The following is a 60,948-nucleotide window of genomic DNA, read 5'->3' on the forward strand; positions in this document are numbered from 1 at the left end:
AAATCATGCGTGCATCAGTTCGTCTTTGCTCTTAAGTTTTCTGTTCAGATCGGTTTTATGCTTCTGTCACCACGGAGCATTTTTTCATCTTGATGCGGAATTGGCCTCCCTATTGTCTTGCTAACTAATGAACCTACCTGGACTTTACCATGTGCAGATACGTTGCATCACATCTTCATCTCATGCTGTTTGAACTGGTGAAAAATTCCCTTCGTGCAGTGCAGGAAAGATATATGAATTCTGATAAAGATGTTCCTCCTGTCAGAATTATAGTTGCTGATGGAACAGAGGATGTTACTATTAAGGTATGTGTTATATGACATCACCTAGCATCTATTTAATATAATTAGAGTATATGCTAAAGAGTATACAACCAGTTACTAAAACATTGCAGTTTGCAAATATGTGCAATGCCCAATGGTACTTCAACTGATACTCTCTCATGTGAATTACTTGTTTTATATTGGAATGATGGGATTATAACATGACTGACAAAAAATGGATTGATGGCGACTGCTGAATGCAAGTCTGACAAAAGAAAAACACCCATTTGAAATTTTGAATGCATGTCTGAAGCCAAGCTGCCATTTCAATGCATGTGCATTGTCCACAGCCAGCCATTCTTGGGTGCAAATTGTCTGGTGCACTTCTTTTCAAGTGCTAGACTAAGACATCTATTCTTCTATGTGATAGATGTTTTCTTGTGCTAGTAGTTATAACCTGCTAAGAGTTGTGAAACATATGCGGCCTATTCCTAGCAAAATACATCAAATATTCAACACGAGGAACTATTCCCATGTGGTGTTTGAGTTTCAGTGTTTTGCTAATGCAGGTTAGTGATGAAGGTGGTGGAATACGAAGAAGTGGGCTCCCTAGAATTTTCACGTATCTCTACAGCACTGCAAGGAATCCACCTGATATAGAGGGCCCTAGTGAAGGGGTAACTATGGCTGGATATGGTTTTGGACTTCCAGTTAGTCGCCTTTATGCTCGGTATTTTGGTGGCGATCTACAAATCATATCCATGGAAGGATACGGTATGCTCATATTTCACTTGGTTGGCTGGTGTTCTCTCAATATGGATCTTGAACAATTTATCCATGTTTACCTCAAGTTTCATGCATATCTTTTTGTTCCAAATATCATGTTATGAATTATGGCTAGCAAATACACTCTATCCAACTGATCATTCGATCCTTTTCCGTTATGTAGGCACTGATGCTTACCTGCACTTGTCACGGTTGGGAGACTCAGAGGAGCCATTGCCTTAGTGAGTTAGTGGCCTCCCTGTTCTGATACAATATCTGTAATTAGGTTGCTCTTGTTTATTGTAATCCATTTGCTGGTTTGCTAATATTGGTTCAAGGGCCAGCCATCTATAGCCGTTTAACATGTTATCCTTTTAGCTGCCATGGTTTCACCGTTTCAGCGTCTTTGCCGCCGTGTCCTCCCTGTCTCTGCCCACCCCACCCCAAAGCTTAGATGCCCCAAACATTTTGTCTAGCTCCACCTGTCTGCAGTAAATCACTTTCAGACCCACGGTCGAAGCTAACATCATATGCTTTTCCTACAAAAAAAACATGTCGCAGATAGCATCCTAGGAAGCCGCTTGCTCATTAACCTTTCTGGGACGGGAGATCTCGAATATGTATGCTTTACAAGCAGCTTTTCATGTCATACTAGGTCTTGCTTTTTACTGCTTTCGCTCCGTGTGTCTGGAGGGGTTTTCGGATTTTGATGTTTGATCTTTTAATTATTGATACGGTGATGTTTAAATCACCGGTGCCTGGTTTGAGAAAAAAATGGCCGGTGCCTGGGTGCTTGCTAAATTAAAGGGACTAAACCTGGAACTTATTACTTCAAAATTGGAACTGAATCTAGCTCTGGAGAGGATGATCAAACAATTATAAGTACAAGTTTCAGTTGGTGCACTTGCACACCACAAATTGGATGGGGAATACACATCAAATGGGTTGGGGATTACATACATTTTAGTGTAGTAGTAGTAGTACAACAGGAGTGAGGACCAACGACATCGCCAAAAGGCACCGGTATGCAGACAAGATAAAAACACAAGATGTGGAGCTGTGTTCTTACGGTGAGATGGTAACTACCTCGTCGAGGTCAGCCGGGACAGCTCCTTCACCTTGGGAAGCTGATGGAGCAGCATTAGTGCTTGCTTGTTCCATCTGAATCTCCCCGTCCTGGGGCTGGCAAATCGTGGTGCTTTCTTCTTCGTTGGTAATCTCGGTGGTGCCTTGGGAAGCAGATGGAGCGGCAACAACATCTTCTCCTCCGTTCTGTGGTTGCTTCACCTTTACATCTTCGTTGGGTAACTGAGGCTGCTGCATCCGCTGAAGCCTTTCCGGCAACGTCTCCATCCCGGCGTGTGCCAGCAGGAGCCAGACATAGGAGAGGTACTCCCCGCCAGTGCCAAGGCTCTTGGCGTGCAAGTACCCTCGGCATCTGCTGGCAGAGGAGCAGAGGAGCGCCAGCCATACTTGCTGGAGCAGCCAACAGATGTGTGTCTTGGTACTGTGGTCGTGTCGTATTAGCCCTTGGTAAGCAACCAAGCGTCGTGGACGAAGCTTCGGTTTGAATCTTGTGCTCCGTCGATTATCTTCTGTGTAAGTTCCTTCTTGTCACCGATCGATCTCTCCTCCACGCCCGTTAGGATGTCCTCCATCTCGTCGTAGGCTGTCTTGAACAGATTCTTTCTGCTGCCTGGCATTAGCATCTCAGGATTAGCAAACAGAAGATGCATCATGTAATTTGATGTTTCCCTGGACTGACGGGCGAGGTTACTGTGATCTTTCGAAGGATTGTCACACTGACGAGATGTGCCCTAAAGGTGGAAGTAGAACTCCGTGGCCAGATGCCAGAGAAGGACGGTCTCGTCGAACGGCTTATCTAGGCTCCAGCCTAGGTCTTGCTCACATCCCCCCCTCTCCAGAACCCACTGGCCCCGGGTATCGTTGAATCTCTTGTAACTCTCTGCATCCTTTATGCAAAGTATCCACCCCTGGTAGATGTATTTACGAACTTCCATTGTAATCTCGCGGGCCGAGTAGCAGGAGTCCATGCTGTACCAACATTGGGCAAGCAAGTCCCTGCAGCGCACGGCGCTCGCGAGCCTCATCAGCTTGGATCCGGCACGCCTTTGGCTGTGGGCGACGTGCCCAATAAGGCTATGCTGGGCAACTCTGCCAGCACTTATGTTCAAACCTCCATGTCAGCTTGATGGAAATGAAGTCCATCCCAAGACCACCGTACAACAGCGCAAATGTAACAGCGACGTCTTTTCTGTTGTATGCTTGTTTATGGCTGCTGTGAAAGAGAGCAATATGGCCACAATCGGCAGTAAAGTAGCTATCAAGTATGCTATAGCACCAAGTCCATCCGCTTGTTTCTTGCTCTCGTGCCTTGGGTCACTGTTCTTCGTGTAGAGCACATCGAATGTGCAGGCGAGATCTCTCTGCACCGCCTCATAAGCTTCGTAGCTCTTTGACGACCAGAAGGATCTTAGGTGCTCAAGGCGTTCTGAGTAGGGGTATGCATAGTCCACGAACAGACTTTCCGGTATGTTGTGGTGAAAAACTTTGCCCACATACTTGAGTTCAGGGTGCGCCCTTCTGATGTAGTCTGGAATAGGGGGTGGTTTAAAATCATGTGCGAAGAAGACCGTGTTCAGGAGGATAGCCCTTGCTTCTTCCACATAGGTCTCGAGCCCCTGGGAGTTCCTGGTCGCAGTCCTCTTTGCAGGATGGACTGACATGGACAGGCAATTGAAGGTGGCGTTCTCGAGGGACAAGGGCTTCTCGAAGCATTTTAGGATCCCACTGATGAAGAGCATAGCTGCGGCTGCGAGTAGCCTGTGGTCGGCCGATGACGGTCATGATTTGCAGAACACGTAGACGGCCACTGTGATCTGGACAACAGGCAACGGCGCGGAATTAAAGTATAGGACGACATGATTTTGTTTTTAAACTCGCATCAAGGAGATACAATTAATGTTTTTTTAAAAGAGAAAAGTGCCTTTTCATTCCTCAGCTTGTCGGAAAGTTTATTTTCCATCCCTTAAAAAAGTTTTGTATTTTTTTCATTCTCCAACTTTCAAAATCGGACCTTTTCATCCCTTCGTCGACCCGAAACGATATTTGTGTCCACGTAACCGGTTTTACTTCTTATTCTCCATTGCGCCACTTTCTTCTTTGACTTCAGCTACGGTGAGGGATTGCCCTCGGCGTGAGCTACGCGCATGGATCCGAGTGGGGAGAAGCGGAGGAGGAAGATGCACTCACTTGAAGGCCATTGGCGCGGTTGTCGGAGGTGAAGGAGTTCGGAGGAGCCGGATCGACGACGATGGGGCGACTGTCGGTGTCTAGCGCCGAGGCGAGGCGGGGAGACTTCAAGGGCACGTGGCGCAGGTCCGCCTGAGTTGGGGAAGAAAGCCCGTGCAGGCGGCTGGGGCGAGTAGGATTTCACGCGAAGGCGCCGACAGATGCAGGGCAGCAGAGCGGTGCTAGTGCGATGGTTGGAGAGGTGGAAGAAAAAAGGTGGCGTAGCGGAGAAGAAGTAAAAACCGTCGCATGGACAAAGATACCGCTTTGATTCGATGGAGATATGAAAAGTTTCTGGTTTTGTAATCTGAAAGACGAAAAGTGTCCGATTTTGAAAGTTGGAGGACGAAGAACGTACAGAAGTTTATTAAGGGACGAAAAATGGATTTTCCAACAAGTTGGTAAAAAAATAATTCTCTTTTGAATAAGATGTTTTAGCTTTATTGTGAAAATCAAACTTCTTGAAATTTGACCAAAATTTTAAGATAAACATACTAATATCTACTCCCCTATGTTTCATAATTTTTGTCTCAAATTTGCTCAAAAGTGGATGTATTTATGACTAAAAAACGTTTAGATACATGTAAGATTTCGACGAGAATTATGGAACGGAGGGAATACAATATTAGATGGAGTAATAGATTTTTCTATAAAAACTTGATCAAACTTGAAGACTCTCGACTTGACTTACAACAAACAAAATTAGAACATCTTGTTAAAAAGAAAACAGTCGCTAACCTGCGATATCGCGGTAACAATGTGGCGCTTCCAGAGCTCGGTGTCCTCGACATTGTAGCCGATCATGATGAACTGGCCGCCCAAGTGTATGAGCAGGATGGGCGCCCATAACACCTGCAGGTCGCGGCTACCGTGCGGCCGCGCCCAATTAGGGTCGCCGCCGTCGGACTCGGATCCCTTGCTTCTGCGGTTGAAGAGCGTGGCGAGGCTGTAGATCGCGAGGGCGTCGCCGCCGAGGAACGACAGCCAGATGAAGAATCTGCACCAGGACGGGATGGAGGTCTTGCGCCAGCCGGAGAAGAGCGCGATCAAGTACTGGACGGCGAGGCTGCCCAGCACGAGGACGTGCATCTGCGACTCGTCCCACCATTCCACGGCGCCCCTCGGCACACCCATTTCCATTTCGCTTGGCTAGCTCGATCTCTAGTCTCTGCAGGAATGCCAGCGTATTTTGTGTTTGGGCTATGCAAATCTGAGCTTTGCTAGCCACTCTCCTGTCTCCTCTGCTCTAGCGGATCGAGCAAGTGCGCTAGGCAGCTGGCCTCTGAGAATGCGCGAGTTTTAATCTGGTCCTCGAATATTTTGTAGCAAAGCATCTTTCACATTTTAATGAATCTCGAGGTCGAGATCAGTTAATGCTCCAATACTATAGCCCGTTGTATATTGTTAACGCGACTTAGATCGACGACTAGTAGTAGTTTACTTACTTAGTACATGGTCATGCTGAATATTAGATGTCGACGTTGATCCAGGTTAATTTTCAAGAGTGCTGCAGCCTGCAGCGCGGCCGGATTGTCAACGGTGCTCCTTTACGCCATTGAATTAAGTGTACGATAAGCTCTTTCTTAACAAAACCTTAACCGGTTGCTTTGGTAGGTCCTGGCCGCATCTTTCGATCATCCTCGCCTGAATCCTCTAACCCTAGCCGCTGACTTCCTCTTCTCCAACTTCGCCGTCGCCGGAGGAAGCCGTAGGGCAAAGCAAAGCCCGCAGATCGGACGGGCGGCGGCAGGATCCTCTCCCTCACTGCGGTTTTGGTCACGGTCATGGTGGGATCCTTGCGCGAGGCGTCGCGTCATTCTGGCTGCCAACGTCGCGGCGCGGCTCGTCCTTCCTGCCCCTCCCTCTCCTCTCGGCCCAGTTGCCAGCGATGGCAGCGCCTGCGCCGCCCTGCGTGCGGGCTGGTCCTCGATCTGCGTCGATTTGAGGTGCGGGGTGGGTGAGCGGAGGTGGCGGTGTGGTGGGCGTGGCATCTTTTTTTTTTTGAAAACTTGGCGTGGCATCTCAAGTCTCGATGACATGGTGCACCGGGGTCTCAACGGCGGACACGTAACGATGGAGTGTGCAGGACGATGGCATTGTTTGGTGTCGTGGCGAGGCCGATGGCAGGCCTCTCAAAGTCAATGCTTTGATCCATGTCCTGTAGACGGTCTGCGACGGCTGATGTTGGAACGTGCGCATGCGGTGTGCGCTGATGGTCTGCTTGACCGATCGTGTCCAAATGCGGCTTCCGAATTAGATGTTGTGCGTTCGTGTATGGTCAGGACATGCGCTCCGGTTATGATCACTTTTCATCAAGCCCTATGTTGTTTTAGAATGAAATAAAATTAGCCGAGTCAGTGTTTGCACCTCTACTTTTGATGTGTGCATATGGGTATACTAGATCCTGATGGTGTGCGTTGCCGCACCCGTCAGTTTTGACAGTACGATGATAGGAACAAAACCAAAGAGAAGGATACATATATGATAGTTAAATTTGCATGAAATTCCTTCATTAGTATCGTTCATTTGTTTGAACCGTCTGCTTTGAAACCCTGTTATGGTGATAGTCCTCCCAGCCGTTAGGTGAAGGAGGACGAAAATTCGATTGGAGAAATCATCAGCCTTGTAGCCCGCTAGGCCATCAGTTGTCCGAGCGACATTTTGTAGCGTTGTCATTATTGAATACATGGGCCTGATGTGTTTCAACTGATTGGTACGTAAAGGTACCAGGTATCATCGTCCGAGATAGCGCATAGTTCCCCCCATAGCGCAACATCCATGATGTTTCCACTAAACAAGGTAACATGAAATAAATAGGTGTATAAAAAATAAGTTGATGGGTTGTTCCGCAATGTAGAGATGATAGCTTACTCGATGTCAGTTATCTGCAAGTTCCTTTTGTCTGACTCCTGGGATTTACTGGGTAACCGGACCTTTAGAAGACCTGAGAATGCAGTGTATTCCAAGTACATCTATACATGTAAATTTGATAATGAGAATGTAGGAAATGTAATTCCGTCAGGATAGTGACGATCAAAGGAAGAAGTGTATCCCACAAATAGAGCATAAGGTACTTGCCTATAAATGAGTCTGTGTGTCGGATAAGGATGGGCAAAATCTGAAAATCACTAAGTGAATAGGTGTAGCGAGGAAAATCAGCAGGCACATTCTGCTGCACCTCGACCTTTGACCTTGGAGTTAACTTGATCATGAATTCCCCTTCAACAGCCTTGTACATGTTCTTTGATTGCTGCACGAAGAAGTCCTTGATGAGGAAAACATTGCCCTCGGTCAGTTGCTCCCTGAACTTGTCTACATGGAGGGCTGCTACCTCACCATACATCTTGTCCCCCTGCTTAGTAGTTCAGCAGTTAGTATGTACAGAAGTTATTACATGGTATGAATAAACAAAATAGGCATGTAATGGTGCAACCTTCTCATCAATGAGAACAATGTCGAGATGCATAAATTCATTCTTGGTGAATTCCCAAACACGGACAACACGTGCACGGACAGTGACACACCGCTTGGAAGGACTAAGATCCGACGGAAGCAAATGGGCCTGGGAATCATATATATTTTAATTTAGTTGAAGTAGGAAGGTGAATGACAAGATGTGAAATGAAAGAATATGTTTGTTTCAAGACTGGAAGCAGAAAGCAAATAAAGTACCTAGAAAAGAACTATGAATAATATTATATACATGAGAGGTAGAAAGAGTGCTGACATGATATATACATATATCTATAACTAAGGTAATGTACATAGGTAATGGTTATTAGTTGTTACTATGTAATAGAAAGGACCTCACGATATACCACATTTGATGTTATATCGTTTGATTCTTCATTATTGTTGTAAAGAAGGATCTTAAGTCCGTTTTTTGAAGTTACTCTTGAAATTGCTACATAGAGTTGACCATGGGTGAACACTGATTTTTGCAAGTAAACTCCCACAGATTCAAGGGTCTGTCCCTGACTCTTGTTAATCGTCATATCATACCATAGGCGTATAGGATATTGTAGCCTTTCAAGAACAAAAAGGAATTTTGATTTCTTTGATGTCAAAGTAATTCTAGGTATGTACGCAGTCTCTCCTATATTAGAACCTGTCATAATAGTAGCCTAACTATTCGACTTGCCAATTGAGTAATGACTAATCTTGTTCCATTACATAGCCCAATGGTCTGATCAATATTCCTAAGCAGCATGATTGGACAACCAACTTTAAGTACTAATCTGTGGTGAGGAAAATTACTTATAACAATGGAATTGAGGAATTCGGTAGGATACAGTTCATTACAGTCTCCAAGCTTGTCATTCATTTTGGAAATAGAATCACAACTCAAAAATTCAAATGATTTTCCTGGTACCATATCTAGTACACGTAGATTTAGTTCATCAACTGTCTCATTGTTTGGGCACACAATTGCACAGCTTTCCAGATATTGCTGATTAGAAAATTTAGTACTTATATTGTTGTATACAACATTGATGATGGCTAACATTTTGTCATCGCCAGCATGGATAATAAGGTCACTTGAAATTTTTATTTTATCCTCGTTACCCTTGGTGTTATTTCATGTATACTACCATCTCCAACAGCCAAAACCCATTCACTAAATTCTCTTAATTCATGTTGCTGGGCTGGTAGCAAATCAGGATTGGATAACCTCATGTTAATAATTACACTCACATTTCTATCCATGTCGTCTTAATTATCTTGGTTTCTTAATTATTCTGAGATAAATTAATCTAATTTGTAATGTTTGCAGTGGTGATATATATACAGGTCATGGGAAAGCACAAGGATACTAAGATGAATTAGCACGCGACCTTCATTAACTCCTGACGGTGGGTTCATTAGTGGTAGTACATCAACTTCATTTGTCTCACGAATGTCTGTGTATATGATGTATTTAACAATGCTTGTGAGCTATTTTGATTAGAAGCATTACATTGTTCTTGTTCACATATAATTATTGAGTCATGTCTCAAGGTATGAGTTTTTGTTTTTCTTCCGCTATCTCTCAGTGTAACTCCATTGTTCTATGTAACAACTGTTTTATGTGCTCACCATGCAAACTGTAAATGTTGGAACCAAACACTAACAAATGTAAATGTCCAAATACTTGGCAAATAATTTGGCTACAGTGAAATGTGTAAATCATTTTGCCAGTTTTTTTGCACACTGGTTGTAATCCAAAGAACTCCACATGTCAATATTTTGTTCATGCTTTTACTGTGGCTTTCACAAAACATAAAGTAACAAGATGCAATCCGCCTTCTACAAACATGACCATATTGACTTGACGCCACTCCAGTGGTTGCATGCATGGCTAAACATCCTCTCAAAAAACAAAAAGTAACAAGACCTGATCAACGGAGCTGTTTGCGGCGCAGAGAAGCGCGCTTCACCATCTAGTACATAGGATGCACGGGCCGTCCAGGGGTAGCTAAACATGCTTGCAAATGATGTGAAATTAAATAGACAATTATATTGCCTTATATGGGACATGAACTCACGACTTTCACGGCCACCATTAAAACGCATAAGGTGTGCAAGATCTGGAGGTGGTGCTAAAAATTCAGGTAAGTGCACCCGACCTGCACAACAACACCGGTTATACACAATACTCCGTTTCAACCAGCTGGAATCTTTCTCCACACGTTTGTTCCACCAGAAAAATGAACCACAGTGCTGGCATCTGAAACAAGGCCCTCCTAGATGTGACCGGCGACGATATGTCGCTGATGAAGCAAGAGGGTAAATTTTTTTAACCTACTTTACTTTATAATGTAGAAGAGGAACGGGTGAGCATCAATTGGGTCATACAAATTTAGTATATTACCTTTGAGGGCATCTGTATACTTTTCGTATAGAGGCAAATGTGGTCGGCCATTGGCATCACACAATGGCCTTGATTGAACTATTTTTGTCTGTTTCTTGAACTTAATGCGGGCATAACGATTTTGTCTTGCATGTTGTGCCGTGTACTTAGGAAAGAAATCAGTATTAAATTCATTGGTCTTTGATCGCTTATACCGTGAGTATTTTGTATTTTCAACACAACCAGAACATGATGTTGAGGATTCCCCTCTTTCTAAAACAGCCCGATTACGTTTCAGCATTTTTACTCTACTGTTCTATATATAAAACGTTGCATACATGAACAAAAAAAACCAAAGAAGCGCTATTTCATGAATCAAGCACATACATAGACAAGCATAAGCAGATGAAAATTAACTAACCTGACCAGCAGCCATTGGAAATGCTGAGATGAAAATGGATCAATATATCAGTTTCGGTTTTGAAATTTCCTTGGAGAATACGTATCCAGAGAGACCAATACCTGCATATATCTCTCAAAAAAAAATACATGCATATATGGAGAGGAAAATAAATCAATTGGCAAGAAGGGTTAAATTGGGGAGAAGGGGAGGGGCTGAGGGAGGAAAATAACCTACGCAAGAACCACTGCTTGCTGTTGCGGAACGTAGAGAAATACGAAGGAGCAGGCGAAATTTATAGGGTCCAGAAGGAGACAGTAATTGCCTTCATCAAAAGAAGAATGACGTAGTAATTCACATGCACATCGGCCGATGGTGAGATGAGCCCATCACCTCCACCACGAAGGGGCGATTTGATTGCTTGATTGAAATCGGAATTAACTCGCAAGTCGGAATTAACTCGCCCACTACGTTGCCCCCTTGGATTCTCCATCGATGCGTGGCGACGGATCGATTGACCGAGCCACCGGACAACAGCAGCGTCGGCCCAGGATCCCCGTTGGGCTGCAGGCGCTGTGGCAACAGGAGGGGCAGTTACTGGGAGGGAGGCCGGCGAGATGGGAAGCGTCGTCGAGAGCCTGGAGAAGTGGAGAGATCGATCGTGAGGTTTGGGCACAGAGAGGCTCGGGGAGAGTCAAAGAAGACGGCTCAGCTTGGACAGGCAACCCATCAGGCCCGATCAACGACAGGCCTCTGATTTTTCTCTGGGAGCAGCAGCCCTTTAGGACAAAGCCCACAAACGAACGCCCAGGTTTTGCCCAGACGGTAGATCCGACGGCTGAGATTGTTGGTGGCGTGAGAGGCCTCCCAAGGTGCCCAGTTTTATTGTCCTAAATGGGATTCTTACGACATTTTATATTGTCCTGCTCCATTAAACCAAATAAATAAGTAAACAAGGTCCATGTTTTTTCATAGAACTTTTGTGTAGTCCATTTCACTAAAAGATACTAGGAGTCTAGGTATACTCCCTTGGCTACTTGATGTGTCCGTCAGGGAGATCCCTTGGAACATTTGGGAGAGGCAATGAACACAAAGTCATTTCGCAACTTCATCAACTCTCATCGATAAAAGATCCAAGCAAAAGGATTGTTATCTCCTCGCGGCGACAATACCTCTCTTCACTCCTCGGCTTGTGCCATGGCGGCGCTTATTGTTTGGCATTTGTGGAAGGAAAGGAATTTCAGAGTTTTTCAGCAAAAGGAGAGGACTGTTGCTGTCATCTGCCGGCTGATTGAGGAGGAATTTAGCCTCCCGCTGGAGGCGCCGGAGTATTAGTATATCTTCATTTTGACGGCTTGTGGCTCTGTTCTTTATCATGTGTTGTTTGCCGGCATGTGGCTCCGTTTTAATTTTCTTTAAGCTTGTGCTATGAGGCTGCACTAGTTGAACTTCCTTCTGTTCTTCTATTTGAAAAGGCAGTACAACTGCTAGGTTCGTAAAAAAAAAGAACTCCTCGGCTTGTCTATGTAATCATACTCTCTGATTGAAAAATATGATTTAGGTGATAAAATTGTCCACTCGACCGATTCCTAAAATACGATTTAGGTGAAAGCCTTGCACAAGTTCTAGTTCAGTTGAAATGAATTGAAGGTTTTTCACGAACTTGCAAATTTTAAATGAACTAGAAGTATTTGGATCATCACGCTCGCTTCAAGCCAACCCAAAAAATGGAAGGATGGAAAATAAAAAAGTAGGAAAAAAACTAGGAGCAAATGCCAAAAGGGTAAGGTTGAAGCCGGAAGCATTGGTCGGCATCGACCACATGGGGAGCATTCCGACGGCGCTCCGCCAATTAGTGCCCCCGTTACGATGGAGATTGTTTTTGCGAGGAACCTCCTTGATGTTCACCCGCCTTAGGCAGATGAAATTGCCACCGCGCTACCTACCCGAGTTCCTCATCCTCCCGCGCCACCTACCCCATACCTTTTAAATTCCCCATCTCTCGCCCATCTTCCTCTCCCGATCTCCATATGTGCCGTCTCCTCCTAGCCGTGATGTATCCTCCCCGCCAGTCGCCGCCCCCATATTCCGCACGCGTTGTCTCCACCCTCTTCCTCCTCCTCACGCGGAGCCGCCGCCCTCCTCCACCTCCCCACGCAGAGTCACCGCCGCCGCCCTCCTTCGCCTCCTCCATGCCGTCGCGGGCCTTTCTTCTCTCCCCAAGCAGCGCCCTGAGATCCGATGGAAGGCCACCGGGGCGGGGGCGGGGGGGGGGGGGATCCGGACCGCCGCTGCGGCTCGTCTCGGCACGTCCGTCGCTCGCCGACAGTAAGTTCTTTCCTTTTTTCTTTTTAATTTTTATGCAGATTAAAAATCAAAAGCTGGAGTAAAATTTAAAGCTCCAAATCAAAAAGTAAAAATAAAAGTTGAAAGAAACAAAAGATAAAAATTTAAAGTAACAGTAAAAGTAAAAAACACAAGACAAAAAAAAAGCAATAATACCAAAAGGCTCATTCCGAGACCCCATCGCCAAGTAGCTCCCCCTTTTGTTCGACGATATTGTCGGTTCTCCCTGTGTTTGTTCGTTGCTACCACTGCTCTGACAATCCTTAGAGGCTCCGTACTTCTGTCAAGAGTATCTGGTTTCCCACCTGTTTTCGGTAACCATCTACTCCCTCCGTCTCATAATATGAGGCATGCACGCATTCCTAAATCTTCAATTTGACTAATTAAATATGTACGTTTCCTAACAAAAAATACACCATTAGATTCATTATCGAAAGACTTTCTAATGGTATAAATTTTTACTTACTTGATTTATATTTAGTTAGCTAAATTGAAAAATTTAGGAATGCATGCGTGGGTCGTATCATGGGATGGGACGGAGGAAGCACGAGCAGGCACCCATCGTTGGCGTCTCCTCATGGAACGTTACCCTAAAAAGGGCGGAAAAGGCCGACTCCCTGCGCGGTATATAGCCGTGTTCCATATCTTCCTCGCCGAGCGCCCCCACGTCTGACGCAGTCGCCGCGACTCGCAATCGCAATCCAGGCAGAAGCGAAGCCCCGCACGCCACCGAGCACCCCATCGCGGCGGCCGGGCGGCGGATCGATGGGGGAGTACGCGGGGGCCAAGACGTCGGTGTGGTGGGACATCGAGAACTGCTGCGTGCCCCGCAACTGCGACCCCCACTTCATCGTCCAGAACATCAGCTCCGCGCTCGCCGCCGCCGGCTACGACGGGCCCATCTCCGTCTCCGCGTACGGGGACACCCGCCAGATCGCCCACAACGTCCAGCAGGCGCTCTCCAGCACCGGCGTCTCCCTCAACCACGTCCCCGCCGGTACGGAACCCTCACGCCTCCTGATCCAATTACCTCTTGCCAGTGCCCTGATTGGCTGATTGCGGCGCTATTCGATTTAGATAGATGCTTCCGTGCGTGTATGGTTAATGGATCTGGCGTAATTTTGGGGGATGTTAGTGGAATTATAGTTTCTGTGAGATTTCTGCTTTAGGGGCCGTGCTTCGTGTGATGCGTCTCAGGCTTGCGGATTTAGCCGCGAAGGACTCGTCGTGGTGCTGGGCGTGCGGGTGAGGACAGGGATCAGGGATTGATTACGGTCTGGGATGCTCGAGGTTTTTGGTTTGTTCAGAGCCTTCAGACACGTTGTTTGGTCTTTTCAAGTAATGATTGGATCGGTATTTGTGATCTTCGGATTCCATCCTCGACTTTCCTGACTCCTGAGTTTGATGGATATTGTGTGACATTGATTCTGGAAGTTCCCATTTTATTGGTGTTCTCTTCACTGAGTATTGACTTGGTTGATTGTTCTCAAGGTGTGCTGTTTTTAATTCGTTAGGCATATTTGATATAGGCCCCCTTTGGCACAGCTGTAGCTTGTGCAATGTGCAGAATCGAGCTTCTGGCTGGCTGCCTAGAGAAGTTTCTGTCTAGAAATGGTTAGGCATATTTGATATAGGCCCCCTTTGGCACAGCTGGCTAGAGAAGTGTCTCTCTAGTGCAGCGACCGCCTTGAAGCATGTTGGCACTTCATGCTTTTCGGTTGGCAGACTTGAAGCAAGTGTGATGTCATGATACATATGCTTCTAGTTTTGCATGAACTTCGAACTTGCAAGTTCATGGAAAACCTTCAGTTCATCTCAATTGAACATCTCGTGCAAGGGTATGGAAGCATTGTGGGTATCAAGAATAATCACACTAGAAAAGTGAACAAATCTGAAGATTTAAGTGTTACGAATCTGGGCATTAACTATTAAGCACAAGTATTCACTATTCAGTACTGCTGCTACTCATCCTTGTGAATTTAGCCAGATTTGAAGGAACAATCAGAGATGGATTTATTACCTTGGATCGGAGGGAGGGTTCCATGCTTTAGCTTGGGACAGATGTGACGAGGACGGCACAGCAAGTAGAGGACAAGGCACATTATAGCAGAGGGTTGGAGAGGAACATGGATGGAGAAGGGTGGTGGCACATTTGGCTCATGAATAGTTGGATGGCAACCCTGGCTACCCATACTGAGTACTCGTGACAAAACAGACGATGATGTGAACAAGCGAATAGTGGGCAGCGGGGGACGAGCCAGCGAATCTACGGGCGAAGTCGGTCGATCTGCATGGTGAACAACGGCATTCAAGCTATGCGGCTGCGGACGAGTGGACAATTATCTGGTAACCTGTGAGATGACGATGGTCGATGAACGATTTCCATTCCTTCAGTACAACCTCGAACCGGTACGTCACTTACTTGTGGCATGATGGGTAATTTAGCCACAAGTCAGCCAAAAGCAAGTCACAACCAAATGAGTAGATTCTTCGACCAAAAGGTGGATGATAAGCTAGGCCTTTGGGACCACTTGTGGCTTTTGAGAGGAAGAAGCAGAATCTGTCACAAAGGGGCCATATTTAGCTTAAAGGAACAGGGGAAGAATGGTCTTTTTTCTGGCTTACTAGGTGTCCTTGAATGATTTATATGCATTTATGGATAAAAATGTGAAGCTTCTAGTGCACGTTTTCTCAAGTTCCGTTAGCTTCTGCATGCCCCAAAATCCATATCTGCTCCATGGTCCATGGGATAGAACTGAAGTGCTATAGCTATTTCATTTTTCTCATTTCGAACTTCGGATCACACAAATCTGGCAAAATCACAATAACTCCTTGGTTATTTTGTCCCGTTTCCAAATATCATTTGCGGGTTTTAAGTCTCGTTTCATATACTTCTGTCTGTACAGCACAAATTATGAAACTTCAGCCTTAGTATACTTGTACTCACATTAGCCTTAGTATACTTGTACTCCCTCCGTCCCATATTAAGTGACTCAAATTTGCCCAAATATGGATGTATGTATGCCTAAAAAGTGTCTAGATACATGTAATAGAAAGTCAGTTAATATGGGACGGAGGGAGTATGATTTTTTGCCGATGTAATATTACATAGTCAAAGTACAGCATTTTTTTAGTCTGGATAGAATGTATTTGGAACTGATCTGTGTACACCTGAAAACTATATATGGTTTTTCTGTTTATTTTCCCTAGAATCTATCAAGATATCCACATAAACGAGGGCTTGATTGCAATCATGTGTGCTACATGTTAATCACATAGTGTTTACTTGTATGAGTAGCTGACTTCTTAATTTCATTATGGCAAGTAATGAGTGAGGTTTTATGATTAGTTATCATTTCCATCGGTCAGATCCATAGTTGCATAAAATCTCTTGCACTTTGAAGAATGACTTGTGAGTACCACCATAGGTCTACACCCCAAATATTCATCTTGCAGCTGGCCATTGAACTTGGCACAAGCTATGTGCTGACCATATTGCATTTCCAGTTACATGTCTAGCATACTATAAATAAGCATTCTCATTTTTTGTTGTTTCCTAGCAATTGCAGGGATTAAAGATGCAAGTGATAAAAAGATCTTGGTAGACATGCTGTTCTGGGCTATTGACAATCCTCCGCCAGCAAATTATCTGTTAATCTCCGGTGACCGGGACTTCTCCAATGCCATTCATAAACTTAAGATGAAGCGGTACAATATTTTATTGGCACAACCTCCAAATGTGTCTCATACGCTCACTGCTGCAGCAAAGAGTGTCTGGCTCTGGAAAAGCCTTTTGGCTGGAGAACCACCATTAGCAAAGTCACCATACGTAAGCAGCACATCAAGTGGCAATAAGGATGATTTGGATACATCAAAGAACATAGTTTCAAATTCTTCAAACGCCACTCGTGATATCAACCCTCAAGTGAAGGATGTTTTGTGTGATCATCAAAGTGGTGCTAGTGGCAAGGCGGATAAGCAAGATAAAGTGAAGCAACCTCAAGAAATGCAGACAGATAATGTGTCTAAACTAGAAAGGAAAAAGAACCAGAAGAGGTGTAACCCTGGAGGTTTGCATTCCACAGAACAGCCCAAGTCCAAGAGACCAAAGACACTGCAAAAACCAGTCAAGGGGGTCTGCTATAAGTGTGGTGATGGACACCACTTTGCTCTAGAGTGTCCCTTTACTGGTGACTGCTACCGTTGTGGACAACCGGGTCACAGGGACCGAGTGTGCAGACAGAACCCTAATAGCATCCTCAAGCGGGAGATTGCACATGCTAAAGTTTTAGCTACGTCCTCGCCGGGATCAGTCCAAATAACTGGTCCTGCTCCTCAGTTGCACCCAACATGCTCACCACCCTCGGGGTGCTCGTTGCAAGAGACCCCTGCTGTGCCATCTCCACCTCCGGCTACTCCAATAGCTCCTGTACCGCCACAGATGGATGTTAGGGCTTCTTCTAGCCCACCTCACTCCGGAGTTGACATAATGCCAATAACTGCATCATTAGGTAGCGCAGATGTGACGCAACCAGCTTCTTCAGCCCCTAGTTCGCATAAGCCGGTTCCAGCTTACCGACCAGTCTCGGGGCAGGGCATGATCTGCTTCAAGTGTGGTGCTGTTGGACACCGTGCTTTTAAGTGCAACTACAATGGTTCCTGCCACTATTGTGGCCAGGTGGGCCACACGGATAGTGTATGCAAAGAGAATCCTGATAACATCATCAAGCGGGAGCCAGTGCATGAACGCGTCTTAGCTACGTCCTCGCTGGGGTCAGTCCATGTGACTGCTCCTGCTTCTCAATTGCACCAAACTTCGACACCACCCCCATGGTGGTTCTTACAGGCGACTCCTGCTGTGACGACCCCAACTCCGGCCACCTCTGTGACTCCTGCACCGGCGCACCCCTCCCAGGGTGGTTCAGCCCCTCGTCCTCCTATGGCAAATGACTTCTTCAGCCGCTTGTTGTCCCATGCTGGTTTTTCAGCCCCAGGACAGTATCGTCAAGTAGGAGGGAGCGCCTACACACGTCCCAATGGCGTTGTCGCAGCGGCCAATCCACATGATGGCTGTTCTACTTCTCAGGTGCTTCCAGCTTGGGCACCGCCCCCAGGGTGTGTTTGGCAGCCAGCCCCTATTGTGCCGTCTCCACTTCCGGCTCCCCATGTGGCTTTTGAGCCGCCACAGCCAGGCGTTGCCGCTTCTTCTGCACCAGCTAACTCCGGAGTCTACGCCATGCCCTTCCCTTTTGGGCGGCCATGGTGACAGATATACTTCATGTTGATTCTTTGGATGTCCTTCCCTTCAGCCCATCAGGAGGAGGAAGAGGGGGAGGATGGAGAAAAGGAGAGAGGAGAGGAGGAAGGAGGAGGGCTGCGAAGAAGAAGAGGTGGAGGAGGTTTGCACTAGCTTTCCAGTAAGTATTTGTTTGCCCAACTACAGGTTATGCTTTGGAAATGGCAGCCTCCGGAAGATTTCTGTGATTTTATTCAAACTAGCACGATACTCGTGCGTAGCTATGGTCTAAATAAATACAATATATATTATTATCGCCTATGATCTTAGATCATATAATCCATATTTTGTTCTCATCTCATTGGTTTGTGCGAAATGCCAAGTGATGCAGTTTGAAGGTGGGAAGGACCATCGCCACCAACTGAGTCTTTTATATGAGTAAAGATGATTGTTAAATACTCACTTTGAGCATTAAATTAACCCCATCATAGAATCAGATTTAAAATCTGGACCCAATATGAAATTTCCATAGATGCTTAGTTTGGATGTGTAGTGAAATTTCTGGGTCACCAAAGGTGCTAATCATTATGGTCGTTGGTCGACCGAAGTGGTCACCTGTCGGTGTAACCCAGGGTTTTGAAGTACTGTCTTTCTGATATATCTCAAATAGAGTTGCATTGTCAGTTGGTCACCTACCTCATCACATGTTCTTTAGGATTTCTATGCTTTTACCATGTTTGAATGTTGAACTTCACTTGGAAGGGCTGAGGTGGATTGTTGACAGGAAGGGGTTGGACAAGAGCGTTGGAGGTGAATTCTTGTTTTTATTGATTGTAATGTTTCAGAATGGGAGCAGAGTAGTTGCTCAACAAGCGCTGATGCTTCTGGGTTGGGCCGCTACTGCTGCACCTTGCTCTCCGTTGTTGAGGCAAACATGGGTGTTGGTCGTCAATGGGTGAAAATCACCATTGAGACCATTGGATATTTGCTTATGCTTGTTGTTCATCATATTATTTATGTTGTCTATGCTCAATTGCTCATAGAATATGGCTAATGAAGTAACGAGCCTGAGTCATGCTTACTATGTTTGAATTTATTACCCATGTTTAATATGGCGTATGATTCATTTTAGTTATGCCCGCCGTATGCTATAAATGCTCCAGTTATTTATTTGAGATAGCTAACCACACTTGGATGGACTATTACAGTATTAGAAAACCTTGTGCTTTTTTTTCCTACGGTGTGTCATTTGGTTGTTACTTGTAAAGTCTTTGAACTCATGCTAGTATGTGGTATGGGTGGCAGGCTTAAGTTGTGTGTGTTACCCTTAGCATTGAATTGCTCATGTGGAAACTTTGCTCTCACGTTGTGTTTATGATCTGCATATTGTCATTTATTTTCCTTGCTTTGGCTTAGGGAGTGTAATATTGTTGTTTCGATCTGAAGTGTATGGTCGCATTTTGGCTTGTCCATAGGTTTTATAGCGTTGGCTGGCGACATCTTATAGTTTGACTTGGGACAAAGTTTGGGCTTCTTACATTTAGGATTGGAGAGAGTAGCATGCACAATGGGGTGATGTAGCCTTCCCTTGTCAATGCCAGTTGATGAGGAATAGAGAGAAATAAAAAAGACGTGAGCCATATATTAACTAAGAAATGATCTTTTCGTAAGGAAGATATGTTTTTCATATACTCTCTCCATCCAACAAAGATGTCTCAAGTTTGTCAAAATTTGAATGTATCTAGACATGACTTAGAGTATAGATGCATTCAAATTTAGTTAAAGTTGAGACATACTTTGTTGGATGGAGGGAGTACTAGATTTTCTATTTTATACATGTTTATTTAATTAATTTTATTCATTTAAGAATTAATCGCAAGATTTGACGATATGAGATAACATTTCGTATAGCATGTCTTTCTAAGAGAAGTTATTTTTTTCTCGCTGTACTGAGATCTGTTCTTATACTCCTTACGTCCCATACCAAGTGATTTTCTATTACATGTATCTAGTATGTATTTAGTATGTATTTTCTCCGTCCAACAAAAAATGTCTAAAATTTGTCAAAATTTGGATGTATCTAAACATGACTTAGTGTATAGATGCATTCAAATTTAGTCAAAATTGAGACAGGAAATAGATACGTTTATATTTAGATAAATTTGAGTCACTTAATATTGCACTTTGGGAGTATACTAAATAACCAGCAGGATGGACCATTAATGACCAACAGTTTCTTTCATTATATGCATTCATCTGATCCAAGGTGGTCTTAATACTCAGTTTCAGTGCTTTGCTAATGCATGTCGGTAAAGCATCGGTTCACTCATGTGCCACTTCATTTGTTGATATTCTGTCTTCCAACCGTGAAGTCTGTTTCAAGTGTCGAAGAGTATATTAACTGCAGTGGTTGTAGTCTTGGTTGTAGTCTCTCCGATTCATATTAATTGTCAAAATATGTTTTAAGTGTCGAATAGTATATTAACTGTAGTGGTTGTACTCACTCCGATCCATATTAGTTGTCGAAATATTACATGTATCTAGCACTTTTTAGTCATAGATACCTTCATATTTGAACAAATTTGTGACCATCAATATGCATCGGAGAGAATATTAGAATTACAGAACTGTACTATGCCTTCAAAATATCTCATCGGTTTGAGTCCACGGTAGCCTTACCAAAAATTTGGTTGATGTTTTTGTTCCCATGAGCTGGTCAATTTTAGCCAAAATAATGAATTAGAATTAGTAGTGGAGCTTTGTCTTGACAAATAGTTGGATCAAGGGTCAGATCTTGATAAATGACCAAAAATGTGGTAGGGTCATATTTGGTCACCATCCAAACCAAACATACTGTAACTCCCGAGTTGTCACGGTGTAGAGATTGGGCCCTTGCATTAGTGACTAACCTGTTCTGAATGGAGTCAGGGATGCAAGGGGATCCGCTCCTTCTCCACTGTCATGTTGCTCTCGCAGCCGATCCTTGTTGGTTTGGACCAGACAGGCAACTAGTAGAAGAAGTCGAGGTGGAGGGAGAAGAAATGAGGTGGAAATAGAGGCGACGTTATATAATCTTGGCCAAAAAGAAAAAGGATGACCATAGTGTGTCGTCACTGTTTTCTTATGCCAATGCATCTTTGGTGTTGCTAGCTTCGCTGTAGCGGTGACAAAAGGTGGAGAGGCAAGATGACGATGATACAGAAGCCACCATTTAGGGGTGTTCAATTATCATGATAGTACTGCAATAAAATATTTAGGACGGATTAACGGTTTCCAGAACAGCTCTACCGGCGATTTGGTCGAAGCCCGGAGGCGGCAAACGGAGGGGTGGCGCCCGGATAAAACCGAGAGGCAAAGGGGACCAGGACCCGAGAAATGAGAGATTAATTATAGATGACTAATCTTGGAGCAGATCAACGGTACTGAAATTAACTGTGAGGACAAAAGTACTACCACAAAAGTAATACATCATCAAACCTGATCTGGCCGTTTAATCGACTGCACAGAGACAGCCATCTTTCAGAGATGGCGTTGGCCCAACGGCAAGCTTCAGCTGTCGACTCGATCATCCAGAATGCCTCTCAACTGAAGCCTTCCTTTTGAGCCAATTCTTGTATCTTCTTCGGTTATTCGTTGTTAAACTTTCTATTCATGCTTCTGTGATGCCCAGTTGTCTGTAATCACTCTGTGAAGATGTGGATTCTATAATTAAACCTGGGGAGATACCCTATTTTCTCTAAAAGGAAAAAAGGATGAATAGCAAAATGGTACGAGCTATTAAATCTTTAACCTAGGTTGTTCCCGGATGTTCTTAGCAAGAGAACTGCTAAGGTCAAATCAGGAAGCGTATGTACGTATGTCAATCATGTACTAAAATCCAATTTAGATGAGTCACATGCGAGTGTGGCCTAACAAAATGGCAATTACTCTGACTACGCATGCTAATATGAGAGCAGGACAAACGGCCTAGCTGCCTAGGAGCACATCTGACTACGCATGCTAATATGATAATTTAGCTAGCTAATCTTAAATTGTGTCTGAAGTGTTTATCGCATGCTTATTTGTCTATGGTATTATTCTGACATGTGGACCTAGCTGTGATTAGAGATATCAAATTATTATTTTATAAAGCTATTTTCAAGTACAAGTAGATCATGCTGCGATTACTTTTAATAATAGGCTCTTGTTTAATGCATGATATTTTTTCTATGGTCCCAAATACTCCGTCCGTCCCATAATACGAGACATGCACGCATCCCTAAATCTTCAATTTGATTAATTAAATATCTACGTTTCTTAACAAAAATTACACCATTAGATTCCTTACCGAAAGATCTTTCTAATGATATAATTATTTAATTATTTAATTTCTATTTAATAGTTAAATTGACGATCTAGGGATATGAGTATGTTTCTGACATGTGGACCTAGCTGATTAGAAATGTCAAATCATTCTACTGTCAATAAAGCTATTTTCAAGTACAAGTAGATCCGAGTATTTCTAACAATAGACTCTTTGTTTTGCCAAAAGAGACCATTTAAATCCCCTTTTCTTTTCCAATTTGCAATGCCATACAAGCAATGTTAGTAGAGAGACCGGAGAGGACCGACCACCTTGGCATCCACCCCAATATCATGCCAGCAGACTAAATTTTTCGTGGAGACCCAATGAATAACTTCAGGGGAGTTTCATGCGTATATAAATGTGCATTTAGGAGCTCGAAAAATGTACATCTAGTCCATGGGCACACAATGATGTACTACGATTTAGTTCCAAGTTACTATTGTGCTGCATCGCTGCATGAACAGTACTGCGAAAGATCAAAATAAAAAGTTACAATTTCACAAACCACACCTCTGTGGTTAGGGTTTGACAAGACCACATTTGTCGCTAGTTGTCTCACATAACCATCATTCTTTAGAGGGACAATATACAATGGCTCATGCGGTCTGGTGACCAGAGAAGAATGTGCTACACAAATGTTCTATATATATCTATGCGTAGCGAGACGTTAGTGGTGATTTTATCAGTCTCAGACGTTCCCCTATTCTAGTCTAGACGCTATGCGAGTGCGTGCGTGTGAGTGTGTATGTATCTAATGTAATCGTTTTAAAAATATTAGTCACACGGATTCTAGAGCAAAATCAAACTACCCAATCCTTCTTATTCTTTCCATCGAAGAAAAAAGAAAGAAACGCTTGGGTGCCAAGTGGGACGGCAGTTTCCGAGAGTCCACCTCGACGCCGCCGCCTTCGTCGCAAACCATAAAAAAACCCTCTAGCATCCCCCCATGGACGCCCCCAACACCACCTCTCCGCCGGCCGTCGAAACCTAGAAGCGGCCAGGGCCGTCGGCGGTGGCGATGGGGGAGTACGCGGCGGCCAAGACGTCCGTGTGGTGGGACATCGAGAACTGCGCCGTCCCCCGCGGCTGCGATCCCCACTTCATCGTGCAGAACATCAGCTCCGCCCTCGCCACCGCCGGCTACAGCGGGCCCATCTCCGTCTCCGTCTACGGAGACACCAGCGGACCCATCGCCCAGCACGTCCTGCACGCCCTCTCCAGCACCGGCGTCTCCCTCAACCACGTCCCCGCCGGTACGGCATCCCCCCCTCCCTCCCCCCCTCCCCGCCGAGCAGAGTGCTCCCTTATCTAGTCCACGCTTGCCTCTCGCCAATGCATGTGGGTTCTGCCGTTTCGGTGGTGGGTCTTCTTGATGGATCTGCCGCAATATTTCAGGATGATAGTGGAATCGTAGGGTTTGGACTTTGGACTGGATCACTGGACGTTTCCTGTCCTGGGGCCGTGTTACCTCCGATGGATGTTCTGGGGCCGTGTTACATCCGATGGATTTAAGGATGTGGAATCTGCTGGATTTGACGGGATTGTCGTGGTGTCGATGTGTGTGCTAGGAAAGGGATCGATTAGAGTTTTGGGTGTTGGACTTTTTGGTTTGTTCAACGCACTGTTCTTTTCATCTGATGAGGAAAGGGATCGATTAGTAAACGAGGTTGACTGTCCTCGAGGTGCAGTCTTTTGAAATAGTTAGAATACTTGCAGCAATAGAAAAAAAGAGGGATACATACTTTTCCTGACGTATTTTGCTGACCCTGGAATTATTTCAGTGCTATTGTGGGCACAAAATACCAAATCTTCTGTTTGCAGGCTCTGTGGGGTTTTGTTATTTTCTGCGTACCTAAGAATCCACATCGGTCTCATGGGATAATATTGGCAAGAACACCATCACAGAAATTCCTTGGTGGTATTTTTTGGTTGGAAAGATCATTTGAGGGGCTTAAGCCACTTTGTGCATTACTTAGAGAATAGTATGCAACTAGTTATCACTCCAACAAATATAAATGTCGCTTTCTATATGAATTATGAACTTACGTTCATGTGTGGTATAACTTAGAATGGCATAGTGTTTAGTCTTGTGAAAATAGTGAAAGACTGAAAGCTGAGTTCTTCATTGAATGAGTGAGTTGTTGTGATTAGTTTCCATCTCTCAGATCCACACATCTTATTTCTTTTTATTGTTTCCGATCAATTGCAGGCATTAAAGATGCAAGTGATAAGAAAATCTTGGTTGACATGCTATTCTGGGCAATTGACAACCCTCCGCCAGCAAATTATCTGCTAATATCTGGTGATCGGGACTTCTCTAATGCCCTTCATAAGCTTAAGATGAGGCGGTACAATATTCTATTAGCACAACCTCCAAATGTGTCTCAAACGCTTACTGCTGCTGCAAACAATGTTTGGCTCTGGAAAAGCCTTGTGGCTGGAGAACCACCATTAGCACAATCGCCATACATAAGCAGCGCAACGAGTGGAGATATGGATGATTTGGATACGTCGAGTTCTTCAGACACGATTCCTCGTACCAACCCTCAAGGGCAGAATACTTCTCGGCGTGATCACCAAATTGGTGGTAATGGTAAAACAGATAGGCAATTTAAAGTGAAGCAACCTCGTAAAAACCAGACAGACAGTGCATCTAAACCAGTGAGCAAAAAAGAAAATTCAGTTGATGATATTGCTGATAATTCTAAAGGAAGCACTGCTAACCAGCAAAGTCAGCCTTCTACACCATCATCAACTTCGTCATCAAGTTCTGAACCCCAGGATGGGGCAAAGGTGAACCAGACAAGTAAACCAAAAATTCCAACCTTTTCTTTGCCTAAAAAGCCTGCAAAATTTGCCAATTCCCATCAAAGTAGTGCCCCCCACAACTATTTTAGTAGTAAGAAGCCTGGTGTGTCAACTGAATCTGCACCTAAAAATGGTGCTCCTGATTTTGGCAATGATAGTGGCCATTATAATCCAAAACACCAGAACCAATCCTCTCAGCCTCCAAAACCACAAAATCCAGTGACTCCTCGTCCTCATAATGGATCTGGCAATTTCCACACATCAAATTCACATAGAAGCAATTCATGTCCACCACAAGCTGGGCATAATGGTGTTCCTACGGCACCATTACAGTCCTGGCCGAGTGCTCCTCCTCCCTATCATGCCCCACCCCCTAATTGTCCTGATATGAGTCGGCTGAATATTTCTGGATATCCCATAGGAGGCCATGACAACCAGTGTTTGAACCCCAACTACAATCCAAACCACTCTGGAGCTGTTCAACCTCCTTACAATAATTATAGTTACAGGCCTCCAACTCCATCTAACATGTCCAGCAACATGCAAAACGCTGGACTATGGGGAGCCAACACTGGATGTTCACAGCCGTATTCTGACTATCAAGTTCTTATAAGAGATATCTTAGGTGCTTTGGAAGTACTGAAGACCGAGAAGCTTCCACCAACAGAACAGCATATATCAGATTGCATACGTTATGGAGGTGCTAACCTACCAAATTTTGATGTTAAGAAGGCTCTTGAACTTGCCATTCAGCATCAAGCCATCGTCACGAAAAAGTTAGGAGAAATGTCATTCTTTCTGGGGAAAAATGAAAATCTCTGGAAATGCGTGAATATAATGGATACCAATACAAGATACCCAAAGGAGACACTTGATGCTGTTCAGAGGTACATATCTTGTGCCGCTGGTTGTTCTGCGATAAAGAAATCTCAATCCAGGTGAGGTCCGATACCGAGCAACATGAGGCAACTATTTCTGTATTTTTCTTGAATGTGGTTAAAGTATTGCGTTTTTTGTTTGTTTGCAGGTATCAAGCTGCAACTCTCTTAAAGAAAACATGCCTGAAACGTCTTGCCCTTGGTGAAGTTCTTCAGGTTACGTATATCATAACAGATAAGATGAAGTGGTTTGTTCCCCATGCTTCAGGCTGGCAGCCCTTGTCATGGAACATAGTAGTTGTTGATGCTACTAAAGATGCTGGTGGTAAACCTTAGCCTTCATACATTTCTCTGCAAACATCAGATGGACAGTTTGAGCTCTGGTGGTTGGTACAAACTGTTCCTTGCAAGGCTATGATCTGCTGAAGTTATATCTAGTATGGTGGCTCATCCACATTTTGCCAACATTTTCTTATATAAGTGATATCACAAGTAGTTTAAACTCGGTATGTCTTGGCGGGATTCAAGCTGCCATTATGGTAGTATTCCGACGGGAGCAGGTCAGGTTGCGGTTAAGTAAGTTGGTTCTGCAATCGAAGACACAAAGGGATTCAGGAGGGCTACGATCTTTTGTTCAGGCAGCATAATGAGGCCTGACATTAGAGTTGACATCGAGTGAGTCTGTCCTAATGACTCAGAAGGTGTTCAAGGGAGTACCAACATTGAATCCCCTTCGTTTGCAAATGCGCACTTCTAACTTGTAACACACATGTTGGATGGACCATGTGTTGTTCAATCTCCTGGTGGTTTGATTAGTTGCTGTTATCTTGTACTGGGGACTTACTTAAAGCTACCATTGCTATGGCAACTGGCACCTGGCGGTTGCCTGAAATGCAGTAAAAATGCCTTCAGCATATAATAACTGCATTGCCAAACTTGTCATGCTCTGTGTAGATATTGGTGTGGTTCTTGTCTTGGCAACAAGGCAAGGCGAAAGTAACCAGAACATTTACCATGGGTATTGTGCCACTTGTAAATCTACTTGGTACTTGTTTCTGCTAGATGCTTGAATATGTTGCAATCTAGTTGATTTCAGGGCATGAGTTGGCCTGAGCAGCACAGTAAATCTCATGGGTCCAAGTTACTTAGATTGCAGTAAATTTCCTGCCGTGTAGTAGACCAATTTTGTACGTTTCAACAACCAAGACGTAATACGGCCCTTCGTTTGCCCAAGAAAAAGAAAGAACCAATATTTGGTCAGTTAGCACTCTTCTGACGAAATAAACAGAAAGGTAGGCTTTCAAAAGCAAGTTAGATCAGACACACTCCTTAACACATACACAAAGAGTGGTGGACACTTTTATTCAGCACTCCGTTCTGTTTCATCTGTACAATGTAACATGAAATCAGTGGGGTCTTTGCCCCACCGTTTTTCCTCAAAAAATTACAGCATGAAATTCCCCTCTTCTTGCTTATGAATATGGACACATAGTACATAGTACAATGGTCTTCAACTATGGAAGAAAAGGGTTTTGCGAGGAACAAACTTCCTTTTGCCGCTTGTATGCCCTTTCATAAAACCAAAAATTAATTAATAAATCAGCTGTGAGAATGTGAACTTTTTAAAGAACATGCAAAAATCGAAGCATAGTTTACCTAGAAGCACTGTAAGAACCAAAGGAAACCGCAGCAACTATTATGAGCAGGAAAGGGGCTTTAACCAACGTTCTATTTGATCTTCCGTATCCGGTCGGAACACCAGACCTCATTACATGCACTGCGCATTGCATAGATGTGTGGATCTATCTCATTAAGCTGCAAACATGGAGTAAGAAATTTGCAATTTTGCATTCATGAGATTGAGTTTACCTTCCATCCTACTCCTGGGTCTTCGACCTGCAAATGCAAACCACAGTGAACATATCAAAATCCCATCAGCGACCCAGCTACAAAAATAGGAGGGTGTGTCAACTGATGATGGAAAAGCAAAGGTTGATTAAGAGAGTGAGTATCATACCATCCTTCAAACAAGAATATGCTTCTGATATCTGCAAAAACACAAACACAAGCCATTGTAGATTACAAGGGGGGAATGAAACAAATTAGGAAATTGTATTGCAATGCTCGTATGCAAACAACATTCACAGAAATATATGAGTGTCCATAAGCTAAACAAGTTCTCCTGAGCTCATGAAATTTCATTAAGGTCACATGTATGACCATTTCGACATCGTTTAATTGTGGAAGAGAATCAAAGTATAAGCTCATGCAGTAAAGCTAAATGCCCGTCTAATTAGCTTTCATGCCTGAATAACACCACCAACAAGGCAACAACCATGCCTAGAATTTCTTCCCACGACGATGAATTTGTACCTGATCTACTTGAATTTCGATTCGGCTTGAGAAATCGTAGATAACAAGGGGGAAATGAAACAGATTCAGAAATTGTATTGCAATGCTCGGAAATGTATTGAGCGTTGTCCATAAGCTAAACAACTTCTCTTAAACTCATGAGGTACATTAAGATCACACCTATGCTCATCTTGACATGTGGAAGATAAGCAAGCGAAGTAAAATAACTTAGCACAGTAAAGCTATGCCTGAACAACACCATGAACAACAGACATGGAAAGAAGAAACATCGTGATGCCTTGAGGTTGTTCGCACCACGATGGATTTGTACCTGACCTGCTTGAATTTCGACTCGGCCTGAGACTTCTGATGGTTTGGCACACGATCGGGATGGGACTCCATCACCATTCTCCTATACGCAGACTTAACCTGCATCAACAAACAACAGATTAGGAGTATAAACTCAACGGCTCGGAGATTGCCACCCCGTTCTGGCATATTCCAGCGGAAAATCGATCAGCGATCGGCGATCCGGAGCAAGAACTGGCTGATCAAAGCTAGACTAACACCAGGGTTTGGAATTTGGGGAAGCAGTGGCCGGAATTGGGGAGATAGATAGATAGATTGAGTACCTCGGAAGGGGATGGGCGGGAGTACGGAGGGAAGCCAAGGAGCTCCATGGCCTCGCTGCTTCTCATCTCTCCCTCTCTTCCTCGTGCCAGCGGGCGGCGGCGACGGCGGAGCGGCTGGTCAGGATGGTCGATGCAGGCAGGCGGCAGGCGGCAGGCGCCGCACGCGAACGAAGCCGCTCCACGTATTTGCTACTTGCAGCCGCCTCGGTGGCACCCGTGTGACCGCCGGATCTCTCCTCAATCAATCCAACGGCTGAGACTTCATGCTCCCCGAAGCTTTTTTTTGCTCAGCTCATATACCGCGAAGCTCTCTGCCGCCGCGAGGAGCTCTCTCTCTCGTTTCCAAGCAAGCGGCGATGCGGGCCGCGCGCGGGGGCGCGGCGGCGGCGGCGTTGCGGCCGGAGCACATGGCGGCGCACGCGCGCCTCGTCAAGGCGGCGGACGTGGACGCATTCGCCGCCAGCACCGTCATGCGCGCCTACCTCCGGGGCTCGCTACCGCTGCAGGCACTCCTCCTCCTCCGGGGCCTCCTCCCTCGCGCGCCCCGCCTCCTCGCCAACTCCTTCTCCCTCTCCCTCGCCCTCCAGGCCGCCGCCGCCGCCGCCTCATCCGCCCCAGCTTTGCTCGGTCTCGGCGCCTCCCTCCACGCGCGCGCGCTCAGGTCCGGCTTCGCCGCCGCCGACCTCTTCGTCCGCACCGCGCTCGTCGAGATGTACGCCAAGACGGCGGCGGGGGAGATCGCCCTCGCGCGCGCCGCTTTCGACGAGGCGCCACGCCGGGACGTGTTCCTCTGCAACGTCATGCTCGCGGCCTACGTCGCGCGCGGGGAGGTCGCGGAGGCGAGGAAGGTGTTCGACGGAATGAGCGGCAGGGACCTGGTGTCGTGGAACACGATGATCCACGGGTACGCTGTGCGAGGGGACGTCGGCATGGCGAGGGAGATCTTCGACGGGACGAGGGACAGGGATGCCTTCTCATGGAGCTCCATGATCTCCGCGTACGCCAAGGGCCGGTGCTCCAAGGAGGCGCTGGAGCTGTGGAGGGAGATGCGTGTGGCAGGCGTCGCACCGGACTGCATCAGCATGGTGAGCGTGCTCTCCGCGTGCAGTGCAATGGGCGCGCTGGCCATTGGCGCAGAGGTACACCGGTTTGTCGAGAGTAACAGGGTTGAGGTGGATATGAAGCTTGGCACTGCTCTTGTCGACATGTATGCCAAGTGTGGTGACATCGAGAATTCGCTGAAAGTGTTCCACGCCATGCCAGTGAAGGACGTGCTTACTTGGAGCTCAATGATTATTGGGCTGGCCAATCACGGACTTGGCCATGATGCTCTCAGTTTGTTCTCAGAGATGATATCACAAGGACTGCAACCAAATGAGATCACCTTCATTGGAGTTCTCATAGCATGTACCCATGTTGGTCTAGTGAATGATGGCAAGAAGTATTTCAGCTCAATGAGTGACGTTCATGGTGTGGTGCCAAGGATGGAGCACTACGGATGCATGGTTGATCTTTTGGGGCGTGCAGGCCATGTTGAGGAGGCAATGGAGCTTATCAGGAGCATGACCTTCAAGCCAGATCCAATTATTTGGAGAACTCTCCTTGGCGCATGTCGCATCCACAAGAATGTAGAGATTGCAGAGGAAGCTATGGCAAAACTGAAAGTGTTGGATCCTCTTGCTGATGGACACTATGTGTTATTGTCAAACATATATGCACAAGCAAACTCGTGGGAAGGTGTTGCAGAAATGAGAAAGACGATAAGGAGGGAGAACATTCAGAGGGTTCCTGGAAGAAGTTCGATCGAATGGGAGAACACAGTTCACGAGTTTGTTTCTGGTGATAGATCGCATCCGAGGATTGAGGAGATCTACAAAATGTTGGAAGAGATGATGGACCGGTTAAGACAAGCAGGATACAGGCCAATGACAAGCTTGGTATTGCAAGATATTGATGAGCAATCTAAGAAGCGTGCATTGGCTGAACATAGTGAGAAACTAGCTATTGCTTTTGGTCTGCTGGTCACCCCTGCAAGATCAACCCTTCGAATAACAAAGAATCTCAGAGCCTGTGAAGACTGCCATTCAGCCATTAAACTTATATCATTGGCATATGATCGGAAATTGATTGTTAGAGACCGGAACCGTTTCCATCATTTCAGTGAAGGGCAGTGCTCATGCAAGGATTACTGGTGAAGTTACAATCTTGAACCAGAAAAAAAATATGGTGTAGCAATTCTTTCTTCGTACCTGCAAGTAATCTGAACTATAAGATTACTCGAATTCTTATAGCTGAGCATGCATTGAAAGAATCACACTAGAAGAACAATCCCATATATTTTTTCGAAGTCATGGAAGCCATTTAATAGCTGAAGGAGCAAGACAGAAGCTCGCATTCCAGTTCTAGTACATAACTTCAGAACAGAAATAGAGATCAGGTAACTTCTATATGCACACTTCAATTGTTACATCAATTTTAATGCATAGTCAGTATATAATTTTCCCAAGGAGAAGTAGTAACCCAAAGTCAAATATTGATCATGAAGTATCAATTGAAAATGTTTCTTTTGCGGTGCGGATGGCTACACTTTTCTCTGATATTTGGTAGCCTGTATATCTACAGCTTAGTTTACAAAAATGTCTCATACTTGGCACCTAGTGGGTCCTCTTGTTAAAAAAGGGGAGGGCCCTTTTACCTAGTGAATCCTCTTGCTAAAAAAGTAAAAAGGACATGTGGGGAGGGGATTTTTCTATCAAAAGCTACTATTATATCGATAAAGTTCTTGTCTTATAGAATCCTTCTTCAAAGGTTGCTGGCTTTTGCATATTCCCAAGTCATCTGAGAGCGTTGCACACAGCTGCAGCAAGAATTCAGATTTCTGCTGTGAGCGAAATGATAAAATAAAATATACAAATGACTTGAAACAAACTCGGCAAGGGGAGAAGCATTACCTGTCTGTATAAGGAACAATCTCCAGATGATCTTTTTAGCTCAACTACATAAAGAGATTCATTGATCTCAAATACCTGGAATCACAGTATGAAAATGGTAAGAAACAGCTATGTCTGAGAGGAAGATATTGCGCATCATCAAACGGCAGCTGCATTGAATTAATTTTTTTCCGACGAATTATGTTTTTTTTAACTGAAAATATTTTACCACAATAGAAATGTACCTCAGCAGAGATTAATAGCAATTCATGTCCTCTTGGATTCGATGGTCCCTTGCGATCTTGGATCACTTTTAGCTGTATGACATCAACATGATAGTATAACTTTGAACTTCATCAATTCGAAGAAAAAAAGTTCAACATAATACATTCAAACAATGAGTTTTACTATCATGCAGTCTACATGAGTAGGGGAGGGTCATTTAATAGCCCATAGACACATCTGAGGTCACTAACCTTGCCATTGTTCTTCTGTACTTGGAAGCCCATATTTGTAACATTGCTCTCTATCTTCTCAAATAAATAACTAGGGGAATGGTTTGATGCAAATCTGGTTTTCCTTTCCGAGACATCCTGCAACAAGATCATGCATCTGATTTTAGTAGAAGGTAACTACTGACATGAACGGCATTTGTCTCTCCATAGTATTGACATAGCAATTGTCCAGTAAGGACACGTACATAAATAGGACAATAATATGTGGCTTTGTCACACTGTTTCCTGGCTGCTATTACTTCCTTACAATCTCTAATATTTTTGTTCTCTACTATCCTTATAATCTTGTCTCTTCCAAGTTAGGTCCTATCAGATGTGCGGGGTTGGGCTAGGATCTAGTTTAGGCCCTTGCTAGTTTTTGAGGAAGTAAAACACAGGAACATACACTAACAAATGAGATGAAGAAACAAAGATCAAGCTTACCTCTTTCTCAAAAAATCCAGATAAATCAAGGCATGAGGACATCCCAATGAGTTGAAAAGCATTTATCTGGTTGATTGCAGGGTTGTCTTGAATGTCATTTTGCTTCAGAAAAGAACACATGAAGTTCAGTCTTTACCACTAAAACCATGCTATTATACAGCAAAAATCAGAACAAAAGTCACATAGCCTACCTCGGTTATTTGTGGGTTATCATCACCAATGTAGTTATCGTCATCATCATCAATAGGCACAGCCGGAGTATAACTTTGATTGAACCAATCGTGTGCCCTTATTCCATCCATACCGAAGCGGGTAATGGGGTTAGGATCCAGGATTTTGCGCAGAATATCTTGGGCGCTTGGCGAAAGCCATTTAGGAATATGAACACTCCCCTTCAGAATCTGAGAATAATATCACATTGTGAGATATGGCTGCAGCTAAAATGCCACATTTGCTAGCATAAGCGTTGATTCCTTGCTTCATACCTTCTGATAAAGGACAACCATATTTTCGTCATCAAATGGAAGGTTCCCTGTAAGCATAACGTACAGGATAACACCACAGGACCATATGTCTGACATGGAGCCATCATAACCTCTGTTGAGAAGGACCTACATATACCATTATCAGAAATTCCATCGTCTATATGTAGTAAGCAGAAGAACCATGAACCGATAGTCGGTTCAGAGCCGGAGCAAAGAATGTTAGTCCTTACCTCAGGGGCTATGTAGTTAGGGCTGCCACATGTGGTATGCAGTAATCCATCTTTCTGAGAACGAGGCTTCATGTTAGATACCAGAGAAATGATTCATCTTGATTTAACCTAAAGGAAAATACTATACCCGTTGATGCTGTGGAAGGGCACTTAATCCGAAATCAGAAACCTTTATGTTTCCTTTTGCATCAACAAGGACATTTTCTGGCTACAGAAGGTACAGAAGAATGCCAGGTCTTAATCATCTATTTCCATTTGGATCATTCCTTCCATTGTTTCGTATTAAAAGTTGAAACCCTCAAATTTTAAGAGTAGAGGTTACCTTAAGGTCCCTATGATAAACTCCCTTCTCGTGGCAATAGCTTACAGCATCCATTAGCTGCTGGAACAGTCTTCTCCCTTCTTTCTCTGACAACTTACCCTTTAATGCCTGGGCGTGCATTCATGCGTGTCAGAAATCTAGTGTCTTGTTTATTATTTATTCGTGAAGCATGATTAGCCAGCGAGAGAAGAAGCTGCAAAATTCTTACGATTTTGTCGAATAGCTCTCCTCCATTTACATACTCTAGGACCATGTATATCTTGGTCTTGCTTGCTGAAACCTGCAAAATGAAATGTGGATGTGGTCAATTGAAAACCACTGACTGCTAATCTTTTTCTTCTTCTGAAATCGATACAAAATTCCATTTTCTCATGCAGTTTTAAATTTCAGGGAATCAAGTTGGAACGGATAAGATGGCCTCAGCCTGCTTGGTGGTATCGCATATCCTGCAGAATTAGGTTCTGATCGATCTCTCTGTTTGAAGAAGCAAGCCTAACGTGGAGACAGATTATCCACTAACGCAATTACTCGGTGAACATAACACGGCTCCCCCAATTATTGGGTTCATTTTGGGAGTATCCATTTGGTGGCTTCCGGATTGGTTCAGTTATTATCATAAACAGGCGTCCATCAGGATATGCACGTCGTGATCTCGTCGCTGTCACCACGGCGGACCAATAGGGGCCCTCGGATCTTCGGCTTTGACGGCGAGATGGCAGACGAACGCCATGCCTCGTTCAGCTTGGCCTAGGCATGATCTCAACTATCATAATGCCAAATGGGGAAATGGCCGTCATCAGAGGTGTCGATGTGACAACCATACAGTTAGAATACAGTTTTCTTTTCGTTGCATAGTACAACAAAAACTGGATCTTACTATCTTAGCCAATCCAGAATCGTCGCCAAGTATAAAATACTCTTAGAAACACAAGGGGGCAAAAATAATACTCCTGGAGTGTAACACGAGGAGATCAGGATTGCTTTTGCCCTTTCCAGATTGTATTGGGTGGAAAATTCACACAGCTTGGCTGGCCATTTTGTTTACTGTTTACACCGGTGTCGCAGTCAAGAAAAGGACAGATCTCTTTTTTTAACCAGGCATGTGGGCGGTTATTCAAAGAGGAGCCTTGTACTACTCCCATGTCTGCGCAGCGAAAACTAAAATTTGAAATTAGATTAATTAAAGCTAATACGCAGCTTGGAAGTTCGTTCACACGCTACCTTCACCGGCACAGTAGCCGCTGCCATGAGCCGGTCACGCAATCTGGGCTCATTTACTCCTACCCAACTACCCTTGGCCATGGCTCTGCCTCCAGCCTTGATGGCAAGAATACATTTCAGCACCAAGAACAACAACAAGAAGAAGAAGAAGAAGCAACCAACCAGGAATCTGATTGAAGAAGATTGGTGCTAGTGAACATTTCAGCCCCAAGAACAACAACAAGAAGAACAAGCCAACCAGGAATCTGACTGAAGAAGTTTAGTGCTAGTAAGTGTATATACCTCGTATAGGCGGACGACGTTGGGATGCTTGAGCAGCTTCAGCGTCGCGATCTCCCTCTTTATCTGCAGCACCACCGGCGAAATTAGATAACCCGAGCAAGACGAAAGCATCCAAGGAAAGGAAATTAATCATCGATTGGGCACCTGCTCGTGGATTTTCATGGCGAGGATGCGTTGGCGGTCGAGGATCTTGATGGCGAAGGCGCGGCCGTCGTCGGCGTGCCTGGCCAGCCTCACCTTGCCGAAGTGGCCTTCCCCCAGCGTCCGCCCCATCTCGTACTTCCCCATCCGCATCGCCATTGCCCTCCTCTGCTTTCTGCTTGCTCCCCCCACGTGACTTGTCCAGTTCTCCGCCGGCTCGTCAAATTAAGCTTCTCGATGGGCTGATGGAAGAAGAAAGGTCAAGCTCTAGGAGGACTCGCGGAGAATTAAGCTAGAGTTTGGCCGAGGGAGAACGTTAGGTGGGGGAGCAGAGGCCGGAGAGCGCGAACGCGGGGCTTTTATCGGAAGCTGCGGCTGTGGCTCGGGAACTGGAAGGGGTTCTCTCTTCCGTTCCGGTGACCCAGAGTACCCCACTTAGCCATAATCCGACTTCATCAAGGCCCTCATTAACCTTTGGTTGACCTCAATCAAGTTCCCATTTCCCTCTTCTTCTTTTTTCTGCAGTATGGTTTCGTGAATCGTGAGGAATCTGGTTTGGCCTTCCGTTGACGCGCGTGCGGCGGCGTTGCGAGTCTGGAGAGGGTTTATTTATATCTGATGACAAGAAAAGTCGGTGTTTGGTCTTCCGGTTGGACTGCAAAGATTGGTGATTTCGTTTGGAAGACGAGAGAATCGGGATGACCCTCAGATCTTAATCCAACCGTTTTAAAACATCGATTGATATTTAAGGCTCATTTATTAAATATCGGGCGACTTAGAAATAGCTACACCCTTTTCTTTGTATACTCGTCAGTTTGTGTCAAATCCTCCATTGGAAAACATCATTTCTTCTTCTCCTTTGATTTTCCTTTGGATCACTGTGCACGCATTCGATTGACCACTGTGTGTTACTACCTCCGTTTCATAATTCTTGTCGAAATCTTACATGTATTTAGATACTTTTTAGAAATAGATACATCCATTTTGAGACAATTTTGAGACAAAAATTATGAAACGGAGAGGAACAGTATTCTTCTTTTAAGTTGCGAAGTGTCGCGTTCTCAATCAACGAAAGGGGGCACAAAATGTTCTTCTAGGCTAGCTAGATCCAAAGGCGCAGCAATGATGGGCGGGGGGGGGCAACATCATCTAATTTAACCAGAAGGTAGCTAGCTCCTGAAAACACTCAGCAGTCAGCACGCACGCAACAGCTATACTCTTCCAATTAAGTTCGAAGCTGTCGACTGTTAGCTCGAGGTACGTACACGGCACACCATATAATTTAACCAGATAGATAATTAGTTAACCACTCCCCATCATGGAGCAAAACGAAGCCGACAGGATGTGCGCGCGTAGAGATAGCTAGCTAGCGGGACGCTACACTGCTTGTCCACATGAGTATGATCAACCAGTCGCCGCATCCATTCGTTGACCCTTGAGGTCGATATATGGAGCATAATATAATGTCCGGGTCGACTTGGACTTGAGACTTGGCCGAGGCCGTGGGTTCTTCACTGCTGGCGATGCCGATCTCACGCCAGTCGGCATCCATCGGTCCATCCATCCATTTTGGGTCCGAATCAGAATCGTCCGTGTTCGCTGGTCCATCGAGGAGTCGTCTGGTCGCCCAGAACGGCTTTTCTTCGACCGGCAAGGCCGCGCGGGCTGCTGCTGCCGATAACGCGTGTCCCTTCGTTCCGTCCCGTGTTGAACACAAGGTAGATTTGCCTTTCCACCCGAAAATTCGAGACGTTTACGAGCTATTTGCTTCCTGGATCACGCGCCGTACGTGTACGTGTCTCGTTGACTCTCGTCGTGGGGTGGCTACTAATGCGGCCTACTGTGGCTTGGCTTAATTAAACCCGTTGCTCCGATTAAAACTGGTTGCTGCCTCGCGGAACGCGTGGGGACACGTTGCGGCGGCCACGGAGCACCACGCAGAGATCTATTCAGGGGACAGCTTGGGCGGGGACAAGGCTATCCATCCGGCTGAGCGGGGTTTTAATTGCATGACACGTGGCGATAAATCCGTAAGGTACGTGCCCGTACAGTACAGTCTGTAGTGTTCCTAGATCACGTGCGCTTCTGCCCCGACTCAGGCTCTCGCGGGCCGCCTGATGGGCTGGCTCGGGCTTGCTTTCGCGGTCTCACGCCCCCGGCCTCGGAGGCACCTAGCGGGCCTTCCCGCTGCTCTCTCCATTTCGTGCTTAGCACAGCCCAGCCAATTTTGGTCGCGCTTACGACGGGAAGGACAAGTACAAGGTGTGGATGGCCATGTCGCTCTTGTTCGACTCGGACAGGCACAAGGGCACGATGGAGCTCATGGGGGCCGATCTCATGGACCAGGAGACGAGGGACATAGCCGTCGTGGGCGGCAACGGGGGACTTCCTCATGGCCCGTGGGGTGGCGACTCTGCGGACTGATGCCACCGAGGGGTTGTTCTACTTCAGGCTGCAGATGGACATCAAGCTCTACCAGTGCTACGTTTGATTAACCGGTGGCTTGTGTGCCCCTGTCTGCATGCATTGCCAATATAAAAACGTAAATGAACGAAGTCATTTAAGTCTTCCTGCTACTACTGCTCCTTCTTACTTATTTTCGTTTTTCAGGATCTAAAGAAGAAGAGGTTTTCTTAGCGGGCGTGAATCCGGTGGCTTCTACTTCTGTTCTGTTGTCTCACTTATGAGGAGCTGGTACGTCCTGATCAAGAGTGGGGCCCGGAGTGATCGATCCATTGATATATTTGTGTGTGTGTACTATACGCCATGTATAAGAGTTTGAAATTGTATGGTTTTCCGTAATTAACTATGCTACTCTCTCCGTTCCATAATTCTTGTCGAAATATTACGTGTATCCAGACGTTTTTTAGAAAATAGATACATCCATTTTTGAACAAATTTGAGACAAGAATTATGAAACGGAGGAAGTATTTACAAAGAAATGCTTTATCCGTTTCAAATTATAAGACGTTCTAGCTTCATACCCTAGCTACGCTTTCCATAATAAATCATTGCATTCGAGCTCATTGTCGATTCGTCGTCCCGCGCCGACACGTCGTCCCGTCCTGGCGCAATGCAATGCAAGGAGCTGAGGAACGGCACGAAGGGAGCCAGACTATATTCGCGTTTCGCGATCCTCCACGGACCAGGGACGTGCAGCTACAACGGCAGGGCTCAGCGCTCGCAGTCGCCGGTGCCCGGGGTCAGCGCTAGCCTCGGAGGAGGGGGTGACGTCGACGACGCGGTTCCAGCCAAACAGGGCGGCGTGGCTACAAAGGGGCGTTGTCCGTGACCATCCCACTTTTGGAATGAAATCAGCCTCCCTGTCTCTCTATCACTCTCCATCCAGCTTGACTTGAAAATCAAGTTACCCCAAAAAAGAAAGAAAAAAGTCGTCGAACATTTTGGTACGGGGGGAATATTTCCAAACAAAGCTAAAAGGCGTGCGTGCGTAGACGACACTACTGTCAGGAACCCCAATTGGTCTCGTCGCTAGCTAGCATGTCGCCCATTCCGGCTACTGTACTACCAGCTTAGCTTTTGATCACCGCCGCGGCCAGTTGAGTAGATTTCACTCCCCAGAGCCGCCGCCCCTTCCACTCAGGAACTCAACCAACATCCCAAATATATTATATATATTCCCGTGCGTTGTTAATTGATTGTTCCTCTCTATAAATAGCATGCTCCAGTCGATCGAGCTCTCAGCACAAAACAAGCTAGAGCTCACTACTAGCTGCTTAGGTAAGTGAGCTCAAGCACCTTAACACTTGCCACTTGCTCGATCGATAACAATGCAAGGCCTCAAGGCATCTTCTTCCCTGCTTGCGACGTTGTTCCTGCTCGTGGTCTTACTCTCCGGAACAAAAGGCGGCTGGTGACCAGCGAGTCGGAAGACGAGCCGTGCATGAAGATGCGCGTCTACTACCACGACATCCTCCTCTACGATGCCGTCTACAACAGCGACGCCGCGAACGCGACGTCGGCCACGGCGCCCTCGCCGCTGAGCCCCACGGGGTTCTTCGGCATGATGGTGGTGTTCAACGACCCGGTTTCTCCCTACCCTGCAGAAAAGAAAAATGAAAGAAACGCACAGTCTGCCTCCCTTCCCTTTGAAAGCAGTTTGCCAGTTCTTTGTCTCAGTGAATACCCCCTGTTGGCGAGTTCTATTTCCCTCTCCGGAGCCCTCTTTTTTTGAGTGGGGTGAAAAGTAAGGGTAATAAGGGATAGGGTACTAGACTAACACCTAATTAATATATAAATTATTGTAAGTAGTTAAACATTCAACTAGACTAAATTTTTTTCTCAGACCAAAGGCAAGGCGCTGCCGCCGGCCGCCGTTGGAGGAGACGAAGAAGTGGCGCGGGCGCACGGGCTCTACTTCTACAACAGGAAGGACAAGTTCAGCGCGTGGTTCGCCATGTCGCTGGTGTTCAACGGCGCCACGGGCGGCGGCCGCAGGGGCACGCTGGAGCTCATGGGCGCCGATCTCATGGACCGGAAGACGAGGGATATATCTGTTGTGGGTGGCACCGGGGACTTTTTCTTGGCCCGTGGGGTGGCCACGCTGCGGACGGATGCTGTCGAGGGGGTGATCTACTACCGGCTGCAGATGGACATCAAGCTCTCCCAGTGCTACCTCTGATGACTGATAAGCGTGTGCCAATAAGGAGTGATGTGTGTATGATGCCCTGCATGGTGTGTTGTATTTTTGATGTTTTCTGTGTGTGTGTGTGACGATGACTGATGAGTCCTGTCCATGGATTGTGTTTCATTTGGTGTATACGAATTGTTTCGCTAGGGGACTGAGTAGTGTTTCCAGCTTGCTTTTCGATGTTGGATGGCGCAACACTACGTTTTCAATATTGGATGGATTAAATACACCGCATAATAAGTTCACAATCAATTACAACAACAAAAATATTGCAAATTTAAGAGAAAAAAATATTCTATATAATGAGGACAACTGCTAAATTGCAGAATGCGCACTGCCAACGCATCACAATAGATCTGCCAGAATTGAGAGCTAGAAAGAACTGAATTCCATCTCAAAAAAAGAAAAAAGAAAAAGAACTGAATTCTATTAGTGTCCCTGACTAAGGCTACAACTAAAAGACCAGGGACATCTAAAACCACAAAGAAATCTCTCGACAAAGAAGAGAAACAAGCACAAAACGCACGCAAGCAACAAGGTTTTTTTTTTTGAAGACGCAAACGGTCGATCCCCGTGATGCGATTAGAAAAAAGAATTTGCCCCGTTTACAAGAAAAACCGATACAATACCCAGCTTATTCTAGGAAAGCCGAACGAAAAACCCAGACAAAGAGCAAACACAGTACGAAACCGAAGAAACAAGCCGCTACCGCAAAGACAGGTTGGTACAATGAGGCAATATTAACTTGAGATAACAAGCACTGAAACAACCAGAATGTCAGCCAGCTAACAGGATGTACATAACAAAACCACGGCAGAATAGATACCGATGGACAAGCTGTACAAAGAATAACATCCGAAACATACAACATCTCAACACCACGACGACAACCAAGCACGCCCACCAGAAGTTGCATGAGACGGGCACAATCTCAATCTGACTATAGACAGTACATAACATCAACTGGCGATAACCAGCTACCATTTTAGAAACCCAAGGAGATGCTTAATGTACACTACAAAAATTTCTGGTAAGATCATCTCCTAGCTGAGTTCCCATGCCTTTGGCTGCGGAAGTAGCTGAGAAGAGCTTGCGCCTGCAACAAATTCAAATTCTTAGCATAAATCGTTTACAAGTATGTTTTTTTTCTAGTTGTAAGAAATATGATGAGGGAAGCGCGCCATACCTTTTCTCTTGCTCGCGGCGTTCCTGACTGTGACAGTGCAACTAAAGGGGGCACAGCACCCTCTTGAAGAACTATGCTGCAGAATCTGTTGCTGTTTGTGCAAAGCTGAAGCAATGCCGCGGCAGCATTTTCCTTCCCTCTTGCTGAACCCAGTTCAACAACTTCAACAAGGGATGGAATGCCGCGTGCCTGCCCAATTGCAGTCCTCCCTTCTGGTATGGTAGCAAGATTTGCCAAGACAGCAACAGCTTTGTCAACCATTCCAGCAGCAGGGTCCATAAGATCAACTAGGTGCCTCACAGCATCAGCTTGCACAATACGACCCTTGTTCTCATGGAGTATGGATAAGTTAAACAATGCAGTAGCTGCATCTTTCTTTCCTCGTGGGGTCCCGTTTCCCAGCAAGTCTACAAGAGGCTTGACGGCACCAGATCGTCCAATTCTCACTTTGTTTTCTTCAATAACTGAGAGACTGAATAAAGTAGCTGCGGAATTCTCTTTAGCTTCAGGGTTCCCTGTTTCAAGGACGTGGATGAGAGGTTCAACAGCATCAGCATTTGCAATGGCAATCTTATTGTTATCATTGATTGACAAATTGAGGAGGGCTGTCACTGCATTTTCTTGGATTTTGGCATCTGGTGAATGAAGAAGACCAACCAGCATGTTTATAGCCCCACAATTTGCAATGACAATCCTGTTTTCCATGTTGTGCTTAGCAAGAAGGCGAATCTCTGATGTTGCTGATCTCTGGCCTTCGATGGAATCGCTCCTCAAATCCTCGATTAGCCTACGAACCTGATTCTCAATGGCAGAAAGATCACTCCGAGAATCCATGGATGAGGAAGATATTCTGGGAAATCCTCTGTCAGATGATTGCCGCCTAACAAATTGCCCTCTCATGCGGACATCACCCAATCTTGGTAGGATTAAATTTTCCCTTTGAGGAGCAGAAGAGGCTGCAGGCCCACCATCTGCAACCTCTCCAGATGCATCGCTACTGTAATTTGTCCTATCACTTGGGACTCTCATCACCCCATTGTTGACGTCACATTCCCCATCAAGTTGGCCGCTATTGGGAAGACTACCATTCATTGATGAACTGCCTACATGGTCACGTGAATCCATGTTCACGTCAGATGCTTGAAATGTGTCCTCTGTTGATTGTTCTGAAGTTTGTAGGTGAGAACCAGCTTGTCTTTCTACCAAACTATCTCTTGCTTCAGAACTTGCAAGAGATAACCTTGCAATATCTGCGGAGCCATTTGTGTATTCTGAAGATTGATTAGTGGAGGTCTCATGACCAGGGCGATTCACAGATGCATCAAAGTTCTGATGGACCACACTGGGGGGAGAAGCTCTATTCAAGCTTCTCATATATATTTCAGTTTCTGGGGACCCAGGAATATTATTACCCCTAGCTACACTAGGATGTAGAGGGCTGTTGCCTGTGGCGCTCAAATCTTGAGTGGAGGAGGCTGCTGAAGGAAAGTTCAGCTTCAAGGATTTCACAGGATCAGGTAGCTTAATGTCATTCAACTCGCACCAGTTAGCTATCAAAGCTTTCACGGTGTAGTTAGGGATTAAATTGGAGTGACTAAGCCTTTGCCGTGTCTTTGGGCAGATAGTAAAACCCTCATCAAGCCACAACTTGATATAAACCCGCTCATAGGTCTGACCAGATGCTACAATAACAGGATCAGACATCAGCTCCAGGGAAAGTGGGCAACAAAAATCACCAGGAACGGACACCGGGTAGTTGCTAAGCAATTTTGTTTCTCTGAGAAGGCGCTCATGCATATAATTGACCATTGGGATCATCTGCTCAACTAGATCCAGTTCTTCACGGTTTTCACTGCGTATTGCCCTTGCTTTGAGATTCTCAAGGGAAACAGCTTCCATGTATAATTCAAGGTTAGTTGAGAGGCTCAATGCAACCGATACTTTCAACAGATTCTCATGACTTTGTGTCCCCATAGTTAGCTCTATTGCAACCTCTTTCACCAAATCAAACATGTGCTCATAATTTATATCTTGGAGTTTCTACAAGAAATCCAAGATCACAGATGAGAAACATGAGCTGGATGCAGAAGAGACATCAATGCAACAAATAGTAATAATAAATTACTCCATCTAGTTCTTAGAAAACTTGCGTTTTAGATAGGATTTCAGATAGCAAGGTGAGGTTAACTAGGGTTTACTGACCATATTAAGTCATTGTTTAGGAGTAATAACATATTACAGCAAAGTTGAGAAGCCCAGTTCTTTGGGGGGCTTCACTAGGAAGCTGCCTCCCCCCCCACAAGCTTCCTGGAGAAGCCGACCCCTAAATTTTGTTAAGCTTCCAAACTAAGCCTAACCAAATTTGGTGGGCGGCTTCTCAAGGAAGCTGGGGGAGGGCAGCTTCTCAGAGAAGCTGGTCCTAGAAGCCAAAAAGAACGCGCAGCTAGTCTGTTTGGTAGAAGCCCATTTCTCCCAGTCAGCAAGTGTTGGGTTCGATTGCTTGTGCTTGCGATTATTAAATTTAACCTTTTTTGCTGCACAAGCAAAACCTTTCATATAGGTGAAGAGCCAGCTTTCAGAATGGAGGTGAGCAGTTCAAGCCTTAATTGCATGCATGATTCACATCAATACTGGGGGCAAAACAAGCCAAGTACCTCTTTAAGGGTGTGTTTGGTTCTTGTCCAAAGTTAGCCCTACCAAAATTTTGGCAACCTATATTATTTTGGTCCTTGTTTGGTTGATGGCCAATAATTTGGTTGCCAAAGGAATCTTGCCAACCTGTTCACACCTTCCTTCACAAATCTTGCCAACTTTTTGGCCAACCATGGGCCAACAAATTCTTGACCAAATATTTGGCTAGCCAATTGTTGGCAAAAATTGGCATGGCATGCATGGGCAAGAACCAAATAAGCCCTAAATCCCTCAACGCCAAGTTTTCATGCACATAGTTATGTTTTTATGAACTGGAGAGAGTAAAGAATAACTATACTATGTAAAGGTTTGGGTGGATTTTACATTACCTCAATACAGATGCAGGCGCAACCAGTTAGAGAAGGTAACAGAGAATTAGCAAGCTGGCACAGCTGAAGGGAGCATCCCTGAATATCTGAGATCACCGATTCAATTTGCCAAACCTGTTTAAGTTAATTCAACCATACTGAATCAGAAGGGAATCATTGGAAGAGCAGCATTAGCTACATGACTTTTATGGCATTCAACAAGCTGCAACGTAAAGAGGTATATTTTCTGATAGACAAAAAAGGTGAAGTGTGATATTCGAATAAAATAACTCCGCGACACCAGTAACAATCAGAACTGACTTAAATCAGCTCAAAAAGCTAAAAAGCCTCCAACTATTTGCATTACTTCGATATTAAATAGATATCTAGTAGCAAAAAGAACAAGTGCTATGCCAGAAACATAAAATTAAACAATCATTAGACCAATGAAACCAATAAGACATGATAACACATTAACACCAGAAGAGTCAGAACACAGGTCACAGAAAAAACAACTTGCGCAAGTTCCTCCATAAAAGGTCAGCATATGGCTTCAGTACAGTTCCCTCATTTTCCTTTTATTTATTTTGGGTATATACGCTATCTCACTTAAGCAACACTGCTTACTAAGAATCACGGCATGAACTTGTAAAATGACAAATACTGCTGGGGATCCTTTTGTTATTTTGGGTTTGTACATTATGTCACTTGAATAATGCTGTTTATTGACATGAGCTGGTAAAAGTGTCAAATACTGCTGGGAAACCTTTTCAGTGAAGTTTAGCTAACATATTTGCTTCGATATTTACCAAGGACCAAGACCAATGCCCCACCCATTAAAGGTTATTTTACACAAGAACTAGAAGTTTATTCACTATAAGAAATAACCTATCACAGTCTAAAAAGTGGGCAACTCGCGACTCAAAACAAAAAATGCTTGAACTAATTAAGTGTGTATTTTTATGGTTCGGCCTGGATAAGTGTCTAAAGAACAGGGATAGAACACTCGCCCTCATCTTGCTACAGAACCTAATACTCCATCCTTCCCATTTTATAGGTCGTGTTAGCTCAAATCCAAATACCAAGGAGTAGTTGCATTCTCTGGAAAGTAGGCAGACTAGTTACTGACTGCAATGATAACTCATTGCACGCATGCCATTACTGTCCTGGCTGAATGTGTTGTAGATGATTTTGCGGCACCTATCCCCGCGCGGGCGTGAGCGTAAACAGCGCTGCATGCAACATGCAAAAGCTGTGCCCATGCAAAGCCGCTCTTAATGGGAGAGAAAGTAATTAATGAAAGGAGGAAATTATGGTAGCCTTAACGGTTCCTGTGAAACCCGAAGAGTTTTTTCAGTCAATGAGTTGATTAGGTTAAGACGACATGTAAATCAGGAAAAAAATTAAAACCTAAAACGACCTGTAAAATGGGGAGGGAGTACTTGTCATGGTAGCAAAGCTCTAAGCTTAGTTGAACTATTCAATTACAAGAGTTATATGACAGCACTCCATATAGATGACTGACTTGATACAAAAACCGGATCACAACACAATTCATGACTGAACGATAACACTATTTCCTAGTTCAATTGAGACTATTCTAGTTAAAGAAACATATCCAATAGGCCTGATCCTGTGCCTAACGCCCTACATGAATGTGGACACATGAGGCTGCAATCCTGCAGGATCCACACCATAACACATGTACTGTTCCAACAGCTACAAAAAAAAATCAATAATCAAGTCCCCTGAGTTGAATACTACAGCGTCAATCAGATTTTGCACTGCTACAATTTTTAATTAATGGAACCCTGTGGGTATATTATTTGTCAATGCAAATAGCAGTCAGCAAATAAGAAAATTAAATGGTGAAACTCGAACAACACAGAACATTGGTCACTAGGAAATAAATGATGAAGCCACCTTCTACACAATAAGGCCACTAATTGCATTGCATCTCTAAAAACAAGCATGTATTTGCGCCAACTATCTTATTTATGAAAGCATAACATATGAAAAGACAGCGCGAGCAAGTGAAATGTGCGTACAAAATATATTTTGCTGGTCGTTTGTTGCCAGTTCCCAATAAGCCCTGATGCTTCATTGATAGCAGTGTCAAGATCCCTTAACACCTCATTGAGTTGCTCGTCAGGAGACTTGCATATTTCCTCTATGAGAGGGCTCACAATGCTTGAGATATCACATACATTTTGGCAGTACTTCTGAATAGGTTTGGGTCTTGCGGTAGAGCCATCAGAAGTTAAGACGCTAAGATGTGAGATACTGTTGAGCAAAGTACTCGGGGAGAAATTCTCCATCAACCCTGTGAAAAGATCCATATGTTTAGGAGTAAAATTAGATGAATTTGTAACACATGAATACCAAAATACATCCATATATGTTGGTGAATACGCAGCAGCTGAGTGTGGTGCATTAGAACTTCTCATAGACACAAAATATCATGCACATAATTATGAGTTCTGATCCTAAGTATCTGATTAGGTAGGGTAAAAAGTAAAAACAAGAAACATAAGCTGTGCATTGATCTCTTTTCATCTGCACTTTGATCTCTCTGTTTAATTCACTCTGTCTGCATATCTGATATCCCGATTGGGAAGTCAATTAAATGTGCTTTGGTGTAATATATGACAATTAGATGTAGACGGAGTACAATCATCAAGCAATGGTGAGCAAAGTGGCACGTGTGAGCAATATGTGGCGCATAATCTGATGTGATTAGGTAAGCGTGAGTTGTCGTGCAGTGTGTTACATGAGTCAGCCCTAGTCTTCGTGTCAGTGTGAGCAATAGTGCAGCGCATAATCTGGCGTAACTAGGTAAGTGTGAGTTGTCGTGTGGTGCGTTACGTGGGTCAGCCCTAGTCTGCGTCTCTGTGCTGATCATGCTTGATTGTAAGAACATTAATATCTAATAATAAAGCTTGCCAAAATATCATCCAGTATGCAGCAGTTAGGGACTAAGAGCAACCCTAGCAGCTGCCCTATCCGAATCCCAAAATTCAGCCGCTCCCCAAATCCCTTCCGGAATCCTCAAAACTCGGCCGCCAGCTCGGGGCTCCCCATCCCCCAACAACTACAACAGGTAGCTCCATCCCGTCAAGGTATGATCTCCCTTCACCTTCCCCTTCCCTCTCTCTGGCTCGCGCTCCCGCTGCCGCCGGACTAGAGGCAGCTACACCGCTACACGGACCATACCGCCGCCGCTCGACGAGGGACGAGAAGGGGAAGAACAGGAGGAGGTAGAGAGGGGGAGGTCGGGCGCGGCGGCATACCGGATCTGGACGGGGCGGCGATGGCACCCGGAAGGCGAAGTGGATCCGGCGCCCCGCGTCGAGGGGAGCCCGCAGTCGGCGGTATACGCGGCAGCGGAGGCTGACGGAGTCGGCGGTTGAGGAAGGCCGCGGCTGCTGATGCGGCAGCGGCGGCTGACGGAGGCGGCGGTTGAGGACGGCGGTTGATACGACGGAAGCGGCTGTTGGAGGCGGAGACGACGGCGGTTGAGAGAGGTGTCGGGGCGGCGGTAGAGGAGGCAGCGCCGGAGCTGGTCGAGGCGGCAGGCGACGGCGGTCGTGCGGGTAGGTTGAGAAGAAGCAAGAGAAATGGAGATTCTGAGAAAAAACAGATGGGTTGTGCGGGACCGGGATTCGGTGAGAGTCACCTGACTTTGGCTTGGCCTACATGTCAGCCTGTCAAAGTCGGGTGACTTGGTCACCGGTTTCTTATTTCTTAAGTAAGTACTCGGTCAAAAAGAATATTTTCCCGTTCCTCCCAAAACGAAGTATTTTGGCATCGTTCAATGCCGCATCTCACCGATACTTTGCACTGCACTTGCAACTGCTTAAAAACCTTCTATAATCAAATAAATCTGATAAGTGAAATTCCTTTTTTTACTGGAAGGCCTAATAGATCTCGTTCCGTATAGCAAGTGTGACAAACTCATATCTCTCTCGCGGTGGCGGCGCCGCCATCGGTTGGTGCAATGTCGTGGACAAATCTTGTGCTACTTTACTCGTCATTGTTGAGGATGATGGTGGAATGTCGTCATGATGGGCTCGCGGAGATCTAAGCCATCTGTTTGGGCGCATACGCGATCATTTGAGCAATGGTGCACCAGCATCATCATTGTTCATGGCAATCGGAAGAAGGCCATCACATTGCTAGTCGTGCTCGTCGCTTGGGAGCTAGAGTTTTCAGCAATGTGGCAACCACGCAATCGATTATTATGGACAAAATCAAAGCAGAGATAACAAACTGGGTAATTGCGGACCCTCGTCGTTTGGGTAATGTCTGGAGATTAGGTTCTTTTGATTGTGGCGGCTATGTAAATAGCCAAACTTTTGTAAAACTTCCTCTTAATTAATGAGATGAGGCAGCCTAAATTTTTTTAAAACATTGTCATGAGCATGACGCCATGGGTTGTGTGCATCTTGTTATGCAGAGGCCGAATGCGAACTTCCTTGATGTATATTCTTGATGTGACTTTTAAATTCAATAAAAGCTGTCTTTATCGGGGGGAATGAGCATGACGCCATGGAGCTCTTTGACGAGATGATGGCGGTCGGGGCGGACCCATGTTAAGGCCCATGGGGGGCAATGCCCCCACTTAAATATTTTGGTCCAGTAGCATATGGCCCATATTACAAGTAAATGTCTCCACTCAGCCCATGCATATGCCCTTGCCTCCTCTGAAATGTTTTTATGCGTCCGCCCATGCATGCATGGAGTCATCAACGGGCAGTCTGTTCAAGTGTGGCAGTGTGAACTATAGCCTGACGCACACATGTATTACGTGCTGGTAAGGGCGAAGTGTTTTCTACCGGCTCCGACATCTACCGCCGGCACCACGCAGCTAGCCACACGTTGCCAAGTGGCACCCAACCGGGCCCACGTGTTTTTTGGATTCATATGCCAATGAAATATACCACACATATATCCTATACCAATGAAATATAACACATATATCATATACCAATGAAATATACCACTTATACAGTGGTATACCATATATCAATGAAATATATGGCGAACTTTAACTGAAAAATGGCAGAGTAAAACTAACAATGGTTTCTATTTTTAGATCTAAAACCGACTCTTTTTTTTACAACATTATCATTTTACATCGATGTCTGACAGAGCATAATGACTGCTAAAATATGCATGACAATAATTAATGTGAACACGAATCACCGACAAGGTCGCAGACAACAAAAATGCTTTGCACAAATAAATTTACTTTTGTGATACTACATGAAAAACCCGGCTTCAGAGACCTCGGCCAAACAGTTGTGAAAGCACGGTGTTACTGAAAAGTTGTTCCGGCATATCATCCTCTTCTCAAGCGAGTGCATCAACCAGACAGACAAGCTATAAGCCTGTTCTTCGCAGTCTTGGCAGCGAAAGATGTCAGCCAGAAGGCCAGCAGTCAATCTTAGACTGATATGCTGCATCCATCGACACACTTGATCTCCTTTGGAGAACTCTCCCTTCAAGATGTTCTTGGAATATTGAGCACCCAGAGGTTCAGATTTAGTCCATCATATCACTGGACTGGGGGACTAATTGTCTAATTTGCTGTTCATTGGCAACTGGCTTACTACTCTTCAGTACTTCGTCAATAGTCTTATTGATTATGCTGTCTCTAGCCTGGTATGTGTTGAAACAAAGATTTCAGGATTTAATTGAATAGAGAGTATAGGGCATTGCAATCAACAAGAAAAGAAAGTTAAGCGACCTTTATACCGATGGCCAGCGCTGTTCTGACATCTGCCACTTGACCTAACCTCAGTGAGCTTCCCTTGTTGTCCTTGAGGCACAATATGGGAACCTCCCTTGTACTTGCCAGGGTTGGTATGTGTTTTGTTAGCCATTTGGGATTGCAATCAGCAGCTATGAGGACAGCCTACAGTGGCATAAAACACAATGTCAAATAGTTGTCAGTAGCATATGGGTATTGCGGATATGAACATATCCACATGTAAAACTTGTTTTTCGACCTTGACTACGCTTGACAGCAAAATGTCCCTAACTGATTGTTGAACATGCAGAACTGAGTTAATTTAACTTTTAGTTGAGCAGCTGGCAGAAAAAACATCTACACTTTGCACCTGACAGCATTTATTTGATCCATGATTCGATAATAAGGCCTGACATTGCCATATGTAACCATGACTAAACTGTATTCGAAATTGAAGAATATTTGACCAGAATAAGGTATAAGGCACTTGTGTCTTATTTTGTACTAAAAGAAACAGAGGGAGATGGTGCAATTATCCAAAATACATTGTTTGTTTCGAGAATGGAGACATTACATCCCTAGCATTAGGGTTGCAAGTGGGAGCCCACTTAAGTCCCACTTCTAGTTCATTTGGAATTTGCTAGTTCAAAATCTTGACTCAAAATTTGAACTAAAATTGAAGAATTGCACTAGAAGTGGGACTTAAGTGGGCTCCCACTTGCAACCCTACCTAGCATGAGCACTAGAGAAAATACATAATGGAACTCCAGGTCCACAAGAAGGTTGTCTCTAAAGGAAGATCAATAGCAAGTTAAGAAATAAACATAACCTGAAGTGGCACCAACGGAGCTCTCCGCAAAGCTTTGCCAGTCAGTGCTTCAATAGAACAGCCAGAATGAGAAGCAGCAGCAGCAGGCATTCGCTCAAGAACCCTTGTCACATCATTGACTCCAATGGAAAATTGTTGCTACAAAGGAAAAAAGAATCACAAGTGCAAAAGTACATCGAATATTCTGTATTCTGAATTTGCTCCTGGTAACGGAATTATTTTATCTACAGAAAACAACAGAAACTTGGTGAAACTAGGCAAGTGTAATAATACCTTCATCCATATCTTTTCTGGCAAACCTCCCCTTGAAGCCTTTGCAACCTCCACGCTCCTAGAGAATAGCACCTTTTGTCAATATACCAGAATCAAGCAACGCGAAAAAAAAGTTGAGAAACAACAGTTACCTACTTACCTTGTAAGCTTCAACAATAGGTCATCAAGAGCATCTCCTCCAATGTAATCTGAAGATGGTCTGCTCAGAAGAAAAATACCAAGTGATCAGTGGCTTGAGTTTTTTCTTTACAATGACTTCAACAAGAACAGAAACAAATCATAGCTAACATTACTAAAAACACAATCTGGCAAAGAGCGTACGCTTGCTCAGCATCTTTCAACGACTTTATTGGCCTTTGAGGCTTACTCTTCTTCTTGCCCATCAGCACGGGCGGAGGACCCAGTAGGGCAAGGTAGGGCGCCCGCCTACCTTGATTTTTGCCTCAGTTACGAATTGGGGAAGATTATGAAACGGGGATCTAAAGGGCGGAATCCGTTCGTGGGGTGATGGGAGGAGAAACGGTCGGGAGCGAGAGAATCGAAGGGGAGATAAACCTGCGGTGGAGGCGCTCGAGCGAGGAGGAAGACGAGCTAGGGGGCTCGGGCGCTCGGCAGCGGGATGAGTGGCGGCGCTCGCGCGAGGAGGAAGAATGATCCACGGAGCGAGGGGACTGTGGGGCTCGTCAAGGAGATGGGGAAAGGGGGTATAGCTTTTATTTTTCTTTTAGGGGAGGAGAGGGGTACAGGTGCCCATCGGGCCAGTGCGGCCCGGCACCGGCCGGTATAAGTTTAAACAAGCATGGTCCTCAAAACCATCACGTTAGCCGCTAGGATTACACACTGATATCGGTCTACATTTTTTTACTAAAAAACCACCGAATTACACTAAGTATCCGGTTCCAAGCAAATATCCCAAAACTGACAAGGCGGGCCCACGGGTCAGGCTGACATGGCGTGCCAACGTGGCAACTCTCTCTTCTTCCTCCCTCTCTATTCCCATCTAGAAGCTGCAGCCAGCCATCTTCTTGCTACCCGATCCAGGAGCTGCTGCAGGCCGAGCTCGCTGCCATGGCCACGGAGAGCAGCGCGGTGAGCAGGGGCGTGCGGCGGGCCGCGGAGAGCAACGAGAGGAGCAGGGGCGCGCGGTAGGCAGCAGCGAGCGGCCGCGAGCACGATGGGTCGGGGCGCGCGTGACGAACAGCAGGGCGCGGCGAGCAGCAGGCCCGGTGGGTTGCGGCGCGAGCGGCGAGCAAGGGCGCGACGCAGCGGGGGAGCAGCAGAGCAGTGCGAGCACCGGAGCCTCTTGGAGCGCGAGCGGAGCAGCGCGTGGGCGAGCAGAGCAGCAGCGCGGGCGAGCATGCGGCGTGCGGGCGTACAGCGGCCCGAGCTGCGGAGCTGCAGCGCGCAGCCGAACGCGGGGAGCAGGGGAGGAGGTGCTATAGAGGCGGGGCTACACGGAGATGCTCATGGCCGGAACGCTCGGGCGAGGGAGGAGGCCACTCGAGCTCGGCATCCTCGCCGGATAAGGAGCAGTTATGGCTGGGTGGTGAGCAAGGAAAGACATGCTCGGGCCGACAGAGGGCTATACATGTCAGAAAGAGGCTTAAACGCTAGGGAGCGAGTGGTTACGTTAATCCAGTGATTTTTTGCAACTAAAACGAAAACTAGTACGTATGTGAAACCCTAACCCCTAATGTGGTGGTTTTCTGTAATTTACTCTCTTTTTTTTAGAGGATGAGAGGGGGTATAGGGTTTAGGGTTTAGGTGGCCATCAGGTCGGTCTGGCCCGGCACCGGCCGGTTTAAGGTTAAACGGGCCTGGCCCGATCGCACCACGGTGAAGCCCAACTCCTCCAGGCCCAGGCACGGCACCGTATAGCTGGGCCAACTACCCAAGGAGTAAATGTTAATAACACGATCACTAATAATGTTTAAGAATACATGGTAAAAAAAATGACAAACTCGTGTTAGATACTTAGATGTCGTAAGCCTTGCATCAAGTTAAGACAAATTATTAAATCGTTGTTAGATGTACATTTGTTTGGTCCTTTAGAATTTGTATTTGCGTCTCTGTATAAAATAAACATGCAAAATTCCATCTAATTTAACTCTGAATCGTTAGAGGCAGCGATGGCGATGACTTGCATTTTTTACGGGGTCTGAGAAAAACGTTGTAGGAGGCAGTGATGACGGGTCAATTGTCGCTCGCTGGCCAATCTTCGACGGCGACGCCCGTGTGAGGTGGTGTGTGTAGCGTTCCAACGTAACTTTGCGCAGTCGACGACGATATAGCCTGCAAAGACTGGTTCTTCAAGAGACGCAACTTCTGCACTCTTAGTTATTTTGGATATCTACTGTTGATGTCCATGTATGATTGGTCATTGATGTCTTAATTGTCGTACCTTTACTCGTATTTCTTGCTTAATGAAAGTTGGTAGGAAAATTACATTAATTAATGACAATAGATATGATAGCCATGCCCACGTGGTGTGTATTATTGTTTTATGAGTTCTGATTTTGACAGACTCACATACTATGTTTCAGATTCTGTATTTATTTCTCATAAGATATCATATCTCTCGAAATATGAAGAAGGTCGTCGTTTATTAGCTAAACATCTACTTGATATTTTTAGGTCGCTAAGTATGGAGATATTTTTGGAAGCAAAATATAACTATAGTTTCACCCTTATAAAGATTTGAGTTATTGATCGTCTGCTCACCCCACCGAAGAACTGTTTGCAAATTATTATAATTGTCATATATTCTATGTTATAGATATTTCTATTACATCTTCAGATTATGGTTGACATATAATATGATGAAAATTAATATTTAACATAAATATCACTAGATGATATATCATAAGATGTACCAACCAAAAAAATGCATCCTAAAAAAGTCCGAAAGAACCAATTTTATTGAAATATATTTTGCAAATCTAAAAAAATATTAAATGTGATATCTATATTAACTCTGTTAGGATAAGAATTCGTGTTATCTAAATTTTTTTTCTGTCCTCCGCCAATGAGTGTACAAGAATAATCCGTGATGGGATAACTCAAAGAATGCAGAAATCGGGGATTCGGGGGAGAGAAGAGGCGCGGCGCGACGCCTGTGGAAGAGGGGCATGGGACTGCAGGAGGGATTACTGGGGGCAGGTTCGGGCAGCGGCGGGGGGCCAGCGGCGGCAGACTAGTGGGCGGCGCTGCGGGCGGCGGCGGTGGTCGAGTAGTCGCACGAGACGAACACGAGAGAGAGTATTCTGAATTGGACCCTTAAATCTATTGGGCCAAATGTTAGGTCCCAGAACATGGGCCGTTTCTTCGGTACCGGGGCTTTTGCAATCTGCAATAAGTCAGTCGTTCGTTTACAAATGAGCAGCCTTTTTCTTTCTTTTTGTAACTAACGACCGTCGAGTCATCGAAGCGATTACTGAATAGTGAATACGCATATTTTTGCTCAAAAAAGCTGAATATATACACATACTGTAACCAGCTGGACCAAATTACGTACATACGAGATACGACAACGGCAACAAACTCTTTATTAAATTTGGCTCGCCATGCTACGTACAGTACATATACGTACTATTTGCTCCAAAACACCTGCGTGCATACATGCATCAACAATGACACTACCTTAATTTACTTTTACAGCAACCAACAATCATCGACTAATCATCAGAGGTAGCACTGGTAGAGCTTGATGTCCATCTGCAGCCGGAAATAGAAGAACCCCTCAGTAGCATCCGTCCGCAGCGTGGCCACCCCGAGTGCCATGAAGAAGTCCCCCGTGCCACCAACAACAGATATATCCCTCGTCTTCTGGTCCATGAGATCGGCGCCCATGAGGTTCAGCGTGCCCCGGCACCCAGTCGAATTAAACACCAGCGACATGGCGAACCACGCGTTGAACTTGGCCTTCCCGTTGTAGAAGTAGAACCCCTGCGCCCGCGCCGCCACGTCCTCGGCAACGACCGGCAGCGCCTTGCTTTCGGTCACCGGGTCGTCGAACACCACCAGCATGCCGAAGTAGGTCGCGTTGCTCATCGCCGTCGGCAGAGTCGCCGCCGACGATGTCGCGTTCGCCGTCTCGTTGCTGGGCACGGCCTCGTAGAGGATGTCGTGGTAGTAGAGCGTCATCTTCTTGCACGGCTCGTCTTCGGAGTCGCTGGAGACCAGCCGCCTTTTGTTCCGGCCTGCGGCGTGGGCGTCGGCGCCGATGGCGGACGATAAGGCGAGGAGCAGGAGGAAGAACGTCGCCAGAATGATGGTCTTGGAGGAAGATGACATGATCAGGCCTTGCATTGTTTGTTAATTGATTTTGCTGCCGATCAGTGCAGCTAATAAGCTTAAGCAGCTGGCTAGCCAAAGAGTACGTTGAGCTGCCTGAGCTTGTGTGGAGAGCTCGATGAGTCGTGCATGCTATTTATAGAGACTTGGAGAAGGGAATAATAATGGGATTGGTTCAGTAGTGAAGGGGATCCAGTGAAAAGGGGCCCGGGTATGTATCGAGTGAAACGGAAGGTAGCAAAAGCTAAGGGCACGTAGCGGTCAGAAGTTCAGAATACACGTTGGCATGGTAGGTATCATTTCGTCATTCCAGGTTTCCATCGTCATCCTGTGGGAAAACTTTGTGGAAAATATTATGTCTTGGTGCCATCTCGGCGTCACCTTGAGGCTAAACGACGGCGAATATAGCATTGATTTTGCCTTTTCGTGGGTACATTCTGAAAACTTTCCCCTGAAGATTGATCCTGCGCATTTGGCTAGATGCGCTTTGATTTGCCTTTTCGATGAGTATATGCTAAACTTTAGAGTAGCTTACCTGACAAAAGTCGAGATTAACCGTGCATTAATTTAGTATGCCACATGTCCACAAAAGCTACAGGCAAAAGCTATATATGGTTTGTAAAACTACGTTTTCAAGATAATAGTTTAATTAATGATACCGACCTGCTCGTCTGTAAGTTCAGTGTACCCAGCTAAGGTTCACTTTTAAAAAGAAAAAAACATTCTTGCAACACTCATTTTGAGAAGATGCGTTTTACTTGGGTTTTGTCGCGTACTTAGGGTCGTGTACGTGGACAGCTCGGCTACCGGCTGCCGGCAAACTCGGTTTTGAGACTTTGAGGAAATTAAGATTATGTCAGTCTAATCTCTATGATTAAAGGGTGACTCGTAAAGGACAAAGTCTAGCTACAGCACATATGGCAACATTTGCGGAAATATTATGCTAACCTCTGCGATTAAACCAGTAAGTACTATATTGGGGTGCCGTCCCGTGTGCATTTTCTTTACGTAGAATAGCTCGGCTGGCGCCCGGAAGTCAGCTACCTTTGCAAGCGCGCTTCATATTCGCCAAGTCAAATCATATGTTACCGTCAAATGAAAGATTCCCCAAAATACAATCCCCACTTGTTTCACGGTCTTTCGGAAACATGAAAAGTCATGCAAGATGCAATTCCTATTCTTTTCTGCAGAACTTAGTTCTTAACGGCCATATCTTTTATGCAGAACCCATTTTAGCCGTTAGTTCTGCCCATTTTTGTCAGTTTGTGATGGCCATCAACAGAGACTCTCGTTATAATCGAGATTCCATTTAGGACAACGCTTCTTTAATTTTTCGACGTTTGCTTGTGTCCGCTAAATAATCGAGGCATAAGCTGTTTTTTCTTTTGAAGAACTGGACGATCGATCCCCGTCATTCGATTAGAAGAAGGAAACTGTACAAGGGGTGTCAAGGAGACATCCGGGAAAGGAAAGAGGGGGAGGAAAAAAAGGTAAAAAAGGAAAAACGGGGGCGCTAACGTCTAATCTCCCGTATTGAAAGAACACACTCTAGCACGGTTAGTGATATCTTCCCAGACGAGGAAGGCAACCTCCAAAGCCGGGAGAGCCGTAGAACGGAAGATTCTTCTATCTCTTTCTTTCCAGATGCCCCACCAACAGTAGATAAGGCGCCCGCTAGTCACCCGCTTGTCCTTCTTCGGATGGCCGTGTAGGGTGTTATCCCAGAACCCGTGGAGAGCCGCGAGTGAAGAGTCTGCCGTGGCCACCCGCGGGGGCAGGGTGTTGTCATGGCTCCAGGATCGAATAAGTTCCCAAACTTGCTGCGTGTAGCAGCAATCCTTGCAAAGATGTGACATAATCTCCGGGTGTGTCCTACATAGCTGACAGATCGGGTTGCACGAAGGGCGAGGTTGTCCGCCGTAAGAATCTTCCCATGAGCGAGCGTCCAGGCGAAGAATTTGCATTTAGGTTCGGTGTCCGCCCGCTAAACTTTGCTGGTCTCGAAGGGCGGGGAAGATCCAAGGAATTGGGCACGATAGGCAGAGGCGGCGGAGTAGTTCCCGGAAGCGGTCAAACGCCAAGAGATGGAATCGTCCTCGTTGGACATGGTGATCCCCTGGACGCATCCCCATAGCTCAATAAATTCTGTCAGCTGGGCGTGGGTCTGGATGCGGAGGAGGGAGCGGATCCAAAAGCCGTGGGAGAGCTCCTTTTGGACCGTGCAATTTTTGCGCGAGGCAATGGTAAACAAAGAAGGCCAGCGTTCAACCTGCCATCGGGCAGCCAAGCGTCGTGCCAGAAGAGGCATTTCGCCCCATTGCCAAGATGGATCTTGGTGGAAGCGCGGAAGAGGGCCCGGTCCTCAGGACTGCAGGGCAGAGGGAGGCCGAGCCAGGGTCTGTCTGGCTCAGTCCAGGAGAACCAAAGCCACCATAATCTGAGCGCCCTGCCAAAGCGCTCCAGGTCCGGGGCACCGAGCCCGCCCAGAGCCCGTGGGCGACACACCGTGCTCCAATTAACAAGGGGAAGCGAGGAGGGTTCCTGGTTAGGCAGACGGCGGTGCATCCATAGGCATAAGCTGTTGGGTACTACTACAAAGATTCGCGGCGGCGAGTTCCATGGTTTCCACTTGCATCCATCCAATGGCATGCGCCATCGAGTATACCAACATTAGTTTTTATTGGCACGTCACTATAATAGGCGGCCAATCTTTTTTCTTAAGAAAGGTATAGGGTGTCGACCCCACGATCATGCATCACATCAACTTCCAATTCCCCGGAACAGTATTGACATAACCTCCTCCCGCCGATCTCCGGCGGCGAGTCCACCTCCTTCGGCCGATCCCCGGCGGTGAGTCCCCCTACTCCTGCCGATCCCCGGCGGAGAGTTCTCTTTGTTCTCGTGAAAGCTACGAGCAAGTTACCCATCTAGGGTTTTGTCTTTGGGGCGTTCTGCACAACGCCACAACCTAGTTTCTCCTCTACCGGTTTCATATCGGTTTCAACTCCCGTCCAGGCTTCTTCTTCGTAAGATCCAGGTCATCTCTTGTCCGTGTGCTGGCCAGTGGCCACCAAGTGTTCGGTTTTCTTTTTCTTAGGTCTCTCTGTTGTGCTGCTTGTCATGAAACTTATAAGCTGGAATTGTCGTGGATTGGCGAGCCCGAAGGCTATTCGTGCTATTCTGGATGTGCAAAAGTAGTGGAGTCCATATGTCTTTTTCTTGTCTGAAACTCATCTGGATGAAGCTAAGGCAAAGAAATTGTTGAAGAAAATTGGCATGGAAGAGATGGCTATACACGAGAGCGACGGCTCAAGCGGGGGTCTGTTGCTCTGCTGGAAACAAGGTGTAAGTATTCAGGTCCAGGAAGTACATCAAAACTTCATTGATGCGGTGGTGCATAGTCCGGGCGATCCGGACTGGCAGCTCACGGGACTGTACGGTGAATCTGATTGGGCACATCGTCAACAAACTTGGGCTTATATAAGGGACTTGCATGGCCGGTCACAACTCCCTTGGGTGATGTTTGGTGATTTCAATGAAATTTGGTACAATTCGGAGAAGGACAAGGGAAACCCCAGACCTGCATACATGATGGATGCTTTTTGCCATTGCTTGTCAGAGTGGGCTTTCAAGGCGACTGTTTTACCTGGCGCAGAGGCCGTCTACGTGAGCGACTTGATCGTGCGGTGTGCAATGCAGCCTGGTCAGAAATCTTTGTTAATGTTGTAGTCATTAATTCTGAACAAATTAAATCGGATCACCGGCCAGTTGTCTTGAAGACAGAAGATGGTGAAGCTGTTAGTTTGGCCCGTGTTCCGGGTTCAAAATTTTTTGAAGCACGCTGGCTCAAGGAGGAGATAGTGGATGAAATTATACGTTGTGCTTGGGATCGGGCTGCTCTCGCGCCTTCGTTCGCTGAGCGGACCAACTCGGTGCATACTGACCTTCATGCCTGGGATCGTTCAGTTTTGAAAACCCCTCAAAAACGTATCAAACAGCTAAAACGTGAGCTCGAAGACGTACGTGCAGGACCATTTCAGACGAGTCTATTTTTCGCCAGAAGGAGCTACAGGTGCTAATTGAGAATATGCTTGAAAAGGATGAAATTTACTGGTTCCAACGTGGACGAACTGATTGGCTCAAACATGGTGATCGAAATACAAACTTCTTTCACCATGCTGCAACTGCACGTAAGAAACGAAACCAGATTAGGCGACTTTTAGATGATAATGGGAATTGGAAGGAAGGAAATGATGATTTGGGCCAACTAATTTCTGGGTACTTTTCAAAGTTTTTTACTGCTGAGGTGACTTCTCCTGATGAGGCTATGTTACAGAAGGTGCCATGTAAAGTCTCCCTGGCCATGAATGATATGCTTATGCAACCTTATACTGAGGATGAAGTCAGGAAGGCTGTTTTCACTATCGGTGATTTCAAAGCTCCCGGCCCAGATGGGTTACATGCAGTTTTTTATAAAAGGTTCTGGTCTATGCTTGGAGATGACCTAACTTGTGGAGTTCTTGCAGCAATGAATTCCCGTACTATTCCCGCGGGATGGAACTCTACGACCATTGTTATGATTCCCAAGATTGATAACCCTGAGAAGGTAACTCAGTTTCGGCCCATAAGTCTTTGTAATGTGATTTACAAAGTTATTTCCAAGCTTTTAGCTGCACGACTAAAGACTATATTACCAGATATTATTAGTCCTACACAGAGTGCATTCATGCCAGGCCGTATTATTACGGATAATATTCTTGTTGCTTACGAGACCATTCATATGATGAAGAGGAAGAAGGCGGGCAAGCATGGTATTTGTGCGATCAAATTGGATATGCACAAAGCGTATGATCGTGTGGAATGGATCTTTCTTCGTGCAATTCTGCTAAAGCTTGGCTTCACACAAGAGTGGGTTGACATGATCATGGCGTGTGTGTCTTCAGTAACTTATCGTGTTCGCTTCAATTCGTTTGAGACTGAAGAATTCACACCTACTCGAGGGTTGCGGCAAGGGGATCCCCTCTTCCCCTATCTATTTCTTCTCTGTGCAGAAGGTCTTACAAGTTTAGTTCATCATGCGGAAGGGCAAGGCGAATTGTTGGGCATTAAGGTCTGTCGTGATGCTCCAGTAATTTCTAACTTATTGTTGGATGATGACTCGTTAATGTTTATTCGAGCTGATGCTCATAATGCCCACTGTTTGAGGAGTATTCTGGACAGCTATTGTTCTGCATCTGGACAAATGATAA

The 60,948-nt window shown here is 45.5% G+C and overlaps 11 protein-coding genes across 14 annotated transcripts in view; 5 read left to right on the forward strand and 6 right to left on the reverse strand.

Moving 5' to 3' along the window:
* LOC100822823 (pyruvate dehydrogenase (acetyl-transferring) kinase, mitochondrial) overlaps positions 1–1,714 on the forward strand; it is a 3,807-nt gene extending 2,093 nt beyond the window's left edge. The window contains exons 4-6 of the mRNA XM_003562548.4: positions 158–305; positions 833–1,037; positions 1,213–1,714. Coding sequence (XP_003562596.1) covers positions 158–305; positions 833–1,037; positions 1,213–1,271 — 412 coding nt within the window. The 3' untranslated portion in view covers positions 1,272–1,714. The remainder of the gene's footprint in view (positions 1–157; positions 306–832; positions 1,038–1,212) is intronic.
* A 4,627-nt stretch (positions 1,715–6,341) lies between these two features.
* On the reverse strand, positions 6,342–11,234 carry LOC104583690. 2 transcript variants are annotated; one of them, XM_010236662.2, is made up of 6 exons: positions 10,592–11,234; positions 9,866–9,946; positions 7,774–7,902; positions 7,419–7,692; positions 7,212–7,312; positions 6,342–7,130 (listed from the first exon to the last, which is right to left on the reverse strand). In XM_010236662.2, the coding sequence occupies exons 2-5, from the start codon at positions 9,881–9,883 to the stop codon at positions 7,257–7,259; spliced, it is 477 nt and encodes a 158-aa protein (XP_010234964.1). In that variant the 5' UTR covers positions 9,884–9,946; positions 10,592–11,234; the 3' UTR covers positions 6,342–7,130; positions 7,212–7,256. The 2 variants fall into 2 exon arrangements, with proteins under 2 accessions (XP_010234964.1, XP_010234974.1); XM_010236672.2 differs by lacking the exon at positions 9,866–9,946.
* Positions 11,235–13,540: 2,306 nt separating this feature from the next.
* On the forward strand, positions 13,541–19,548 carry LOC104583693. Of its 2 annotated transcripts, none has more exons than XM_010236678.3 (2): positions 13,541–13,913; positions 16,486–19,548. In XM_010236678.3, the coding sequence occupies exons 1-2, from the start codon at positions 13,682–13,684 to the stop codon at positions 18,180–18,182; spliced, it is 1,929 nt and encodes a 642-aa protein (XP_010234980.1). In that variant the 5' UTR covers positions 13,541–13,681; the 3' UTR covers positions 18,183–19,548. The 2 variants fall into 2 exon arrangements, with proteins under 2 accessions (XP_010234980.1, XP_024313667.1); XM_024457899.1 differs by lacking the exon at positions 13,541–13,913 and adding an exon at positions 14,995–15,325.
* Positions 19,549–23,379: 3,831 nt separating this feature from the next.
* Positions 23,380–26,687, forward strand: LOC100823350 (meiosis regulator and mRNA stability factor 1). Its single transcript, XM_010236681.3, has 3 exons — positions 23,380–23,750; positions 24,707–26,243; positions 26,333–26,687. The coding sequence occupies exons 1-3, from the start codon at positions 23,516–23,518 to the stop codon at positions 26,517–26,519; spliced, it is 1,959 nt and encodes a 652-aa protein (XP_010234983.1). The 5' UTR covers positions 23,380–23,515; the 3' UTR covers positions 26,520–26,687.
* An 810-nt stretch (positions 26,688–27,497) lies between these two features.
* On the reverse strand, positions 27,498–29,339 carry LOC100823657 (chaperone protein DnaJ). Its single transcript, XM_003562551.3, has 6 exons — positions 29,168–29,339; positions 28,872–28,964; positions 28,201–28,231; positions 28,053–28,079; positions 27,840–27,960; positions 27,498–27,752 (listed from the first exon to the last, which is right to left on the reverse strand). The coding sequence occupies exons 1-6, from the start codon at positions 29,231–29,233 to the stop codon at positions 27,698–27,700; spliced, it is 393 nt and encodes a 130-aa protein (XP_003562599.1). The 5' UTR covers positions 29,234–29,339; the 3' UTR covers positions 27,498–27,697.
* A 164-nt stretch (positions 29,340–29,503) lies between these two features.
* LOC100821054 (pentatricopeptide repeat-containing protein At5g48910) lies at positions 29,504–35,169 on the forward strand. Its single transcript, XM_010236692.3, has 2 exons — positions 29,504–31,604; positions 34,463–35,169. Exon 1 carries the CDS (start codon positions 29,524–29,526, stop codon positions 31,360–31,362), a length of 1,839 nt encoding a protein of 612 aa, XP_010234994.2. The 5' UTR covers positions 29,504–29,523; the 3' UTR covers positions 31,363–31,604; positions 34,463–35,169.
* Positions 31,676–36,291, reverse strand: LOC100823960 (CBL-interacting protein kinase 21). The gene is made up of 13 exons (XM_010236686.3): positions 35,720–36,291; positions 35,576–35,638; positions 34,281–34,352; positions 34,073–34,180; positions 33,878–33,958; positions 33,751–33,804; positions 33,521–33,646; positions 33,227–33,436; positions 33,036–33,137; positions 32,574–32,690; positions 32,343–32,414; positions 32,119–32,193; positions 31,676–32,024 (listed from the first exon to the last, which is right to left on the reverse strand). Exons 1-13 carry the CDS (start codon positions 35,873–35,875, stop codon positions 31,920–31,922), a joined length of 1,341 nt encoding a protein of 446 aa, XP_010234988.1. The 5' UTR covers positions 35,876–36,291; the 3' UTR covers positions 31,676–31,919.
* Positions 36,292–39,419: 3,128 nt separating this feature from the next.
* On the forward strand, positions 39,420–40,547 carry LOC100821353 (dirigent protein 5). The gene is made up of 2 exons (XM_024457044.1): positions 39,420–39,872; positions 40,023–40,547. The coding sequence occupies exons 1-2, from the start codon at positions 39,621–39,623 to the stop codon at positions 40,356–40,358; spliced, it is 588 nt and encodes a 195-aa protein (XP_024312812.1). The 5' UTR covers positions 39,420–39,620; the 3' UTR covers positions 40,359–40,547.
* A 550-nt stretch (positions 40,548–41,097) lies between these two features.
* LOC100824267 (U-box domain-containing protein 4) lies at positions 41,098–48,197 on the reverse strand. Of its 2 annotated transcripts, XM_010236697.3 has the most exons (5): positions 47,843–48,197; positions 46,601–46,875; positions 44,574–44,687; positions 41,554–43,593; positions 41,098–41,463 (listed from the first exon to the last, which is right to left on the reverse strand). In XM_010236697.3, exons 2-5 carry the CDS (start codon positions 46,868–46,870, stop codon positions 41,404–41,406), a joined length of 2,484 nt encoding a protein of 827 aa, XP_010234999.1. In that variant the 5' UTR covers positions 46,871–46,875; positions 47,843–48,197; the 3' UTR covers positions 41,098–41,403. The 2 variants fall into 2 exon arrangements, with proteins under 2 accessions (XP_010234999.1, XP_003562601.2); XM_003562553.4 differs by lacking the exon at positions 47,843–48,197 and having other exon boundaries at positions 46,601–46,906.
* Positions 48,198–49,604: 1,407 nt separating this feature from the next.
* On the reverse strand, positions 49,605–52,128 carry LOC100824571. Its single transcript, XM_003562554.3, has 6 exons — positions 51,728–52,128; positions 51,546–51,605; positions 51,407–51,464; positions 51,134–51,271; positions 50,302–50,469; positions 49,605–50,213 (listed from the first exon to the last, which is right to left on the reverse strand). The coding sequence occupies exons 1-6, from the start codon at positions 51,787–51,789 to the stop codon at positions 50,097–50,099; spliced, it is 603 nt and encodes a 200-aa protein (XP_003562602.1). The 5' UTR covers positions 51,790–52,128; the 3' UTR covers positions 49,605–50,096.
* A 2,800-nt stretch (positions 52,129–54,928) lies between these two features.
* LOC100824883 (dirigent protein 5) lies at positions 54,929–55,819 on the reverse strand. Its single transcript, XM_003562555.4, has one exon. The coding sequence runs from the start codon at positions 55,712–55,714 to the stop codon at positions 55,088–55,090; it is 627 nt and encodes a 208-aa protein (XP_003562603.1). The 5' UTR covers positions 55,715–55,819; the 3' UTR covers positions 54,929–55,087.
* Positions 55,820–60,948: the final 5,129 nt, after the last annotated feature.

The sequence above is a fragment of the Brachypodium distachyon genome, chromosome 1, assembly GCF_000005505.3.
Source record: "Brachypodium distachyon strain Bd21 chromosome 1, Brachypodium_distachyon_v3.0, whole genome shotgun sequence".
NCBI lineage: Eukaryota > Viridiplantae > Streptophyta > Magnoliopsida > Poales > Poaceae > Brachypodium > Brachypodium distachyon.

Coding starts and splice junctions, on each gene's coding strand:
- LOC104583690 (XM_010236662.2), bottom strand. Junction 7,693..7,773: donor TTGTTCTCATTGATGAGAAG/GTTGCACCATTA, acceptor ACTACTAAGCAG/GGGGACAAGATGTATGGTGA. Junction 7,313..7,418: donor ACACACAGACTCATTTATAG/GCAAGTACCTTA, acceptor TTACATGTATAG/ATGTACTTGGAATACACTGC.
- LOC104583693 (XM_010236678.3), top strand. CDS start 13,682: ATGGGGGAGTACGCGGGGGCCAAGACGTCGGTGTGGTGGGACATCGAG. Junction 13,914..16,485: donor CCTCAACCACGTCCCCGCCG/GTACGGAACCCT, acceptor TAGCAATTGCAG/GGATTAAAGATGCAAGTGAT.
- LOC100823350 (XM_010236681.3), top strand. CDS start 23,516: ATGGGGGAGTACGCGGCGGCCAAGACGTCCGTGTGGTGGGACATCGAG. Junction 23,751..24,706: donor CCTCAACCACGTCCCCGCCG/GTACGGCATCCC, acceptor GATCAATTGCAG/GCATTAAAGATGCAAGTGAT. Junction 26,244..26,332: donor ATAAAGAAATCTCAATCCAG/GTGAGGTCCGAT, acceptor GTTTGTTTGCAG/GTATCAAGCTGCAACTCTCT.
- LOC100823657 (XM_003562551.3), bottom strand. CDS start 29,233: ATGAGAAGCAGCGAGGCCATGGAGCTCCTTGGCTTCCCTCCGTACTCC. Junction 28,232..28,871: donor CCGAGTCGAAATTCAAGCAG/GTCAGGTACAAA, acceptor GTGTTTTTGCAG/ATATCAGAAGCATATTCTTG. Junction 27,753..27,839: donor GGTTCTTACAGTGCTTCTAG/GTAAACTATGCT, acceptor GTTTTATGAAAG/GGCATACAAGCGGCAAAAGG.
- LOC100821054 (XM_010236692.3), top strand. CDS start 29,524: ATGCGGGCCGCGCGCGGGGGCGCGGCGGCGGCGGCGTTGCGGCCGGAG.
- LOC100823960 (XM_010236686.3), bottom strand. CDS start 35,875: ATGGCGATGCGGATGGGGAAGTACGAGATGGGGCGGACGCTGGGGGAA. Junction 33,805..33,877: donor CCCTTCCACAGCATCAACGG/GTATAGTATTTT, acceptor CCTCGTTCTCAG/AAAGATGGATTACTGCATAC. Junction 32,415..32,573: donor TACAGAAGAACAATGGCAAG/GTTAGTGACCTC, acceptor GATGTCATACAG/CTAAAAGTGATCCAAGATCG.
- LOC100821353 (XM_024457044.1), top strand. CDS start 39,621: ATGAAGATGCGCGTCTACTACCACGACATCCTCCTCTACGATGCCGTC. Junction 39,873..40,022: donor TCAGTGAATACCCCCTGTTG/GCGAGTTCTATT, acceptor TTTTTTTCTCAG/ACCAAAGGCAAGGCGCTGCC.
- LOC100824267 (XM_003562553.4), bottom strand. CDS start 46,891: ATGGATCTTTTCACAGGGTTGATGGAGAATTTCTCCCCGAGTACTTTG. Junction 43,594..44,573: donor GCGCCTGCATCTGTATTGAG/GTAATGTAAAAT, acceptor GATTTCTTGTAG/AAACTCCAAGATATAAATTA. Junction 41,464..41,553: donor CGCCGCGAGCAAGAGAAAAG/GTATGGCGCGCT, acceptor AATTTGTTGCAG/GCGCAAGCTCTTCTCAGCTA.
- LOC100824571 (XM_003562554.3), bottom strand. CDS start 51,789: ATGGGCAAGAAGAAGAGTAAGCCTCAAAGGCCAATAAAGTCGTTGAAA. Junction 51,606..51,727: donor TTGAAAGATGCTGAGCAAGC/GTACGCTCTTTG, acceptor TCTTCTGAGCAG/ACCATCTTCAGATTACATTG. Junction 50,470..51,133: donor CTCCGTTGGTGCCACTTCAG/GTTATGTTTATT, acceptor ATGCCACTGTAG/GCTGTCCTCATAGCTGCTGA.
- LOC100824883 (XM_003562555.4), bottom strand. CDS start 55,714: ATGCAAGGCCTGATCATGTCATCTTCCTCCAAGACCATCATTCTGGCG.